Here is a 72,089-nt window from a genome sequence, read left to right on the forward strand (position 1 = left end):
CCTTTTAAACAGAGCGTGTTTCCCTCGTTCCCTGAGCCGTTGCCAGGCAAAGCGAGGCCTTGAACTCCTATGACTGGGGTAAGATGGAGTTTTTCAGTTACATGGAGGATTAACAATTAGGTGCCTTCATGATGATAAAAAAGAATATAAACTAAATTGAGTTTTGTTTAAACATTCATGTTTAGGTAGAATATGTTTATCAGTTACATATCTAGTTGTCTATGTTTATGTGTTCATTTACCTGTTGTCTGTCTGTATATTTTTTATCTTCCTACCAGTGACATCACAAGGACGACCACAACGGGTCTAGACTACACCTATATAATCAGGTGATCTTTTTCCTTGTTGTAACATGTTACATATACAGTCACTATTTTAATCCCCTTTTTGTCTCACCATCTAATTGCAGTAGCACTATATATATTTAGGTCCTGATGAAGGCAATGGACACAATGGTCCAACTTTGCCGAAACATGTCTACCACATTATTGATCTAGGTAGTTATTTGTTAAAACTACTTTTGCTGCTCTTTTAACATTGGTGGAGCGAGCAATACACAGAATAAAATTTCATATTTGCTCCCTCAACCAATTTTATCTTTATCCTCACCATTATTCACTATTTTCGCACATGCACTGCAATCCAGTCACACATGTATCTATGTAATAGTACTACCTATACTGAGACCACTCTGGTTACTACCAGGTTTGGAGGTTATAACATCTAACCTTCCATGTCTACCGGCAGTGTTCCAAGCAATTGGTCTACAAGGTATCCCAAATGATGAAGGGCGGTTCCGTGTGGTGACTGATGGGATCCCTTGTCAATCACATCGAGATTAGGGTACCTTTTAGCAACTTTAACTTTGTATTTAGTTAAATGTAGGATGATATAGACAGAACAGGTGTGATGTGTCACACATAGACTCTCCCCTTTAGACCCATCAATACTTTTGTGTTTTGTGCTGCATAATGCAGCACACTTGGAAGGAGGAAAACAAGAGGAGGAATTAACATAATTCTCCTTGTTCCGCCTCACCCTGGGAGGTGTACTGATTTGACGCTTTCCTAGGGTTACATCACTTTGTAAATTTGGGGCAATGTCATTTTTTTGGGTGTTGTGTGGGAAAACCCACTACAACACCCATAGAACGCCTCCCGGGCACAGAGTAAGACAACGCAGTGATTTGCGCTGCGTCACCTTACTCACGATTTATGAGACCATTCCAAGCCACGCAGGGTGGCTTTACGTGGCTTGATAAATCTTTATGAGAGCCCTGTGTCACGCATGTACCACTTTGCGTGTGCAAAAGTGACACAGGGCTCTCTCATCAATAGGCCCCCAAGTATGTGCGTAGGTGTTTAGCTAATGATGGAGGAAAAATCATAGAAATGAGTTGAAGTTCTAAGTTCGGTAATCATTTTTATTAGTTGCATTTGGGGATATTCTTCAAAGTGTCTGAGAGGAGGAGCTGTTCAAAGAGCATCCATGAAGGAACCCTTCAGCAGTTTTAACTTTAGATTTAAATCTGGAAAATTGCTTGCATTGTATTGAGAGGTAGATCATCAGCCTGTTGATTTGTCTCTGTAGATGATGGACTGGAGGCTATATTTCAAAAGCATGTGGAAGTGTAGATGAAATAAGTTGAGGGTGTTATTCATGGAGTGTACTACAATCTTATCATTATTGAAAATATACCTACATTGGTTCGGTAGTGAGAGAGGGAATGATGTGTTTTAACCATAATACATTTTTATGTCAAAGAGACACTGGTGAAATCTTCTGACCACAGAGCAGTGGTGCTGAAAAACAAATAAGATTTGTTTTTGGGCTTCTTTTGTGGGTGCTGTGAGGTTATTTTTAGGGTTGAGCCTGCGCGTGCATGCTCCAGCGCATGCGTTTCGCTTGCGAGGCTCTGTTGTATACAGTAAAGGGCTTGGAGCCCTCCCATGCTTACCATTTGGTGGGCTGCAGTGCCACTGTTCCTTCCAGCATCCCTAATTGACAAATTCAGCCAAAATGTCATTTCTTGTGATCGCAGTGGCGCACCGACCAAGCACAGGTTCATTAAACTCAATCCGTGCTTGTCTGCTCCTCCTGCCGCAATTGACGCACTATTCCCCCCCCCCCCCCCTCCCCGCTGCTCCTTCTTTAGCACTTTTTGACTTGTTTTATTTTGGGCTGTTGTGCGCATTATGCTATCCCTCCTTCTTCACTGCACTTGACTGAAAAGAAACTACCCGCAGTCTTGACATCACATGTCCCTCTTGTTCTTCCAGTGCAGCTCCATTTGTTCAGTGGCAGCTGGCACGTATGCCAATTGGAGGGGGGGGAATGCATAAGGGTATAAAATAAAGTCACAACATAAATACATGAAATAAATGATAAAAATACTTACCTGCTTGCCCAGATACGTCCTTCTCGCTCCGGTCTTCTTTCCGATGTCGCATCCAGGGCCCCAACTTAACCAATCCTAGAGCTGCTCTTAGCATGAGAGAAGCACCAGGATTGGAGGGAATGGCGTCTCTTCGTGCTTTCGAGGACATGAGAGGCCCGTGCAGGCTCTCAACCCATCTGTCTAACACAGAGGTTTATAGTGCGTTTGTCAGGCTGGCTGTCACAAGACAGCCGGCCAAAAGGACATGTGCTCTATAAATTAGGGGACATGTGGGGCGACACTCCTCCACTCCAATGGACGAGCCGCCCCAGTATATGTTCAAGAATGTGAAGCCCCCACCCTTATAAAAATAATAGCTGCTGAAGGAGAAAATACTGTACCAGTCGGGCATAATGCTTATGCTTCTATCGAGGGTTGCTCGCTTAAGTTCGCTCACATTCTAATCTAGACCGTATTCTTGTTCCTGTCACCTGGTCTGTGACAGTTCCCATCACTTTCCAAGACTGCTGCTTCAATCACGGAAAAGCATATGAAGACTTCTAAGGCAACAGATTTTTGTAATGTTCCTACTGTGCCCTGTGCCACTTTTTCCACTTTCTGTCTTATTCCTTCACAGTGTCTCCACCTTTCCTTAATTTCCTCTTGATCATCTTTTTACCAAATGCTGAACGTGGTAGAGCCCTGGACAGACAAGTAAGCAAAGTTAGGTTTTCTAGTTCTAGTCCTGTCAATTATTACTCACTCTCCCAGTTCCAACAGCTAGCCATTTTACCAGCATACAATTAACTGGTGTGGTGGTGAACCATCAATATGGCATTCGGAACAAAGGTGAGCATAAGACTATTGTGAATATCTTTGTGGATAGACCTCCCCCTCAGAAACACATTCCGGTTTCAAGTGAGACTGTTGTGTAAGGATCAATTTCTGATCACAGCACTAAACTGTGGTAGTTCCACGTGCTGTAATTGAAAGTAGTTGAAAGTTTTGGAAGTGAGGCAAAGGTAGATTTTGCAACCTCCTCAAGTGGACCTTATCTAGGTCATGTCCATAATGAAGCACAGTCATAACGTGAAATAACTCCATTTTATAGTTCACATTCCTTACTGTGCAGACAGCAGTGCTTGTGTAACATTTATTTTCCTTTTTGTAACTGTCCTCATTTTTCCCCTGGTCATCCTTTTAACTGGCACTGTACCTCTTACTTCAAGCAGTGGTGGCATAGCGGTAATATCAAAATCCAGCTACACATGTTCATTGGCTTAGGAGCCTGTAGTCGGATGTGAATGTGGATATTTTCGGATCTCGGTATACGCCAGCTACATTACGTCTGGGTTCTTAATCTATTGTCCACCAGGATCCTCTAAGGAGTTCAGAGCCTCTCTCATTTAAACCGTAAGCCCCTTAGCGATGAGAGCTGCCAACTTCACTATCATTGGCAAACTGAATCTGCACCTTGATAGCTCTCAGGACACGGAAGTCACTAATTTCTTGGCTGATCTTGCAGCATGCCAGCTGAGCCAACGGGTTCAGGGCTCCACGCACTCTGGAGGCCTCCTACTAGATCCGGTCTTTTCTAATTTGTCTTCCCTTACGGTCCATACTCCATCACCGGTATGCTGGTCTGATCATTTTTTAATATCTATGAATTTAGCAGACTTCGAGACGGTTAAGGGGGCACGCGAGAAGTTCTCGCTCAGGCACCCATGGCATAAACTGCTCAATTCCATGAGCTTCTCTTCAATACCACATTTAAGATACCCCTCGATCCTGAGATGGCCAACAGAGCATTTTCGGGCTGGATATCCCATGCTCTGGATGCCCTAGCCCCTGCTAGATGTTCTAAATGCCGTAGTACTAAATCAAACGTATGGTACAATGACAGGGTAGCTTCACTGCATAAGAGCTGTAAAACGCTGAAACGCTTACAGAGAAGAGATTATGACTCTATTGCAAAGGGATTTTACCAGCAAGCTATTGAGAATTATAATAGGGCGATTCAGTCTGAGTGGGCAGCGTACTATTCAGATGTGATCAGAAAAAGTAGGAACCCTTCTAAAAGTATCTTTTCTATAGTAAAAGCGCGTAAAAACCTTGGCAGATACTACAACACCCTCAGTATCATCTGATGCGCAATGTGAAGCCCTTGCCTCCTTCTTTGTGAAGAAGGTGGAAACTATATACAGATCCATCCCTCAACACACAATTTATCAGGGGCCTGTGTTCGGACCTTTATGTAGCCATACTCTGGCAGCTTTTCCGCCTATCACTCAAGAGGAGCTTGTTGTGCTCTGCCGTAAGATTAAATCACGCTCTCCTGCTGACCTCCTGAAGCTGGTCCAATTTCTGAAATCTCTATCCATGCTCCTACCATCTCTGAGACATTTGATCAATCTGTCATTGTCCACATCAGCTGTCCCCAGAGCTTGGAAGCAAGCCAGGGTGGTCCCTCTGCTGAAAAAGCCCAAGCTGGATACTGATAAACCCGAGAACTTTTGACCCATCTCTCTCCTGTCCTGGGTCTCCAAGATTATGGAGGCCTATAATAATTCCAGACTTACAGGCTATTTGGAGGAGAATAACCTACTGGACCCCTCTCAGAACAGTGTCCGGCCGGGCCACAGCACGGAGTCAGCTCTCCTAGCTGTGACCATGCATCTGAGGGGGGCTCTAGTCAAGGGTCGTACATTGGCACTGATTTTGTTAGATCTCAGTGCCGTGTTTGACACCGTATCACACCAGATCCTGCTGCAGAGGTTGGAGGAGGTGGGCATCGTGGGCTCTGCGCTTGAGTGGCTCATCTCCTTCCTAACTGACAGGACTTTCCAGGTTGCAGTTCCCACTCTTGCTTCCAAGATCCATTCCATAAAATATGGGATACCACAGGGCTCAGCTTTGAGCCCGACACTGTTCAAACTATATGTACAACCTCTGGCAGTAGTGGCAAAAAGCAGAGGGCTCACAGCAGTGTCCTATGCGCACGACACACAGTTGGTAGTGACACTCTCGGATGACTCTGGGCAGAACGCATGTAATTTCCAGCGAGATTTGGAGATCATCTCTGAGTGGATGACTGTCAACTGTCTCCAACTCAACGCCAACAAGTCCGAGGTACTGCTAGTTGGGAGAGACACCAAACTATGGTGTAAGCGCTGGTGGCCTGCTCAGGTGGGCTGCGCACCTGTCCCCAAACAGGTGGTAAAAAATCTGGTTGTGTGGGTAGACTATGACTTAATCTTTCAGTTGCAAACAAGGAAGGTAGCAGGAACATGCTTCGGCATTCTATGGGGGCTCAAACCAGTTATTATTATTTATTATTATTATTATTTAGCGATTTATAGAGCGCCTGGTGACCCGGAGGCATCCCCGCGCTGTAGCATTTGTGGAGACCAGAGGGGGGAGGGGACTTTATTTTGGGAACAGCAGCGTTTTCAATTTTTTCCGGAAAAGGAGATGGCTGGGTTCCAGCCTCAGGGGGCGAGGAAGTGAGTTCCATCCTGAGGATGCTTTTACAGAAAAGCGTCGACCGCCGGTGCGTGCCTTCCTGTATCTGGGGACGTTGGCCAGACGCTCATTGTCCGAGCGTAGGGACCTGGGGGCCTTGTAGGGAGTAACCAGGTCTCTCAGGATAGCAGGGCCGAGACCGTTGAGAAGTTTGTGTGCGGTGCACAGGGCCTTGAATTCTACCCTTTGTCGTATTGGAAGCCAGTGGAGGGCCTTGATCGCTGGTCTGGCTGAGACTCTGGAAGGGAGATTCATAAGGAGCCGGGCAGCTGCATTTTGCGTACGCTGAAGTTTAGCCATAGTGGCTTCAGGAGCTCCTAGATAGACCGTGTTACTGTAGTCTAGCCGCGCAAGGATCAGGCCTTGGACCAAGAGTTTCCTAGATAGGGGCGGAAGTAGTGGGAGGATCCTGCGGATGGAGCGCATGAGACCAAAACAGGTGCCTGCTGTTTTGGCTGCTTGGGTTTTCAGAGACAGCTCGGGTTCCAGCCAGACTCCTAAGGTCTTAATTACTTGTTTCGGGGTGGGTACTTCACCGAAGACGTCTGGCCAGACCGATGAGGGGATGGTGGTCCATTGCTTGCCCAAAAGCATGACTTCTGTCTTTGATCCGTTTAGCTTGAGCGATGACTCGCACATCCAGTGGTGAATTTGCTGGAGGCAGTTCGGCAGATTGTCTGGGTGATTGTCCAGATGTGAGAGTGAGACGACCAATTGCGTGTCGTCCGCATAGCTCACTATCTTAATCCCGAAGGGGGCGACGACATCCTCGAGGGGGGCCATGTAAGCGTTAAATAAAGTGGGGCTTAGTGATGACCCCTGGGGGACTCCGCTCGCAAGGGGGAGGGAGGCAGAGTGGGAGTTGCCATCCCATACCTGGAACGAGCGCCTGAAAGGAAGGATTCTATCCATGTGAGCGCCGAACCTGCGAGCCCTGCCACGGCCAGCCGATGGAGTAGGACACGGTGGTTAACCGTGTCGAAGGCTGCGCTGAGGTCCAGGAGGATCACTGCCACTGACCCTCCTGAATCCAGGATGCACCTTGCCTCCTCGATGACAGCGAGAAGGGCGGTATCTGTGCCGTGGCCCGGGCGGAACCCAGTTTGTGACTGCCGCAGAAGGTTGTTTGATTCAAGGAACTGTGACAGTTGCCCATTGACCAGTTTCTCTGCCATTTTGCTGACGCATGGGAGGAGTGAGATTGACCGGTAGTTCGCCATGTCGGCGGGGTCCAAATGAGGTTTTTTTAGGAGTGCCTTGACTACTGCACTCTTCCAGCTTGGGGGGACAGAGCCTTGAGATAGCGAGATGTTTATCAGCTCCGTGATCGTAGGCACGATGACAGGGGCTACTGTTTTCAGGAATCTAATGGGGGCAGGATCCAGAGGGGAGCCGCTTTTCATTTTGGCCATGGTTGTGCCTACTTCGTCCAGAGTTACTGCTCTGAAAGCGGTCAGCTGAGGATGCATGATGTTTCCTGAGAGGTTGGTAGATGCATCATTGTCCATGTGGTTCGGCAGGCAGGGATGGGGGAGGGAGACTAGAATACGTGCGATTTTGGAGTTGAAGTAGGTAGCCAATTCGTCACTTCTGTCCGCCGGGGGAGTGATGGATGAGGGGGGAGCTGGTATTTTCAATAGCTCTTTGGCGATGAGAAAGGATTCTCTTGCCGAGTTGGTGGAGTTTTTTATTCTAGTGTCGTAGTGTGAGGCTTTAGTGAGCTTCAGGGTTGATTTGTAGATTCTCACCGACCTCTGATAGGCTTCCTTGCTGGCAGGCAGCCAGTCTTTCCTCCATAGTCGCTCTGCTTTTTTGCAGTCTTTGCGGAGAGTCCGGAGTTCCGGGGTGTACCATGGGGCAGATCCTAATTTCCCGTTTTTATCCTCACGGGTTTTTATGGGGAGGATAGAGTCGAGTGACATGGAGATCCACTCCCTGAATTTGCTATCTGCGGTGACCGGATCTTCCGAAGGGGTAGGGGTGGTAGAGTTCAGGGTTCTGGCCCATTCCTGTGCGGAGAGTCTGGCCCATGCCCTGTCCCTGGTATAGGTGGTGGGTTTGTGGAGTTTCTTGAAGGCTCCTGGTAGGCGGAGAGGGACCATGAAGTGGTCCGTCCACGGGAGGGGTAGGGACTCTTTGGCTTGAAGGGTGGGGATGTTGGTAAACACTGGATCGAGCAAATGACCTTTAGTGTGTGTGGCTCCAGAGTTGATGAGGTGGAGACCGTAGGCAGCCAGTTCTGCAATCAAGTCGACTGCCCCTGTATCTAGGGGGTCATCGAAGTGGATGTTGAGGTCTCCTAGTATCGCGAAGTTAGATGTGGAGTGGGCCTGAGACGCTATGGCTTCTAAGAGAGCGCTGGCAAAAGGGCCAGAGTGGCCAGGGGGACGATAAACTAGGAGGCCTGACAGTGAGCTAGTCGGCGCTAACTGGATGGTAAAATAGAGGCTTTCGGAGTCCAGGTTATGAGCGTCGTTGGCTCTGCAGGAGAGGTAGTCCCGGTAGATGATGGCCAGTCCTCCTCCTCTGCCTGAAGGACGAGGTTGGGATTGGATAAGGAAGCCCGGAGGGAGGGCTCGAACAACGTCTGAGTCCGAGTGGTCGGTAAGCCATGTTTCAGAGAGGAACAAAATGTCGATCTCGTGGTCTTCTATTAGGTGAATAATGAACAGCGCGTGCATAGGGAGTGAGCGACAGTTCAGAGTGGCCAGTTTAAGAGCCGGAGGAATGGCGGGTCGACTGTGGAGTTGTAGCTGAACTGGGCAGCAGAGTGTGCAGCTGGTAAATGGTCCGTCAAGATCATGGACATAGTTACATGAGCTATCATTGGTGGGTCTGAGACTGAGGAGGTCCCGACGCGAGTAGCTTACCCTAGGGGAAGCTAGGTCCGGCATGGGTTCTGGCCCTGAGCCCGGCCGTGCGCGGACGGGCGCAGACGGGCTTGCCTTAGGCGCTCCCGCTGCGCTCGTCCGCTGCGCTGGTATGGCCGACACATTTGAGGCGTGGGACGTGGGCGTGGCCTCGTAGTGGGCGTGTCTACGCCTTCGAGCCGCGATGGCGGTTTGAGGGGTTTCCCTGTATCAGCGCTACGTTCCGCTGTGTCAGGGGGTGTCAGGAGGGCTGCTCGGCGCGTTAGGCAAGCGCGTCTGAAACAAGTGAGTAGGTTTTTAAAAGCAGTGCAAGTGACAAGTAAGTTTTAAAACACAGAGCAAAATACAGTCCTCCGGCTTTCCGCCTCAGAGGTCAACAAAAGAATAAAGTGCATCAAAACAAACAAATCACATCACCGCTACATATGGGGGGAGCAAAATTAAAGCAATGTTGAAATATCCCCAGCAAAGCAAACAATGAATCCCCGCAAAGCTACACAAGGTGAGGATCGCTGGGCTCAGGAACAAAATTACCGGGTCATCAAACTGCACATATTCTCAAGTTGGGTGCATTGTTAAAAACAGTCCAGCGAATCAAATAATCATAGCACAAATACACAAAGGGAGGTCATGGGCCATAGTGTAAAAAAAAAAAAAAAAAAAAAAAAAGGGGGCTAGGAAGGCAATTGAATAGGAGGTTGTATCGAGGTTGACACAAAAATCACTACAAGATTGGCAGTGAAAGATAACTATAGGGGGGAGGAAAAAACCACAAAACATATAAGACATATTGTAACTGCCGCTTGTTAAAAGCATCAAAAGTAAAACCATAAAAAGCATATGAGGGGCAGATCGAAAAATTAACAGGACATGTAGGATAAAATAAATAAAGGGGGACGAAGTTCAGGATTAGGCCACAAGGTGGAGCTCCAGGCTAAAGGAAGGGAGCAGTTTAGAATTCAAAGGAAAAATAGATCAGGAGTGTTTCTGTTGAAAAAGTGGCGTTGTTATTCTAATGGTAACGCGTCCATCTTGAGGGGCCTCGAATTCGTCAGAATCTAGGTTTTGGCACCATTTTGTACGGCTAGATTGGATCACGCAATTTCGGTGTAGTTGTAACTAGTCCATTCAAGTCAGTGTTGTTTCGCTCCTGGAATTCCACCTGGCCTGTCACTATAAATATAAATATATATAAACCCTCAATTTAAAATCAGCGCTCCCAGAAAGTGTCTTCTCTTGATTTAAACAATTCGATTGCCAAAACAGCTAAGGCATTTCAGGGCTTGGCGAGGAAGGCCTCGCTAGGTGCCGGTGCTGAGTTTCAAAGCTCAGCCTGCAATCTCCGCTCGGAAACCAGTCAGCCGATCTCGTGAGTCCTAACTCACAAAGTCAAGTAAGCTGAGGCTTGTTGGGGAGAGCGGGAGCAATGCTGGTTATGAGGCGCTGAGCTGTGACAAGGCAGCGCAGGGGAGGCAGGTCTCACCTTGTGTCGGTGTGGGATCAACACACCAATAGCAGTTTTATCCGGTGGGGGTCCTCGCACAATCCGATGTTGGTCGGGCAGTCGGAACATCTGTATCCAGCATCATGGCGGTGAACTGGGCCTAATGAGCTGTGCGTGTACTGGGCAAGCCACGGAAGAAGCAGAGCTCTGGAATGTTCCAAGGCGCCCGGCAGATCATAGGCACTCGGCGGAAGCGGAGATGAGCAGTGTACTTCCAGGCACTCTGTGGTAATTAGGAAGATAAGGAAGAAACTGCCGTTTTCAGCCGAAGGAGATCTAGACAAACCAGCAGCTGGGTCGGTCATCACAGGTCAGTTGTTGTTGGCCTCCTGCAGAAGGAGAGAAACAAGCGGCACAGTTCTAGGGTACTTTGACCCATCCATGAGGCAGCTGATTGTTCAGGCTTCCATTCTGTCTAGACTGGATTATCCCAATTCACTCTATTTGGGAGCCAATAAGGTGGAAATTACAAGACTGCAAAGGGTCCAGAACACTACAGCTGGAACCCTGCTGGGTATGCCCAGGACGTGCCCTACCTCTAGTGTTATTCGTAGTTTACATTGGCTACTGTAAAGTACACGTAAGTTCTTTATTTAATTGTCAACATAGCACGCTACAGCGCGCTCATGTTTTAGCATCCGCTCAGTGTTCCATCATTGTACACGTACTCTTGAAGAGAATGTTTCTCTTCAAAAGTGCGTCCCCTCGAGTCAATCCTGTATACAGTTTATGTTCAATGATTTATGTCAGTTGTTCTCTGGACTTAACTTGAACAGGCTGCGCTCCTGTGATCTGCTGCATATTACTTAAATAAAGTATTTCTTAATACTTTCACCGTCTGCTTCCTGTATCAATCGCACATCACATATTGGCGACAAGCATCTCGGCAACTCCGGCGATTTTACCAGCATTTCACCATTTTTGCGCATCCTTCTCAAATACCTTCATTTTTGTGTGTACCGCGTTAACCTCGATTTTAATCTGCTACTGCATTCCTGGAAACCTCGTCATCATGTGGCACTGCGCTGAGCCGTGAGGCATTTCTTCCCTTTTTACAGTTTTGGGATACCAGCGTTTGATTTGTCTAACAGCCAACTACGCGTATGACATCGTCTTCAACGTCATTACGCTCACGCCCAGACAGCCAAGTTTATTCACTCGTCTCTATGACAACGCTGTAACGAGTGATTTTAAAGTTGATTTTCTTCAACCAGTGACCCTCAAGTTGCTTTTAAACAGCGCGCACACCTAATTCAAAAGGTATTTGCTTCATATTTACAAAAGAAAAGACTTTCTGCAATTTAAAAAAAAAAAAAAGTATTTGTTTTATATTTACAAGTTTAAAGACTTCCTGCATTTCGTTTTAACTACATGTTATATACTGTTATTACTATTTCACAAGAAAGCTTCCTGTTTTAATTAATTTATCATGGCCACTAGTCAACAAATTGTTTATTTGAACCATTTTTTACCCAATCCTGGTAAACCTAAAGAGTCATGGAAGTTATGGTTCATAAGTTTTGAAAATTACTTAGTGGCCATTGGAGCAGATGAATACTCTGCAAAAAGGAAGCTGGCCATTTTATATAGCCATTTGGGTACTGCAGGAAAACAAATTTTCAACAATCTTCCATTGTCTGTACCTCCATCAGGAGATGGAGAAGGATGGAATGTTTTCACAGATGCAATTTCAAGATTGAATAAAAAATTTATTGATCAGCCAAGTGTTATGATGGAGCGTTTCAACTTCATGAAAAGGAAACAACATCAAGATGAGTCTGTGGAAGACTTCATCTCTGTTTTAAGAAATTTGGCTGCGGAATGCAATTTTGGAGCATATCTAGATACTGTTTTAAGAGACCAATTTGTCTACAACTGCTATCACAAAAAAATCCAAGAAAGGATTTTAAGTTGTCGTGACCCCACGTTAAATGAAGTGTTGGATATGGCCAAAAGTATAGAAAGGTCGATTGTTTCTTCCAGATGCATCACCGATGGAAATTCTCTTCAACATGAAAAGGATGTACAAATTAATGCTGTTCTTCAAAAAAACTCATCATTTAAACCTTTTCAAAAGAAATTTAATTCTTATTGCTTTAGATGTGGATCAAAAAACCACCTTAGTAACAGCCCCACATGTCCTGCGTTGGGTAAAAAATGTACTTTTTGTAGCAAAATTGGCCACTTTAATATTGTTTGCAGAAACAGGAAAGGTGTTAGAATCAATAATCTTTCTTCTGATGAAGACCCTAATGTAAATGTTTCCAACATTGAAATGTCTGTCTTGCAATCTCCATTTGATGATCTTCACATTAATTCTATTCAAAATGTTGATTCTAACCTGTCTATTCCTGAAAGGAAAATTCTCTCCATTGATTTAGTTGAACTTGATCTAGACACTACACTTGTCAAAGACCCCACTTGCTGTGTAATAGTTGATGGTATAGAATTAGACATGATGGCAGATTCAGGGGCACCTGTTACCATCATCTCTAATACCTTATTTGATAAAATCTGGAGCAAGAATGTAACTTTATCTCCTCTTGACATCATTCCCAAAGCCTATAATAAGAAACGCATTGACATGTTAGGATATTTTATTTCAAGAATTGAATGTTTAGGTAGATTTACTAATACAAAAGTATACATTGCCATTGATGGAAAACTTATTGTCGGATGGCAAGATTTGGCTAGAATGGGTTTAAAATTGGTTCCTGGTTCTGACACACCAGTCCAAATCAATGAAACCTCAATTTTTAATGTAGTTCATGAAGAAAACTTGGAGATTCAGAGTTTAATATCTGAATTTCCAGAAGTTTTCAAAGATTCCGTAGGCTACATCAAAGATTTTGAACATCTGATCAGATTGAAACCCAATGCCATTCCTGTCTGTCATAAACTGAGGAATGTTCCTTTGAATGTAAGAGATGACCTTAAAAAAGTTCTAGACAATTTAGTTTCAGAAGGCATTATTGTTCCCACCAATTCTTCTTTATGGGTTAGTCCTATTGTTGTCGTTAAGAAAAAAGATTCCTCTATTCGTTTATGTACGGATTTACGCTCCCTTAATCAAAACATCATTGTGGATTGCCATCCCTTACCTAAAATTCAAGAATTGTTGGCAGGTATTTCAGAATCAAAAATGTTCTCACTTTTGGACCTCAAGAGTGCTTACCATCAGATTCCTCTCTCGAAGTCCTCCTCTGAGTTAACAACCTTCATAACCCCTTTCGGGGCATTTAAATATCTCAGACTCCCTTTTGGTTTGGCTTCTGCCGCCAGTGTCTTCCAAAAATTCATGGACACAATTTTACATGACATCCCCAATGTACAAGCCTATCAGGATGATGTCCTGATCCATTCAAAAAATAGATCAGAGCATCTTAAAATATTAAAGAAAGTTTTGTCTCGCTTTCAGGAAGTTGGCATAACTCTGAGTGTTAAGAAATGCATATTCATGGTAAAAGAACTTGACTACTTGGGACATAGTATTTCTGCGTATGGTATTAAACCAAAGATTTGTTTAACCAAAGCTATTTCCAATGTTGCTGTCCCTAAAGATAAGGATGCCCTAAGGTCATTTCTTGGACTTGCTGAGTACTATTCACGATTCATCCAAAATTATTCTCAGTTTGTCCAACCTCTCCGCACCTTACTCAAGAAAGATATCAAATTCATTTGGTCTGAAGAAGCTAACAAGGCTTTTGACACTGTTAAAAAAGTTATTGTTGAAGCACCTGCACTATCATCATTCAATCCAAGTTTAGAATGTACCATTGCTGTTGACGCAAGTCAAAAGGGCTTAGGTGCAGTGTTAACTCAAAGAGACTCTTGTAAGGAAAATACTATAGGTTTTGCGTCAAGAGCCTTAAATGTAGCTGAATCTCACTATAGCACTATTGAAAGAGAAGCCCTTGCCTGTTCTTGGGCAATTGAAAAATTCAAAACATTTATATGGGGCTCTCACTTTATTCTCCTCAGTGATCACAAGCCCTTACTTCATCTTCTCAATGGTAATGGTACAGGCAAGGCTTCCTCTAGGTTAGTTCGTATTTTGTCTAGACTACATGAGTACAACTTCACCATTAGACACATTTCAGGTGGCAATAATTTACGTGCTGATGCCCTTTCAAGACTTACTTTGCTTGAAAATGATGTTGATGATGATCCCGTTGATGACGTTGAGTGTGTGGTAGCATCCATAGAAGAGTTAGTCCTTTCACCTTTTTGTATATCAGAGACAGAATGGAAGCATAGTTACTCTGAGGATTCAGTTCTTCTCAATGTTAAAAATCTAATTGTTTCAGGGTGGCCAAGAATTCGCTCTCTTCCTGCCTCCTTGAAAGTCTTTGCTCAAGTGTCTGGTGAACTTTACATTGCCAATGATGTCATTTTTAGGGGTGATTTATGTGTTCCTCCTTTAGGTATTAGGAAGAAACTTTTTGACTCTGCTCATCAGGGACACCTTGGCGTTGGCAGCACCTCAAGGAAATTGAAGGAACACTTTTGGTGGCCTGGTCTAGATGGTGATGTTGCTAACTGGATTGGGTCTTGTTCTACTTGTCTGGTTTCAGACAAGCACTGGAAAACACCCCTTTTACCGTTACATACAGTTCCTTTTCCTACTGAAGCTTGGCAAAAGCTAGCTATTGACTTCTCTGGTCCTTGGGAGATTTTACCTAGTAATAAACGTTTTATTGTGTCACTAGTTGACTATCATTCTAAGTGGTGTGTTTTTGACTTCTTAGAATCTCCCACTTCTGTTGCTGCCATTGATTTTCTCAATAAAGTTTTTCTCTCTGAAGGTCCCCCTAGAGAGCTGGTCAGTGACAATGGCTCTCATTTTTGTTCATCCTTGTTTGAGTCATTCCTCAAGTCTTATGATATCAAACATCTTAAAGTAGCATTATACTCTCCTTCTTCCAACGGACTAATCGAGAGAATGAATAGATTTTTCAAGGAAGGAATACAGACCGCCGTGTCTTCTAGTCTAGATGTAGAAAAATTCCTTAGGGGCAAATTATGGTCTTATTTGATTACCCCTCATAGTACAACTGGTATTTCCCCTTTCAGACTCCTGAGGAAGAGAAATCCTAATGGGAACATTTGCCCTTCTTGGTTAAAAGATTTGAAAACTCAAGACAACTCTTGTTTAGCTTGTCTTGACAAAGAAATTGTCAAAGTAAATGTTGCTTCTAAACAATTATCCCAAGAAAAAAATTTTAATTCAAAGTTTCTTTCTTCTGTTCAACCCTTCCATGTTGGAGACTGGGTCATGATTAAGTTTAATAACAAGATTAAAAAAGGCCTTTCGACCTTCTCCTTACCCACACAAGTCCTTAAAGTATCTAAGGGATCTCTCTTTCTTAATGGAAGGGGGTGGTGGAGTAAACGTGTCATTGTCAGACTCACTCCTGAACAAGCAAGGAAAATTTCCACTACCAAATATGTAAATGAACCGTCCTCTTGTTCCTTTTTCCCTTTAGGTACCACCTCTGATGAAGACACACTTACTAATAATTGTTCTTCTTCTTCTCGAATTTCACTTCCTAATTCAAACTTTATTTCAGATTCTCAGATTGAAGAAACAACATATGATAATACTGATGACCCTCATGTTATTGCAACTTCTTCTTCTCATGTTTCCTCTGACAGGTCTCACAGGAATTGTTCTCTCCCAACTCGTTTTAAAGATTATTTTCTTTCTTAAATATTGACTTTTTATTGTCATTTTGTTTTCTTTTATTTATGTAAATAGGGAGAAGATGTAAAGTACACGTAAGTTCTTTATTTAATTGTCAACATAGCACGCTACAGCGCGCTCATGTTTTAGCATCCGCTCAGTGTTCCATCATTGTACACGTACTCTTGAAGAGAATGTTTCTCTTCAAAAGTGCGTCCCCTCGAGTCAATCCTGTATACAGTTTATGTTCAATGATTTATGTCAGTTGTTCTCTGGACTTAACTTGAACAGGCTGCGCTCCTGTGATCTGCTGCATATTACTTAAATAAAGTATTTCTTAATACTTTCACCGTCTGCTTCCTGTATCAATCGCACATCACAGCTACCTGTGGCCAAACGCATAGAGTTCAAGATTCTCTGTATGTCCTCTAAAATCTTAAATCTGTCCACTCCAGATATCTTGGCTAATCTGCTTACATCTTACGTTCCCTTCCGTCAACTACTGTCTATGGGCCAGCACCTGCCGATTGTTCCGCAGGTGAGGAAGGCTTGTGCAGGTGGGCGTTCCTTTCGCTTTTTGGAAGCCAAACTTTGGAATATGCTTCCCATCACCATCCGCAGTATGAAAAATTACTTGGCATTCTGTCGAGCCATCAAAATGCACCTCTTCCCTCCACTGTCATCTACTGTTTCTGCAGTTTCTTGCTTCAGCGCTGGGACGCCCCTTGCCAGGCAGCTATACGATTTATAAAACCACATAACGTTACATAACGTAATAAGTCTTTTTGCCACTCTCCTTTTTTGTAGGTTAGATTTCTGGTTCACCTTTGAGTTGTAGTTTGGGGGCTTGGTGAATTTTTGGCAAATTTGCAGGCACTTGGGTTTTAACCGTGTGGTTGCCCGTCCTGATGTCAGGAGCGGCTGAGAAAGTAGAATAAATGGCAGGTATTCTATCGCTAGTTTACCTTGCTTGCAACCTTATGTCTGACTCTTTTAGGCATTGAGAAACATTGTCAGTAAGAAGAAACTGAGATCTGAAGTTTTTTGGAGATGGTAGAGGACTTGTTCTCCGGACAATAGGATAACATTGTACAAAAACTCTGGGGCTCTTTGGTTTATAGTGCTTTTTGATGTAGATACTATACAATTGTGTTGCTCAGTATCTCAGCTCCGACTGTGCTAGGATTTTGTTTTTTATTTTCAGTTGTGCCTAACTCAGAGTGTCTTGCTTCTCCTTGTAGTATAGATGCTGCCCCAAACCCATTCACTGCCTCAATGGTGATAGAATCTTCTCAGGTGTAGATGTATCTCTCATATTTTGGTGCAAAATTCCTTTAAATAACTGGTACCTGAATTTTTTCTTTAGTGTTTATGAATGTATGGAAGACCCCCACACACTCTGTAATATTTGGTTACACCTTGCATTGCCAATACATTGCTTTTTTTGATCAAACTCTTGTGACTGGTACTACAATCATTTAGCATTTCCATTTTTTATGTCCCAGTGTTGGATGTTAAGGTTGTATCCCATGAAATTGTTGTTAAATGGATCATTGCCTTCCAAATCGATGTAAGAGATTAAAGCAACCCTTTCTGTGAGTTCTTCAGGTGCTGAGAGCATCCATTTATATAGGCCCCTGGGGTGAAAGCAGTCAATTAAGTAGGATTTTCAGGTGTTGTGACCAACACCTTTTGCTGTCTTCTCTGGGGCGAGAGGACATTTTAACTGAGAGCACCCTTTTGAATGCAACATTCATGAGGTAGGATCCTATGAGAGACTTCATGACACAGAAGAACGGCCCGGGTTTGAAGAAGGAGGTGTTTTCTCTCTGCCTTTTTAGATTGAGCCTAGGCAGCGTTTGCACTGGCTCTTTGTGACATATTGTATACACTTTGTGGGTTTATAGCCCACCCATTGCCTTTTCATTCGTTACTTTGATTGTCCTTTAAAAAGGCTTGCTCCTAGTGGTTAATCATTCCTTTTTATCCACGCTTTTGGTGTTTTGTTTCCTTCCATGGATCACCTCCCAATTCCTTGTAGCCTTACATTTGTCCCAAATAGAATCCGTTCTACAGACTACTCTTTTCTTTTTCTAACAGCACTTAACAGGACCAGGCGCTTCGAGATGTGTATCTGTAAACAGGGCTGTAATTCTTCTTCTCATCTCCTCACATTTGCAGTTGCCTCTTCAGCACGGTGCAGTTGCAGCATTTTTCCTCCGGCAGGCTCACTTGGGACAAAATGTTGCACATTCACTTGCCGCTCCGGACTCGCGTTGCCCCACCCTCCCCGTAGTAAACGCATGAACAGTCTGCATCCAGATCGCCCGTAGTCGCATTAGTAAGGTCAGGCAAGCCACAAGGGGTTTTTACGGCCTGCTCCGGTTCATGCTGGTTTGTTTCTTCCTGTTTATGAACAATTATGTGGGCTCAGAGCTCCGGTGTTCTGAGAAGCGCTGTACCCCCATGACTCGCTGTACCCCCTACGTCACGGGGGTGCAGCGATTCTCAGAACGAAGCTATTCGTCGTCGCTCCCCCATGGCGCTTTGTACCCCCTACGTCATGGGGGAGGAGCTGTTCAGGTGCTTTAGTGTATTTGAAGAATTGCCGTAATTTCTTGAGACAGCGCTCGCGGGCGCTATTGGTTTTTATGGTTATTTAGGGTGGAGCGGCCCCCGCGCGGTGTACTCCGCAGAGCTTTGCCTACATTGACAGTGTGGCCCCTTCTACCAGGTTTAACTCCCCCGATGGCTGCGGGCATGGTAGTTTTTCCCGGTTATTTGAAGCAGTCTGTGGATGGCTTGGTGCTCGAGGCTTCATGGCGCAGTCAGACAAAAGGGCAGGCGCGCGTCACCTTGATTCAAGCAAGCTTCAATAGCTCAGTTGGGAGAGCGTTCGACTACAGAGCTAGAGGACACTGGTTCAATCCCGGGTTTCGGCATAGTTGCAACTTGTGCTTTTATTTTTATTTTATTTATGTATTTATTTATTTATGCGATTTTATATAGCGCGGACTTTACCCGAAGGTGTCAGAGCGCTTCACAATAGGACCAGTAATGATACAAGAGGAAACAATTGCAAATGAACAAATTACAAAAGCAAACGTTAAGTTACATGATCAAAAGTGACAATAGTGAGCAACCAAAATACATGAGGTAGCAATCGGTACATTACAGGAGAAAAAAGTGATATATGTGCAGGTTACAAAAGCATACAAAGTACAAGTAGAGGTATAATACTGCAATAAATGGCAGACGCTCCAGCACAAGAACAAACGTTACGTAGGCAATGGTGGCACTTGTGCAAGTATCTAAAGCAAACAAAATGTGAGAGGTAGCAAACAGTGTGTTAAAAGAGAAAAGTGACATGTGCAAGTTACAAAAGGGTACCATAACAGGTACAAGGATAATACTGGAAAAAATAGTAAACATTCAAACTACCAGAACACACTCGGAAGGAACTTCCATAGTCCTGGACAATAGACTTTTCAATAATGGGAGGTCTTCCTTCAGATGATAGCGAGGGTGTGAATTAGATTTGGAGGTGTCTTTGGAGGAGGAGTTGTAACGTAGTGGTTACCATAAATGAAGACACTGCAAGTGTAGAGGATTTGCGTCAGGTTTATTTAATTTATAACCTCTAAAGAGCGCCGAGCCGATGGTGCACCGCTCTCGACTTTCGCGCTAATCCTGGCGCCTGTGCGCGCGCAGCCAGAACATGGCCGCCTGCACGTCACGTCGGTACGTGACGTGCATACACTAGACTGCGCCACCACATATCTCGCCCTTTTTCCCAATACAGAAACTGTTAACTCACAGTCCGCCGTTCATGTCAAAGTCTCTGAACCAGGCTGTTTTGACCACCGCTCTCCCCCTCCGGGTCAGTCTCACCGGGGTGGACAGGGTACCTCCTTCCTGAGTCCTTTCATCGCTCCTTCCACTTCCAAATGCAGCCTCACTATTTTCTCTTCTACTCACGTTACCTTCACTCGCCAACGCTTGGTTGGCATCACCGGGTCTCTCTTCCTGCTGCTCTCGGCTCTTCTCATCCGGATGCATCTCAGAATGTTCTTGCTCTGCAGCTCCTTCCTCCTTGTCTTCCAGGTCTGCTCCAACCTGGTCCCAACGTAGCACTTTGTTGCATCTTGCCATGCGGTCCAGTGACCACACGTTTCCGTCACTTAGCAGAGCTGCTCTGCCCATCACTTCCTTGACCTGCATAGGCTTGCTATACTTGCTGTCTCCTTTCTTTTGCAGCGTTGCCAACTTTACTCGCACCCATTCTCCTTTTTCCAATCTTGTCTCCTTCACGTTTTTCCGGTTGTTGTAGTGTTTTGAGTAAATGGCTTGCGCCCTTTCCAAGTTGGCTCGCACCACTGCAGGGGACCATTCGCTCACTATGGTCTTTTCCTTCCACACTCTATTGTCTTGAGTGAATGGTTCGCGGCCTCTTAATATCTGGAAGGGGCTGTACCCTGTCCCTGTAGGGGTGATCCTGTACGCCCATACCAAGTGCCATATCTCCTTTTCCCGATCCTTGTTGTTGGAGATAGCTGCTTGAACGGACCCCATCACCACTCTATTAAATCTCTCCACCAGTCCGTTTCCTGCGGGGTGATATATTGACGTGTGCTTGACCAGTATGCCATTTCTCTGCATGAAATTGTTCCATTTCTCTGACCTGAATTGGGGACCATTGTCGCTCAGGATGGACTTAGGGATGCCTTCCCTCACAAATGTGTCGGCCAGTAACTTAATAATGGTCTCCGCATCCATCGCCTCATCTATTTTCAGCTCCGGCCACTTGGAGTACCTATCCATAAGAACACATACATACTTTTGGACTCCGTGTATGTCCAGTATCGGGCCCAGAATATCCGCTGATAAATCTTCCCATGGGTTCCTTGGGGGATCGAACTTGCCGAGAGCCGGGCGTAGTGGGTTAAGTGTCTTATCCGCCCCTTGGCACTGTGAGCAGTCCCTGACATGCCTCTCAGCCTTTACGTCCATCCCTGGCCACCAGTAGTTTTGCTTGGCTCTCAATTTCAATTTCCCTATCCCCAAGTGTCCTTCATGGAGAATGTCCAATAGTTTGGGGATGATTCCTGCCGGGGGGATGACTTTCTACCCTCTGTATACAAACACTCCTAGGTCGTCCATCGACAACTCTTCTCTGACTTCGAAGTATGGGTTGCGGTCCCCACGGGTTTGTCTTTTGTCTGGCCATCCCTTCATGATGTATGATTTTACTTCTTCTAGGATCTGGTCTTCTCCATATGCTTCCTTCCATTCCTGATGTTCTATGGTTTTCTCTTGGTCTTCTGTGAGTGCCACCATTTCTTCCGCCCCTGCTTGGTCTTCTCCACTCTGATCCATGGCCGCTGCTCTACTCAGATAGTCTGCCACCCTGTTCCTACTGCCGGGGATGTGTTCGACATCGTATCTAAATTCTAGCAGTTTGAGAGTCATCTTTGAGATTCTGGGCGTAGCACTTGCGTGTTCGCTGGACGTTAGTACCTTCAGTAAGGGTTTATGATCTGTTTTCAATAGGAAACGTGTGCCCCACAAAAACTGCCTGAATCTGGTCATGGCCCATACGACCGCTAGCATTTCTTTTTCAATTACGCTGTACTTCTTTTCAGTTTCACTCAGTGCGCGGGATGCGAAGCTGAGCGTTTCCATTCTCCCCTGACCTCGGTCTTGCATCAGGACGGCAACCAGCCCCTTGTCGCTGGCATCGGTGGTGAGCACTGTGTTACCTTGGGGGTCATATCCTTGGAGTGGTACTGCTCCTGCCACCTCTCTCTTGATGACTTCAAATTCGCCTTGCGCTTCCTCCGACCAGCAGAATTCTGTGTTGTCTCTCGTCAGTTGCCTCATGTGGTGGGTCTTGGAGGCGAAGTGCTGCACGAACTTACTATAATATTCTGCCATTCCAATGAACGATCGGACTTCTTCTTTGTTGGAGGGCGGTGGTGCTTCGCAAATGGCTCTCACGTTGTCTGCTTTCGGGGTAACCCCTCGCACCTCTATCTTGTGTCCTAGGTACGTCACGGACTCCATCCCTATCCGGCACTTGGTCCATTCAGCTGTGAGGCCCTTACCCTCAAGGATCTTTAGTACTTTTCCGAGTTTGTTGTCATGATCCAGTCTGTCCCATCCCATTACCAGGATGTCGTCCTGGAAGTATTGGACTCCATCTGTGTCTTTGAATAGTTGGTGCATCAGCTTTTGGAACACCGCAGCCGCTGATGCTAGCCCGAACGGCATGCGGCGGAACTGATAGCACCCAAATGGGGTGATAAACGAGGTTAGTTTGCGGCTCTCCGGGTGCAGGGAAATCTGGTGGTAGGCAGAGGTCAAATCTATGGTTGAGTACCATTTGACCCCCCTTGTGCTGGCCAGCATTTCCTTGATCCTGCGCAAGGGAAATTTCCCCACCACAATGTTCTTGTTCAGTTCGCGTAGGTCGACACACAGCCTGACCTTCCCGCTTGGCTTCATCACTACTACCAAGGGCGCGAGCCACTCCGCGCATGTGATGGGTTCGATGATCCCTTTCCTCTCCAGATCTTGTAGTTCCTCTTGCACTGCGTCTCTCACCGCCAATGGCACATTCCTCACCTTGTGGGCGACCAGTATGGCATCTTCCTTCAGGATTATCTTGTGCGCGAACTTCTCCATCCTTCCAACTGTGCCTCCGAAAACCTTAGGGTACTCACTTTTCCATTTGTCCAGGTCCGGCCATGTTCCCGGTTCCGTGAGTAGTATCTGTTCTTTGCCCCCTGGATCCAACTTGATGCCCAGGTCGCCTTGGTCAAGCCATCCTAGGACCGAGGGTCCTCTCTCTGATATGTAGAGTTTGCAGAACGCAGATCGGCCTCTGAACTCGAAATGTAATGGTCTGAACCCAGCCATGGGTATTCGGTCCCCATTGTACGTCACTGGTCGGATGTCCAGCTTTTCCAGTTCTGGGCCTAGGTGTGGTGCAAAGCTCTCCTCCCATACTGCTCTCTGAATGATGGTGTAAGGTGAACCCGTGTCAGCCACCACGTTTATCGGTATTCCTCCAATCGACATCTCCAGGACGGGTTTCGTTGTTCTCTTGCCGTCAACACTCAGCACTTGACCATCTACGCCTAGTACTTGATCCTCGATATAAATGACTGTGACGACATCTTCCTCCGTGCCCTCTTCTTGTTCTTCACTGTCCAGTCCGATGTATTTCACCACGCTCTTCGCGGCCTTTCTCCGACACACCTTCTCATAGTGGCCCACTATCCCGCAGTACATACATTTTGCACGTAATGCTGGGCACTTCCTGTCGTGCGCCTCGTGGGACCAGCTCCCGCACCGGTAGCATGACTTCTTGTTGCTTCCCGCTTGTTTACCCGGAGGGCCTGGGTTGTCTTGCCATCTGTTGGGTCCCTTTGCCGCCGACCCCTTGTACTTGTGGTCCCGGCGCGGTTCCTCATCGTCTACTCTGTTCACCATGGCGGTGGGCGCCGTCTCCTTCCTCGTTGCTTCCGCACACCTGCGCACCAGTTCTGCTCTTTTGACAATCACCATCACTTCCTTCAGGGTGGTGTCTCCGCTGGCCCACAGCTTGTCCTGCACTGCTGTGCTCGTGGTGTGCATCACCACCTGGTCCTTGATGAACTCTTCTTCCCAATTATCGTACTTGCACGTGGACGCCAGTCTCTTCAGGGCTGCAACATATTCCTCCACTGTCTCGCCTGGACGTTGTTTCCTCTGCTGGAAATTAAATCTGTCTACCGACACACACACCGCCGGTCTGTAGTGTTCATTTAGGTCATCGATGGCATTGGCATGCACGTTGTCGTCCGTGCTTCCTCTTTCCTTTGGCACCAGGCTCTTGTATATTCTCAGACCTTCTGGGCCTAGGTTGAGTAATAGGATACGTTTTTTTCTTTTAGGATTGAACACCTCCTCGCTCTCGTCTTCCAATACTTCTATAAAATTGTCTATGTATTCTCTCCAGTCCTCCCACTTCATTAGTGGTTCCCCTGGCCTGGGTAGAAATTGTACTGGCGCCATCGCGTATCCCGCCTGCGCACTCATCTTCTCACTCTTGATCGCGGAGGGCGTGCTCCCTTGGTTCCTGGGACTGCCTGGTGTGTTGTCTTGCTCTTCCTTGCTTGTGTGAGACTGGGGACTACTTGCGTCCGCCCCCTCGCTCTTCGGTGGGGGATCCAGCGCTGTCTCTCTGTCTCGCCGGTTGCTGTTTGGTTTGGCGCGCTTTGCCTTGGGCTTGCTTGGTTTGGCGCGCTATCTTGTGGGCTTCTGGGTAGTGCCCTGTCCCTTCGGTAGGTTTGTTCTGCCTTTCTGGGTGATCCTGGGCTCTGCCACGCTCTTTAGGGCTGGTACCTGTGTGTTTGATTCTGGCTAGTCTCTCCCCGACCTCCAGCTCTCTTGACCTTTCAGCGCTGTGGTCCTGCTCCTCTGCCACGTGTCTTCTGTGCACCGGTGTGGTTGTTGGTTCCCTCGGTGGCTCCTGCTCGTGTCGTTCCTCGTGGTGGGCGGGTCTAACATCCCACCCTCGTCGCCATTGTAACGTAGTGGTTACCATAAATGAAGACACTGCAAGTGTAGAGGATTTGCGTCAGGTTTATTTAATTTATAACCTCTAAAGAGCACTGAGCCGATGGTGCACCGCTCTCGGCTTTCACGCTAATCCCGGCGCCTGTACGTCACGTACATACACTAGACTGCGCCACCACAGGAGTCAGTCTTAAGTCAAAATCAAAATCAAATTAAGATCAAAATACGGCGGTCTATCCGCAACGCGGGTGGCCTCATTAGACTTAGTTTTTATACCCGTTTTACACCCCTTTTACAATAAAGGCCTGACGGATCTCGGTTATATGTGTTCATATGTATTTCCACCTGTTATAGAAGGGACCTTGCAGCTTTTCTGTGTTATTTACTGTCCCTTGGTTTCTCACGCTTACTAAGTGTTCCCGCCAGGAATTGTTTTCGCCCACGGGCGGGATACTTGAAATGTTCCTTGACCGGTGGGGTTTTACCAATGTGCGCTTCTAGTTGCAATGCCTGTGCAATTTGCATATAAGCTTCATGCCTCAACTGCCTAGACGATGTCTTTGTGTCATAACACGAAATGTTTAACACTTCCGGTCACGCAGCCTTAAGACGCTCACGTTGGTGTGGAGATGGCGTGCTCTCATTTTATAGATTGACTCTACATACGTTGGCCCAACTGGACGCTAAATCCAGACGGGGCTGGGAGAGCTTGACCCCGCTCTGGGGTTCCAGCGTTACTACTACGCCACTGTCGGTGGTGGTAAGGTATCTTACTAATGCCAAGGGTTCCGTATTCAGTGCAGGTAGGTACTATATATTGTCCCAAACTAGTACCTTCACAATGTACTTCCATGGGTACGTCGGGGACTACTTCCTATCATGGCGCAGTTTCGCGCTTATCCGCTACAGGCCTTCCCAAGTGGCTGAGTGCGGATTAGAGCCGATTACGAGCCGGGGGCGTAACCCAATCAGGTTCCACTTATACCAGTTTGGATTACGCCCTTCGCTTGTGTTCCCAAATTGCTCCTAGGCTCTTAATGCCTCAAGGTCAGACGGAGCAATTTTTTGACTTACGCCTTACCGGCTGTAACAACAGGAGGGCCCTCGGAGTGCGCACACGCTCCTTATAACTAGACATGGCTCTTACGCCCTTGTGGGCTGCAATGATTTGGACTACAGCTCTGCTGAGGAGCCGGTTATATTTTTAATTTCACTTCTGGTGTGCAAAGGGTTGGCTCCCCCTCTTACTCCTCCGTGATTGGTGCCTTGCACTACAATATTACATTCTGACACCCTTACACTGGCGTGATTGGTGCTTGGCACTACAATATTACATTCGGACACCCTTACAAGGCTGGGTGAGTTACAAGGAGGATAAAACGTACATTAAAGGAGCATTCGCTCCAGAATGCACTCGGTGCCAATCGGGATTTTTCCGTCCCAGTGTCGGTCACCATGGCCCCAGGTATACAGTCCTCAACACGGTGTGGTAAGCCCTATGACCGCCCATCATTATTATTTACGCATATCCTTTGGGCGTTGTTTTTTTGTCTTGTTTCTTATCCTTTTTCTTTTTTCCTATTTCATTTCTCCTACCGCCAAGGTCGGTCTTCTTCCTACCATTGACATCCACTCCCGCCTGATTCTAGATCTTAAATACGATGGATTTATCCAGCACTGTCGTACTAGATAGTTCAGTCTCTCTGGGGACTCCGTGGGTTGCAGGGTCCACGATACGGTTTTGGGTGCGTCTTTCACCCCTTCTCCTCCAAGAGATGTAAATCCCTTTTCTGGGAAATGGATGATTTATCCATGCCACATGGGGGGTCGTTCACCATTAACTTTGTGGCAAGGTATCTGGAGTTTTTGGGGCAAGTTTAGCCTTCCCCATGACCCCCGGGGATACGTCATAATAACGGTCCTTTACGTTTGCACCTTCTTATCGCCATTTTCGCCTATAACCCCTTATGCTTCAGGGTTTCTGCTTCCGGTCCCTTTTCGGGAATACACAATATCAGGGCCAGTTCCAGCTGCACTTCCGTTCCCCTATGCCTCAGGGGGTTCATCCAGTATCTCGTTCTCTGGCATTGTCTGAGGGTGCAATCCTTCACATACTTCCCCTTGAAGCTCACTCTGGAGCTCTCCGTGCAAGGGTTCCTTCGGGCGCTTTGGTGTGCTGGTATTATTACCTTCGTTCCCATTAGCCTCTTTGGCTCTTTCCAATATATTGTAAACGGAGCTACCGCCAACTTAGGAGGTTCCTGTTCCTCCTACTAAAGGAGGGGTTGACTCCTTTTCCCTTAGACACCCTTCTAAGGCCTTATATTGGCAAGGGGTGTGGCGTTAAGGCGACTGACGCTGGAATCTGGGGATCACGGTTCGATCCTCGGCGCCAGATTAGCCTGGCACCATGTGACTCTGGCAATAGCTTGCTTAATCTTCCTGACGACCCCTACAGCTCGAGACCCTTAAGGGTGATCGTTTGCGCTTTGCCAATGTGAATTATTATTACACCTTCACTGTCAGCAGAAACAGATCCTAGCATTTCTGATGTATGAAGACCTCCATGCCGACTTCAACACCCATGGCCAAGGGTTGTGTCCTGATTACCAAGGTTTCTGGCATGTCCGCCGTCAAGTAAGCAATCACCTTTTTTTGGGTTCAGAGTTTCCGATAACAACGGAAAATTGTCAGGCGCTTAACTGCGTTGCTGGCGCTCCCCTATAACTCCAGGTTCTTCAGTCCCTTGCGTTTCATTCAGCGTGGGAGGGCCAGGTTAGCTGGTGGATATATGACACGGGACTCTGCTGTGGGGTTCATTTTCCCCACATGGCGGGCGCTCTTATACCAAATATGTGCATATTGATTTTTCACTCGGTTTTTCCAATGGACCGGGTTTTAGACTTATTTTCCAACAGAGGGTGAATGGATAGGCTTGAGCCAATATTTCTCGTTAGGTATTCCGTTCAATCCCTCCCAAATCAGAATATTCCTCAGGGGAAGGGTTTTTCTCTACTTTCCCTTATTGATAATGGCCTATTCATACATACTATCCGGTGATGATAGGCCTAATCTACTTTGCCAGTGTGCGTTGTGTACGGTTTGGCTGGCGTGGATGGGGAGCAGGTAGTATTTATGCTCACCGTGGTTTTCTGTACCCCCTAAGTCAAAAGGGAGTTTATACATGCATGTTCAAGTTGTTTGTTGCGCGTTGGCTAGGGCTCGGCTGGCGTTGATGGGGAGCAGGTAGTATTTCTGCTCCCCGTGGTTTTGTGTACCCCCTAACTCAAAAGGGAGCTTATACAGGCCTAATCTACTTTGCCAGCGTGTGTTGTCTAGGGTTTGGCTGGCGTAGTATTTCTGCTCACTGTTGTTTCCTGTACCCCCTAACTCAAAAGGGCGCTTATACAGGCCTGTTCTAGTTTGCCAGTGTGCGTTGACTAGGGTTTTGCTGGCGTTGATGGGTAGCAGGTAGTATTTCTGCTCCCCGTTGTTTTGTGTACTCCCTAAGTCAAAAGGGAACTTATACAGGCCTAATCTTGGTTGACAGTGTGTGTTGCCTAGGGTGATGGTATTTGTATACCCCATTTGCAGCTCCTTAATCATTCTAACATATCATTTCTGCACTATCTTTTCAGTTTTGGGCAAAAGAGTGTTACCCCAGTGTCTTGTCATCAGGTACGATATCTTTTTCTCCTTTTTAGGGCTTGCAAGCGAAAAGCACTTTTACTAGGGTTTCAAAAATGGACCTTGAAATTCCACATAGCTTGTGCATGTGCATTTCAAGGTCCATTTTGATTGGGCTTTGCATGCGTGCTGTTTTATAACAAAACACGCAATAGGCCATAGGCAGTCGCTTAACTCCGCCTATGGCCTATTGGTGTTTGTTATGCGCACCAAAGCCCATGTGTCTTCAATTATGGCAGCCAGACACGGCCGCTCTAATTGAAGTCATATGCTCGCAGTGGCGCGCGCGGCGCCACTCAGGGGCATCTTTTTTTTGTTTGGGATCCATTTCACTGTCGAAGCAACTAAACGCTGGATGGTGCCTGGTTGCCCAGGGTGGTCACTCCTTGGCCACAAGGGAGATTCTTCAGACTTCAGCTCAGGTGAATTTCGAAGGGTCCAGAGTTTTGTCTCGAGTCGATTCCAGGATTAATCTAAAGTCTCCTGGGTCAGCTCCTACCTCTATACAACTAAAGGGGGTTGGTTCGCTAACTAGGTCCCTCCTATGGGTGGGACCAGGAAGGGCGGTGGTTACACTCCCTTTCCTTTGTCCAGTTTGGCGCCAGAGCTGGGGCTATGCATGGAGCACCTAGTGTGCTCCAGGCAGTGTCTGTTTCTTGTCAACCCTCCCTGTCCCAATACAGAAAGTCCTGTCTGGGGTGGTGCTCCCACCTCTCCAGGCAGGAAACCTATTGTCCAGGCCTCCCTTGCTGGAAGGACTCCCAGCAGCAGGAGACCAGACTTGTGTCTGTGGCAGCAGCATCCATTTTGTGATGCTGGGGCTCTGGTTAACTTTAACCGGGTAAGTACGTTCAACATGTCTTCTCCCTCTAGAAGGATGGAATGCTACCCCCGTCACCAGAAATTGGCGAGTGGGTAGTATTCCAAAGTGTATGACACCTTACACGACATGTTTCGATAAAGCTAAACCAAAGTTAGCATTAACCGCGAGGATTATAATGCACTTAAGAGTATATGGTAAGGCGATATCATAGAACAGCTATAAGGACATGGTTCTGAAAGCTGCAGACAGGCTCAGCTCATGCTAGAGCACCATCTCACATATAACCAAGCACTCTGCCTCCAGGATCGTTAAGGCCTGCCATAGGAGTGACTTATACGTTACTAGGAGTCTATATATAAGTAGGTATAGGGATACTACACCTAAGCAAGGGGTGATTACACGACCTTGCCCCATCTGAGTGATCAGCCAGTTGTGTCTATTTGAGTGACCAGCCAGGGGTGGCATAATACATGCTGCAGCCCCTGGTAGGCCTTAGTTACACCTATGCCCCGAGTACCTAGGGTACACTTATTACAGGGGCTGACAAGGTGAACCAATTCCCAATTGTGGTTGTACCTAGGGTACATGTTGAATTTAGAGAGAGTGCATCTGTGCTGGGGGTCTGATTAGCAGGCCCACAGCCATATCTAAGTCGAAAACCAGTAAAGCAAAAGCAAAAAGGGGGTGGCCATAGGAAGCAGACCCTACTCTCCTACAGTGCATAAATAATATAGCACTGTATACCCCTGGCGGGGATGTAAGGCACCATCTTCCTCGCTCACTCTTTTTCTACCCATCGGTTCCTCTTTCTCCCGCTATCTCTTTATTCCCTCACTCTTCTTCTTTCTCACTGCTTCGCACTCACCCCCTCACTTTGTTTCTCTCTGCCTCTCCCAATCGCTTATCTCTCTTGCTGTACTCCACTTTTCAGTTTCTCTGTCTTTGCTTTTCTGGCTGTCTCTCTGCCTTCTCTCGTGTTCTTGTTCTTTCTCTGCCCCTATCCCTCTACCTCGGACAGTTATTGGTCACTTGACTTGATTTGTTCTGTATTGCAGAATTAATGTAGCACTTTATACCTTTAGCAATGATGTAAGGTGCCCTCTGATTGCCAACACAGTCTAGGGCGGGTCTTTCGGTGTGCATGGCTGAAAGAATGTGGGATGTAATCTGGCTTTTATGGGAAGTACTGAGCGTGATTTGTGTGAGAATCAGAGACATTGTAAAATCATTGTGCGGCAAATATGTACCTGCCCTTAAATCTGAAATTCTGGAGAAAGATGTGAGTACAGATAGGGTCGTGCATGCAACTGCACAGGGACGTACCTTCGGGAGGCAGGGTGTTTGTGGTGCTACAGCCCCCTAATAAATGCATTTTCTGGTAAATAGTTGGGTACAGATGCTTTAAGTCGGGTATGGTGAGGTGTCGGTCGGATTTCACCAGGAATGTTTGCATACATGCAGACAAAAAATACACTGTCTTCCTCTCTGTTTTAAAAGTCTTCATAAATGTTGGTTATTTTACAAAATATTGTGTTTTCTCTCACTTAGTACCGCTACCCATCCTCATTTGTCTCCTTTTCCACTGCCACTTTAGCCCCTCTCATGCACCCTGCTTGTTGTATAATGTATTATAACATTAAATGCCAGCGCAATTGTTGGGAAATCTGAAGCTCACACCCCCAATCTTACTGACCAAACTACACCTCTGACTGCAAACCCGTGCCCCCTGTGCTTTAGCAGCATGCTGTCTCACAGCTTCAAGGAACTATAAACAGCCAGGTTTGAAGGCTTTCAAAATTTGAGGCGGTTGTCAATTCTTCTTGCAAGAATTGAGTTTCAGAGTTGCCGCCCTGGACTGAGGAGCTTGCAGCAGTGCAGGACTTCCTGAAGGAAGTCATCCTGTGTGAAGTTTATACATTGGGGGGGGCGGCGCGAACTAGACCTGAAGGCATCAGAGCGCTTTACATGAGCACCAGTTGTGTTACAGACGGACACATTAATTGTTAGGTCTCGCTAAACCAAAGCGTAAGCATTGTTCGGCGAGATTATAGTAAGGCTTCCGAAAAGTCTCTTCATAACAACAAAGGCCCATTCCTGTTTGTGATAAGACATCTTGGTGTGTGGGTCTCTCACGGAACCCCAAATGATGAAGGGCGGTTCAGAGTGGTGACTGATGGGTGTTCAAGACCATCCACAGGTTTGGCTTATCTTACTAGTTTTATAAGAGTCAGGGTGTAGCTGCTGGTATCAGTATCTAGTCCCAGTCCGAGTACACTTGCCACTATTTGACCCTCTGGTACCTTTGTTGTTATGAGTATACTGTAGGGAATATATCCAGAGCTCGGTCGTTAAACTTTCCCTTGGGTCCCCTCCTAACTGTGTTTGTGTAGTTGTTCCGAAAAGTCTCCCCAAACTGCGGATTCAATTCAGTTCATGTGAGCCAGGCGCGTGCACATCGCCAGCCACATCCCACACCATGCCTCGGCATCAGACTTGAAAGGAAGCCGCTCCCCCGCCCCACTCCGCGCAGTGCCAGAGCGAGTTTTTCTCGCTTTTTATTTGGTGTTCTTTGCGGCCCATGCTTCATTCCACCTACCACTTTACACTGACTTGTTCACTTTCCTCCCATTTATATCTCCTTCTCTCAGTCACCTCCTTCGTGTATTCCTCTTTGTCAATCTCCCTGTCTCCCATTCTTCATCTTCGATGCATCTTTTATTTTCTTACATGCTTTGGTGTACTTTCTCCTTTCTTCCCCTTCCTCCATATTTTCTACAACTTCATCACCTGTATTCTCATATCTTCTTTATTACTGCCTTCCTTATTTGATTTCCTCTTCTTCATTCCACCTTCCTTGTTCTCGCTCCGGTTTTCTTTTTCTTACCTCATTCCTCGTTCTGTCCAACATTGTCCCATCCTCTTCAGTCTCTTTCTCTGTGCTTCTGCTTTTCTCCGTCTCTACTTCTGCTCATTATTTCTTGTGTCCCCAATGTGCAGCTTCCCGTCTTTATTCCTACCATTCTCTTCTTTCTATCCTGTTGATCTTTCCCCTCTACTCCTTCCACCTTGCATGCCCGCCTCTACTGCTTCCTTCGTTTTCGCGCTTTATTTCCGTAGTCTTTATTCTGTCAATCCACTTCTGTTCTCCTCCCTCATAACCCCCTCCTCCGTTTATCACTCTCTTCGCCCCTCCTCCTTCTTCCTTATCATATTATTTTCTTCCTCCTCTCCTTTCCTCCCTCGTCTTCCCCGCTCTTTCTTGCTTCCTTAGTTCCTCCGTCCTGGTCTGTGTCCAGCCCCCTCTCCCTGGTACCTCCGACCTTTCCAGCTGCCTCCTGACCACCCTGACAGTCGGGAGCTGGTGCCTGTGGGTGCAGAGTCTGGCTCGGCGTGATTTATGCCATTGGTATAACAGCAGACACACTGCAGTCCATCACTGCAGTCCCCCCCTGATTAAAATTCAGCTCCGGCCCCGACTGCAGCACTCCACAAATGGAATATTCTACATAATTTCCAAAAATGCTTGTTTTTCTGGTTTAAAAAGTGACTTTGTGTGATGTAACTAGTGTTCATTTAAAGCGCTGCAATACCTTCCGATAGAGTTCGCGCTAAATAAAAGTGCAGAAAAAACACAAGACAAATCGAACGCTTTAAAGCAAGAAAGGAACACCTCGGTGGGTGAATCACCCAGCTGGTGTCACAAGGCCCCCATAGGCAGAGCAGATGTTTCTTGCCATCCCCACCTCTGCTGATTATCCAGAGGCTACCAGGCCTTACAGTGACACCTCGTCACCCAGAATACCCTTGGGCCCCCCCTCCAATCTCACACCTCAGCAAAGAGCCTTTGATCAGCATTAAACAGGCGAGTGCTCCCCCCTGGGGCGTTACCTCCGGGCATAAAACACATTATACACCACCTTGAGTGTACCCGTTCTTTGAGGTAGACAGTACCATATAGGAGAGGTGCAAAATAAGTGTATCATCTTGTTTTAAGCCTTTATTACTGCAGGACATAATCAGGGTTTCTTTGCTACAACAGCTTGAATTATATACAACACTACATTGGGCGCTAAAAACTGGAAAAAAATCACATTGGAATGTTTAGAACCCCAACTGTTCAAAATTACTCAAAACGTAACCATGAACAAATCAATTTACACTGGAAGAATACTGAAGCATTTGCTGTGCTTAATACAAGCTTTAGTTTACTAAAAAAACAAAACTTAAAACCGGTTTGCCCATAGGCAATTAAAACAGAAGTGGAATGCATGCAGGGTGAACGAACTGCTCAACTTTGCGGAAAATTGTTCTTTAAGTACACCAATGCAGTGTGCTAAAGTGTTTGGTCTTTCAGGGCAGTTTCTCAACTAGTTTTCATCAGTGGTGGTTACGTCCCCAGAGTAATCATTTGGGTCAGCAGCATCATCCGCATCTGCACTTTCTGCCTCCACATTATCTGTTCCTCATTTTCATCGTTTTCACCATCAATGTCCTCCTTTTCGTTTTGCTCATTGTCCTCATCATTTGCATCAGTTGTTTCCTCAACTACCGATTCTCCCGTTTGTTCAACGATTTCAAAGGGATTCTCACCCTAAAAGTAAACACAAGTTTTAAACCATCTTTAGCAAAATTCTTCAGAACAAATGCACACTAACTATTACAAAAGTAACAGCAAAAAGTCTTGTGTACAGTGCAAGTAAAGAACTCAGATTTCAGATCACAAAAAAGCAGAAAGAATATATTATTAGAAAAGGCATCTTACAACGGGGAGAACATATGCAGGACTTCTAAATTTTAGAGTATGTCCAGACAGACCATAGGATGGAAACATCCATGCCAGGTCTATGAACGCCCATGAGCTCCGAGGAATCCTTGTACAGAGGGGGTGATGACTGGAATATTGAGGGTGGTCTTCACATTTCCAAGAAATTCATTTCCTGCGAAACTACAATTTTTTTGGGTGAAACTCAGTACGGAAGAAGTGTTATTTGCAAAGCTGAGGAAGGAGTAAACAGATCTGAACATTCAATATGCCGTGTGAGCCCTGGTGGCAGGAAGGGTGCAAGTGCATCCACAGCATTACAGGCTGCAAGCTAATTGTTGATGGTAATTAACTTATCCGTTTGCAGCATGTGTACCTGTTTGATTTAATTAATAATTTTATTTAATGTGTATAGCGCTTGAATCACCCCCAGGGGGGTATCTCAGCGCTTGGAAGCACAGCATAGGTCATGGGTACTCACAAACGTTCTCTCAGGGGCCAAATTTACACTGTGGTTTGTGTCTGAGGGCCGCACCAGTGGGGGCGGGGTCAGTGGGGGAGGTGGCAGGGCTAGAGCAACAAAAAAACAAAACTGACCATGAGGTTGATCACTGGTCCCTGCAGCGGACACCTTCGTGCACTGAGCCACCAGACCCGGGATACACACATCTCTTGCTCTCTCTTTGTCTCCCTCCCTCACTCTCCCTCCCTCTCCCATACTCTGTTCCCCTCCCCCTGTCTCCCAATCCCTCTCTCACTCCCTCCCTCCCTTTCCCTCTCACTCCCTCACTCTGTCTCCCTTTCCCTCTCTCACTCCCTCTGTCTCCCTTTCCCACTCCCTCACTCACTCCCTTTCCCTCTCACTGTTTCCCTTTCCCTCCCTTTCTTACCCTCCCTCCCCCTCTCACTGTCTCCCTTTCCCCCTGTCACTCCCTCACTCTGTCACTCCTTTTCCCTCCTTTCCCTCCCTCCCTTTCCCTCTCACTCCCTCACTGTCTCCCTTTCCCACTCTCACTCCCTCACTCTGTCAAGGCAGTTTTCAGGAGTCTTCTGAATTTAAGATGGTCCAGACACTGTCTTAGGGCCAGTGATTCCAGATGAAGGGGGCGAGAAGGACGTGAGAAGAGAAGAGAACAGGGCGATAGAGGGAGGGCGATAGAGAGAGTGAGGGAGGGCGATAGAGTAAGGGAGGGCGATAGAGTAAGGGAGGGCGATAGAGTAAGGGAGGGCGATAGAGTAAGGGAGGGCGATAGAGTAAGGGAGGGCGATAGAGTAAGGGAGGGCGATAGAGTAAGGGAGGGCGATAGAGTAAGGGAGGGCGATAGAGTAAGGGAGGGCGATAGGGTAAGGGAGGGCAATAGGGTAAGGGAGGGCAATAGGGTAAGGGAGGGCAATAGGGTAAGGGAGGGCAATAGGGTAAGGGAGGGCAATAGATAGAGGGAGGGCAATAGATAGAGGGAGGGCGATAGATAGAGTGAGGGAGTGCGATAGATAGAGGGAGGGAGGGCGATAGATAGAGGGAGGGAGGGCGATAGATAGAGGGAGGGAGGGAGGGCGATAGATAGAGGGAGGGAGGGCGATAACAGACAGATGTCCCTTCCAATGGCTAGCCTCCATTTATGGAGCTAGCCAATGGAAGAGCAGGCGGGACAAAGCACCCATACTGCTAAACAAAAGTTTTCGCCTGCGTGAACGCTGCTGTGCAGCGGATCACCAGGCGAAACCTCCATCTAGAAACATACCTTTTTTGACCGCATTGCCATTTGATCTAGGTTTTCTCAATTTAGGTTTTTTTGCCGACAAACGCCCCTCCAATGGGTTTATTAAGCGATTGCATCATCTTTCTTTTCATCCACCTTCCAGCAGGCCCACCAAATACCAGATTTGTCTGGTAGTCGACAACAATTCCAGGTCTCTGCATACCGCCATAATCCTGCAAATTGATAACATAAAATTAGCAGAGAGTATGCAGATAAGGCAAGTTACATGGTGTGCAAAAATGTGTTAACAGTTTTATAATAATGGCAGGCATAATCCAAGAACCAATGTTGGATGGTCAAGGAATTCGTCGGCTAAGCAGCAGTTGTTGCCATTCTGGTAGGTGTAGATATTTATTGGCTACAATTCTGAAAACTGCAGTAAGGACACTGCTGTACAGGTTTTCATTTGCATTAGTGAGCTTGAGAAATAAAGAAGATAAAATGCTTATAAACGTCTGTGGTTGGGTCTGGTTGCGCGTGTGGTTTGGTTGTGTGTGGTGTGGTTGTGTGTGAGAGAACAGGGAGTTAGAGAAGGAGGCGGGGTGAAAGAGAACAGCAGATCTGCACAGTAAAAGAGAACAGGGAGTTAAAGAAGGAGGCAGAGTGGAAGAGAGCAGCAGTTCAGCACGTGAGATGACAAGAGAACAGGGAGTTAGAGAAGGAGGCAGGGTGGAAGAGAGCAGCAGATCAGCACAGGAGAAGAGAAGAGAACAGGGCGATAGAGTAAGGGAGGGCGATAGAGTAAGGGAGGGCGATAGAGTAAGGGAGGGCGATAGAGTAAGGGAGGGCGATAGAGAAAGGGAGGGCGATAGAGAAAGGGAGGGCGATAGAGAAAGGGAGGGCGATAGAGAAAGGGAGGGCGATAGAGAAAGGGAGGGCGATAGAGAAAGGGAGGGCGATAGAGAAAGGGAGGGCGATAGAGAAAGGGAGGGCGATAGAGAAAGGGAGGGCGATAGAGAAAGGGAGGGCGATAGAGAAAGGGAGGGCGATAGAGAAAGGGAGGGCGATAGAGAAAGGGAGGGCGATAGATAGAGTAAGGGAGGGCGATAGAGTAAGGGAGGGCGATAGAGTAAGGGAGGGCGATAGAGTAAGGGAGGGCGATAGAGTAAGGGAGGGCGATAGAGTAAGGGAGGGCGATAGAGTAAGGGAGGGCGATAGAGTAAGGGAGGGCGATAGGGTAAGGGAGGGCAATAGGGTAAGGGAGGGCAATAGGGTAAGGGAGGGCAATAGGGTAAGGGAGGGCAATAGGGTAAGGGAGGGCAATAGGGTAAGGGAGGGCAATAGGGTAAGGGAGGGCAATAGATAGAGAGAGGGAGGGCGATAGATAGAGAGAGGGAGGGCGATAGATAGAGAGAGGGAGGGCGATAGATAGATAGAGAGGGAGGGCGATAGATAGATAGAGAGGGAGGGTGATAGATAGATAGAGAGGGCGATAGATAGATAGATAGAGAGGGAGGGCGATAGATAGATAGAGAGGGAGGGTGATAGATAGATAGAGAGGGCGATAGATAGATAGATAGAGAGGGAGGGCGATAGATAGATAGAGGGAGGGCGATAGATAGATAGAGGGAGGGCGATAGATAGAGAGAGGGAGGGCGATAGATAGAGAGAGGGAGGGCGATAGATAGAGAGAGGGAGGGCGATAGATAGATAGAGAGGGAGGGTGATAGATAGATAGAGAGGGCGATAGATAGATAGATAGAGAGGGAGGGCGATAGATAGATAGATAGAGAGGGAGGGCGATAGATAGATAGAGAGGGAGGGCGATAGATAGATAGATAGAGAGGGAGGGCGATAAATAGAGAGGGAGGGCGATAGATAGATAGATAGAGAGGGAGGGCGATAGAGTAAGGGAGGGTGATAGATAAATAGAGGGAGGGCGATAGATAGAGAGTAAGGGGGGCGATAGAGTAAGCGGGGAGGGCGATAGAGTAAGGGAGGGAGGGCGATAGATAGAGTTAGGGCGATAGATAGAGTAAGGGAGGGCGATAGAGTAAGGGAGGGCGATAGAGTAAGGGAGGGCGATAGAGTAAGGGAGGGCGATAGAGTAAGGGAGGGCGATAGATAGAGAGAGGGAGGGCGATAGATAGAGAGAGGGAGGGCGATAGATAGAGAGAGGGAGGGCGATAGATAGAGAGAGGGAGGGCGATAGATAGAGAGAGGGAGGGCGATAGATAGATAGAGAGGGAGGGCGATAGATAGATAGAGAGGGAGGGCGATAGATAGATAGAGAGGGAGGGTGATAGATAGATAGATAGAGAGGGAGGGTGATAGATAGATAGGGAGGGCGATAGATAGATAGATAGAGAGAGAGGGCGATAGATAGATAGATAGAGAGAGAGGGCGATAGATAGATAGATAGATAGAGAGAGAGGGCGATAGATAGATAGATAGATAGAGAGGGAGGGCGATAGATAGAGAGGGAGGGCGATAGATAGATAGATAGAGAGGGAGGGCGATAGATAGATAGATAGAGAGGGAGGGCGATAGAGTAAGGGAGGGTGATAGATAAATAGAGGGAGGGCGATAGATAGAGAGTAAGGGGGGCGATAGAGTAAGGGGGGAGGGCGATAGAGTAAGGGAGGGAGGGCGATAGATAGAGGGCGATAGATAGAGTAAGGGAGGGCGATAGAGTAAGGGAGGGCGATAGAGTAAGGGAGGGCGATAGAGTAAGGGAGGGCGATAGAGTAAGGGAGGGCGATAGAGTAAGGGAGGGCGATAGAGTAAGGGAGGGCGATAGATAGAGTGAGTCAGGGTGGTAGAGTGAGTGAGGGCGGTAGAGTGAGGACGGTAGAGTGGGTGGGAGCTGCAGGACACTCCAGACCTGGGGGTCCTGCAGAGACAGGGACTGTTGCAGGACACGGGTGGGAGCTGCAGGACTGTCCAGCCATGGGGGCCCTGCAGAGGTAAGGACTGTACCAGGGCCATTGTGGGAGCTGCAGGACTCTCCAGACCTGGGGGTCCTGCAGAGATAGGGACTGTACCAGGGCCTTGGTGGGAGCTGCAGGACTCTCCAGCCATGGGGGGCCTGCAGAGGCAGGGACTGTACCAGGGCCACTATGGGAGCTTCAGGGCTCCAGAACTGGGGGCCCTGCAGAGTAAGGGACTGTACCAGGGCCACGATGGGAGCCACAGGACTCTCCAGCCCTGGGCCCTGAAGAGGAAGAAACTGTACCAGGGCCACGATGGGATCTGCAGACCTGGGGCCCTGCAGAGGAAGGGACTGTACCATGGCCATGGTGGGAGCTGCAGGACTCTCCATCCATGAGGGGGCCTGCAGTGGCAGGGACTGTACCAGGGCCACGATGGGAGCTTCAGGGCTCCAGACCTGGGGGCCCTGCAGAGTAAGGGACTGTACCAGGGCCACGATGGGAGCCACAGGACTCTCCAGCCCTGGGCCCTGAAGAGGAAGGGACTGTACCAGGGCCACGATGGGATCTGCAGACCTGGGGCCCTGCAGAGGAAGGGACTGTACCATGGCCATGGTGGGAGCTGCAGGACTCTCCATCCATGGGGGGGCCTGCAGAGGCAGGGACTGTACCAGGGCCACGATGGGAGCTTCAGGGCTCCAGACCTGGGGGCCCTGCAGAGTAAGGGACTGTACCATGACCATGGTGGAAGCTGCAGGACTCTCCAGCCATGGGGGGCCTGCAGAGGCAGAGAGTGTACCATGGCCATGGTGGGAGCTGAGGGACTCTCCAGCCATGGGGGCCCTGCAGAGGCAGGGACTGTACCAGCACCGGCACCTACTGCACTCCTAATACCCAAATCTGTGACGCCGAGTCCGTGCTCTGGACTTCAGATGGGGCGGTCTCGCTTAAATTGGGTTTAATCGTGGGTAGGTACCGGGCCAAGGTTTGGGAGGGGTTGGACCATTGGCGTTAGCCTCAGCAGCCCCCGTGGTGCGGGCGATGGGGGAGCGCGAGCGATCTCCCGAGGGCTTCTTCAGGACAGTAACCTGGCCTGAGAGCTCTTGACTGAGTCCGGATGGAGGGGGGGTTTCAAGCTTTGTAACTCCGCAGGGTGGGGACAAGGCCTCTTGGAGTGCAACATGGAAGCAGCGGGGTGTCCTGACATTGCTCTCGGGTGCCCCAGACGGGGGCACAAAGTTGGGGGTGACACCCGAGTTGGCTGGGGGGGGAGAGGGTCGGTGCTACCCTTCTGCTCTTCTACCGAGCGCTCTGTGGATGGTAGCAGAACACTCTATGTTGGTGGTTTATGTGGCCAACAACAAAGCACTTTGCGCTGTTAACCATAAAGGCTTTAGGGAAGGATCTGGGGTGTGAAATATTATCGAAAGTAATCGAGTGTATAGCCAGAAAGCGCCATAGCTTAGCATTACGGCATACCGTAGAACGCCCTTGAATACTTTAAATGTATGAGAAAACAAAATAGGTTTCATTAAGTTAAAACCTTCATATCAACCATACACCTGTCCGTGCAGGTCACCGGCTACCGCTTGGTAGTAACGTGGAGTTCACTGAATTCAGTATTTTTAAAGATGATATTTAAAATGAATGTCTGGATCGGCAAAGAGAAGCTGCAATAGTACAGTTTGCACAGTAATGGAATCAAAGTGTGTGTGGCTGTGTTGGGTAGTGCAACAAAAGGGGATTTTGTTTGTGGGATCAGCCCTTTAGATCTAAAACAGGTGATAAGGCTTTCCTTCATAATAAACCTCTGACTTCTTTTTCCAGTGTAATGGTCACACTGACGTCTTCTGCACGGGTTCGTGCATTACCAAACAAACTTTTAATAATAAGTATACATGACGCACACTTTATACAATTTTATCGTCTGTATGTGGGAAAATATTTGCTAACCATAGCACCAACTGACTAATATGACCTCAGAAGGATCGAGCCTGTGACCTACACATGTCCACAATGGACGTTTGGGTATAAGAATGACGTTGTTTAGTTGTAAAGATGCTCTGGGCTTAAGCATCAGTTAAAGTATAAGGGGTCTAGCGGACGAATTTATATTTCCAATAGTGGGACATGCAGGGTTAGTCTATTAATGTGGTAAAACACGACACCGGTAACGTTGTGTGCCAAGTTTGTAAAACAATAGAAAACGTGTCTATTTAAATTAATCTTGACAACTTGATACTTCCGATTGCGGGCCTCATCTTTACAGGAGGGTGCACGGTAGCGCCTCCCACCCCACCCTTAAATCGCCCTCCAGAGCAGCCACCACTAGGGTGACCAACTGGCATTGGTGCAAATTCAGGACGGTGAGTGTAAAAATTCAGGACAAAGGGTCAAAATTCAGGACACAAATTCAGGACAGGAGGTCAAAATTCAGGACAAATCTTCAGGACAATAGGTACGTTTTACAGACACATCAGAGGTCGCGCAATAGTATATAAGTAAGCCCAGCCAATTCCAAACATATTTAACCATTTGCAAACCTATCCATCATGTATCCTTCCATCTATCATTTCACTCATCCATCCCTTCATCCATCCCCTCATCCATCCTCTCACTCATCCATCCATCCACTCTTTCACCCTATCCATCTGTACACTTATCCATCCACTCTCAATCCCATCCATCCATTCACTCATCCATTCAGCCATTTACCCTTTCACCAATCCAGCCATCCTTTCACTTACTAATCCTTCCACCCATCCACTCTTTTAGTCATCCATCCTCCCTTTCTATCTCCATCGACCCTTTCACTTAGCCATCCTTCCTTCCATCCATCATCAAGGGCTGGAGGTGTGAGGGCTGCCCCCCCTCCCTCTCAGTCACCTTCGAAGCACCTCTTAACAGGTCATCAAGGGCTGGAGGTGTGAGGGCTGCCCCCCCACCCTCTCAGTCACCTTCGAGCACCTCTTAACAGGTCATCGAGGGCTGGAGGTGTGAGGGTTGCCATCCCGCTGTGCCTCTACAGTGCTGCTGGGGGTCTGAGCTTTCATACAGCATCGGAGTCAAGAAGGGAGGTGTGGGCAAGCTGTGCCCGGTTAAAATGATGGACAAATGGCGTCCGTTAAAGAATCCTTCACGGACAGCGGACAGCGGACAGACGGCCGAAATGACGGACTGTCCGTGAAATTTACGGACAGTTGGTCACCCTAGCCACCACTGCTCCGCCCGCCCCGCACCTCGAGCCAGGCATTCTCCGGGTCGGACAGCAGGTCCCCCGCCCCAGGCGCAGTCCGCAGATTGAACGACGGCGGCATCCCCCGAGTAGGAGACACAGGTCGGGGATGCATTGCCATGCTATACCTTGGCACTTAATGGAACTACTTTGTATGTGGATGTGCGGTTTATTAAAGAGCAGAACGCTGTTACTCATAGTCACCTTAGCCAATAGGTGAAATGGGCTAACACATTGCCTCATGCTGTAGTGGCGTTCAAAAAATGTGAATAACAGAACGACTGAGGAAGAGGGCTGGATGAAAGAAGACCCTATAAATATAAAAATATGTTATACTTATAAAAAAATATATCAGATCTTTTGCTAGTGTCAGCCCTAAAGAATCGTTTAACTGGAAAAAAGTATCACCCTGGAGTATTCTATTTACTCACGAAAACACAGTAGTTTATTAATTTGAATGCGGATGTGCTCTAATTTGGAAGCCCGAGACGTGATTCTGTATGTTTTCTGTATTAATGCCTTTGTGTAATTGACATACAAAATAGACAAACAAAGCGGTATAACACATGAATATTCAAGAACCCCAATTCTACTCCTCTCTTGTAGCCCAACAAACAAATCATCAGAAAATGAAGCAGAGTTGAGGGGCATGCCAGGTAGAGATCCATGCCACACAAGCGTCCGGTGGGGATGTATGGCATAATTACAGCACCAGGATTCCTCAGCGACCCATCATATTCAGAACACTGGTACTCACAACAGCAAGGAGGTAGGGAGAACGGTGGGACGGTAACTACTTCACACAAGTCGGTCTTCGTTTTGAACAAGAGATCGGCTTCTTTTTAGACAACCAACCATCCTCAACTTGTCCCAAGTACAATATCGCTCCTAATTGGAGTCCAAGGAGAAATAAAGTTGGTCGTGTCTCGGTTGCAAATTCGCAACCTTGACCGCCCCCCAAACTTGGGGGCTTATTTACAAGCCCCTTGCGCCACTTTTGCGTCATTTTTAACATAGGAAAAGTGACGCAAAAGTGGCGCAAGGGGCTTTTAAATCTGCCCCTTGGTATTTAAGTCACCTGCACTTCTGTTGAACGTTGTAATACCTAAGAAAGGAATTCTACTCTAATATTATAAATTAAAATCTCCCGAGCTGATGCCGCAGCCATTCCTTTGAAGGGGAGGCTGAGGTCAGTCAGGAGAGCTGCTGGTTGCGCCCGGTGCCGCCTGCACAGCCAGTGACCGTAGCCGGTGCGTCGGACCCTGGCTCCCCGCTCCCCACAGGCCCCTCCCGGCGCGGCGCTGCTGCACTCACCGGTGTCCAGACGCACCACCTGGGGCAGCCGGTAGGAGCTGATGAGCTGGTCCAGGGGCAGCGAGGCCGAACTCCAGCGCACCTCCTTGAGCGGGGGCACGGCGGCGGCGGGCTCCATGCTCCCGGGCGGGGGTCGGCGGAGAGGTGGCGGCAGCCCCGGGCTCCCCCTTCAGCCGCAGCGGGTCATGCTGCTGCTGCTGCCGCCGGTCAAAGCAGGGTCGCCTCAGCCCGCAGCGCTGCCCCTCTGCCGCCGAGGCTGCCTCTGGTAGGAAGCGCCATCGCAGCGCCCGCCAGAGCTGACTAATCACAGCGGCGGAGGAGCTCGCGCGCGCGGCGCCTCACTCACAGCTCTAACCCTGTTTAGACAACGTAGAACTGGCCCCACCCACACTTACGTAATGTGTGCACAAACAGGGGATACAGTCCCTGATGGGCCGGGTAGTGAGACATCATAAAATTTAAAATGCGCATGCGCACCATTAGTGCGCATGCGCACAACGATGAGGGTACACTGCCACATGGGGGACAGTGGATTATGGAACACCGGCACCTGCTCTGGAGGTTATAGCCTATCATTGATGCTGACACGTGCACTCAATTACATGTTACTACACAGAGGCATTGTAGCCTTCGGTGCTCTTAAGTTTGTCTGTAATTTTAGATGCTATGTTAAATGGCAACCTTCTTGCAACATTACAAAATGCCTCCCATTTACTTGCTGCTCCAGCCTCCTGCCGTCCCACCTTCCCCCTTCTTTACGCATGTGGTGCAGTCTGTTGCTGGGTCAGCCATAGTCGCCACAGTAAGGTCAGGCACGCCACAAGGGTTTTTTTCTTGCCAGCTCCAGTCCAGGCAGGTTTGCTTCTTACTGTCTATGAACAATGTTGTGGGCTCAGAGCTTCGGCACCCGCTACAGAGACTTTAGTCGTTCATTGATGTTGACACGTGCACTTGATTACAGGTTAGCACACAGAGGCATGTTTTGGTTTCGGTGCTTTTCAGTTTGTCCATAATTTAAGGGGCAGATTTATGTTAACTGGCGCTTCCCCAGGGATGCGCCAGTTAATGTGCGCCACAGTGCGCCACAGCTCCGCCACCCATGGTGCGCCGCATTTACAATGCGGCGCACCATGGGGCAAAAACGGCACAGATGCGTGACGCATCTGTGCCGTAAAGGCGGCGCATTGCTGGAGTTGCGTCGCAAGCGCGACGCAGCTCCAGCAAGGCTCGGGGGTGCCCTATCTGACCAATGCTGCATCAAGACCTACGCCTGCTTCAAGCAGGCGCAGGCTTTTGACGCAGCATTGGCCTGAAAGTGACTGAGAGAAATCTTATAGATTTCACTCAGCCACTTTTGCGAGGCACACCTGCCCCGGAACGCCCACCCTGCGCCGGAACGCCCACAAGCGGCGCAGGGCTTTACAACGTGACGCATCTGCCTAGATGCGTCACGTTGTAAATCGTTCGTAGGGATGCGCCACGTTTACGCCACCTTGCGTGACGCAACAGCGGCGTAAACGTGGCGCAAGGCCTTCATAAATCTGCCCCTAAGTCTCTATGTTTAGTGGCAACCCTCTTGCAAGATTGTCTCCCAGCTCTATTTGATATTCGAAGTCACTGCTTTAAAAATGAACAGTTGGCTGCAAGAAATGCATGTAATGCATGCATCTTATATCATTGTATTCGTGGTTGGCAAGAGTATTGTTTTTGTTCTTTTATTCCTAGCATATATTTTCTGATTTATTTGTTTGGACTACATTGTAGTGGATTATGTACACCACACATCCTATTTAAGGAAAACATTGTCTGCGTTGCTTCAGTATGCTAGAGGCGACAGCTAAGTACACATGCAGTATTTGGCACAGGCTACACTTGGAAACCCTTATCTGTGGAACACATACCCCGATTTGTTAACTGGCGGTGTGGATCAACATAAAAAACACAGACAATGACGTACAAAAGGGTCTTAAATGCAGTGTTATATGCAGTACCATCTAAGTTAAGTTGATTTCTTTCTACTTCGCCCAGAGTTCAGTTGAAAACAAGTTCAAGTATCCATTGAGTTATGTGATTGCTGTATTTAAGCCCCGGAACATTGCCCTCACGTCCATTATTTGACATAGATTGTCAGGCTTATTTAATATGGTTTTATTATGCGCCACATTTAAAAAAAAATCTTTTTATTGAAACTTTTCCATGATTAGCAAGACACATCAATTTCTCAAATGGTACAAATGTGATCAACAGGCACCACACGTTTCTCAAGCAGGTACAGTAAATGCATCTTTCTCGTTGACTCAATACAGTATTACTATGGACACAGCCTTGAACTACCACTAGGATCTATTTCCCTCCCATCTCGGGGCTACTGTACATCAGGACCTCTCCCCTCCAAGAGCGTCCCTACGTTACTTGCCCCATCCTGTGTGTCTTGAACTTCAAGCCCATAGTACCGAAGCCAGGGGCACCAAATCCTAAAGAATTTCCATGGACACCCTTTCATTTTGTAAGTCACCTGCTCAGCACCAATATACATGTCCATCCCTGTTTTTCACTCACTAAGGGTCGGAATTTCTGGCGCTCCCCATTTCTTGGCTATATCCCTTTTGGCCGCCACTATCATGCCTAGATTACACAGGCTAAGACTCCGTCTGGGTAAGTCTATGTCGGAAGGTATCCCCAGCAGTACATATTTACCATCCATTGGTAGCTGAGCCCCTAGGACTTCACTTAGGGGCACATGCGTCAACCTATTTAGGAAGTGCAAATGGTGCGAATTGGTAAATTCGGCCGTTTGCGCTTCCTAAATAAGTTTTTGGGATGCATGAAACAATTTTTCAAAATTCGCTTTTTTTTGCATTTCCTAAAAATGCGAATGCATTTAAGGAATCGCATTTGTGCGATTCCTTAAATGCAATTCATCAATTTTTAAAAAAATGCAAATTTTGAAATAGGAAGTGCAAATGAACACGAGGTTGACCCTCGTGTTAATTTGCGAAATTCTTTAAAAAAGCACAAAAATGCATTTTGGAAAGTGTCATGTTACACACACACATGTCCTTGGGACATGTGTGTGTGAAACATGCACTTTAAAATACATTTCAGGGGTGCAGGGGGGGTCCTTTGGACCCCCCTCTGCACCCTTGCAATGCATCAACAAATTGCGGATTCCAAAAAAAAGAAATGCAAAACGGCATTGATTCCTATGGGCCTCTAGGCCCATAGGAATCAATGTAATGCCATTCCTTAATTGCGATTCGCAATTAAGGAATCGCAAATTCCGAAAATTAAGAAATCCTAAAAACTTTTAGAATTTCTTGATGCATAGTATTTTGCACTTCCTAAATTGCGATTCCTTAATTTTCGCAATTTAGGAAGTGCAAAATCCTACAATGATGCATGTGCCCCTTAGTTCCTTCACTATTACAATCCAGAAACCTTGTATTCGTGTGCATTCCCATAACGTCTGTATAAACGTGCCTCTTGCAGCCAGAAAATGAAGACACAATGGGGATTCCGCCATTCCCATTCTGTGTAGTCGGACCTAGTTATATATAGGTTCTGTGTAAATTGATACTTGTATAGCGCACTACTCACCCGCAAGGTCTCAAGGCGCTTGTACAAATACCGCTGTGGAACCCATCCTGGCTTTTCCTGTGAGGTGTCCACTCCTGGGCACCCCCAAGGTGGAGACCAGGCATCCTTAGCGTAGTGGGGGCCGTTGTGGAGATTAAGCAAGCTATTGCCCAGAGTTGCAGAGTGGGACTCTATGATTGGAATAGGCACCGAGGTGAGAATTATCAGGTCCATGGAATTTTGAGCCCAAGACCAGCCGAGGCGGGGAATTGAACCCTTGTCCCGGGCTAGACCTCTGACCATTGAGCCACACATCTCCACTCCTGTGCAGTATTTTAAGTTGAATTAACCACAACCTCAGTTTTATTTCCACCTCTCTAGGGTGCATCAGGGCCGCCTCCCAGTCTATGTCTTCCAACTCTCCCAGGACCTCTTCCCAAGCCCCTCTCAATGCCACTGAGTTGCCTGGGACATTTGTGATGAACTTATAGGTCCAAGATATGGCTTTCTCTGGTATCTTATCTTTTAGGAGTCTGCGCTCCAACAGCGGAAAATCGGAGATGTCACCCACCTCTAGTCCCTCAGCCGCCCACGCATGCTGCAGTTGTATATACTTGCACCTTTGTCTCTCGACCATTTGGTATTCCTGCTGCAGGGCTAAAAACGAAATCAGAGAGCCTTCTTTGATTAGATCCCCTATCGTTGATATTCCTATCAGGTCCCAATCCCTGAAGCCCTTCAATTTCCCCAATTCTGGTATTCGCCCACCCTCCCAAAGTGGGGTTTGCCTCCTAACTCTCTTGTGCCAACCCATTTGTTTCTCTGCGCCCTTCCAAGCTTCTAGGGCCCTTTGGGCCGCTGGCAGCAGCTGTTTGACCCCTTTTCCCCGATAAATGTAATGCAGCTGCGATCAGACTGCAAACTGGTCCTGTAAGCTGGATGGAATCTCAACATATGCCCCACTCATTAACTGCTATCAAGTGTGCCACCCCATAATAAGACCTGATGTCAGGTAGGGCAATCACTCCATTATACTTGTCACGTTGTAGCATTGTGAGCGCAATCCAAGGCTGCCCCCGTCCCACAAGAGAGTATGGACCTCTCCATCTATGGCCTTAAAGGTGTCTTCCGCAATCTTATGGTATATCCTCTTCCCAGCAATTTGAGGGGCAGCCTTCTCCATCTCCCCACGTCAGCCTGAAAGTCAGTCAATACCCTTCAAACATTTTGCTAGTGGCTGCATGTACTGGTTATGGATATATATATCCGCAGGTATTTAAACCTGTCCGAAGTAACTTGAAGTTCTCATGGGAGATCCTGCATGTCAAGTGGCCCGCCCACTGGGTAAAGGATCTACTTACCCCAATTGATCTTATAGCCTGCATGGTTCCCAAATGTGTCCAGTTCTCGAAAAAGAGTCGGGATTGTAGATGGGGGATCAATGACATACAAGAAGATGTCATCCGCATAAATCAAGATGTGTTCTTCTCTTCCACCTGTTCTGAATCCCTTTACTTGTGGGTGCGCTCTGATAAGACAGGCTAGCGGCTCCAGAGTCAATGCAAAAAGCATCAGGGACAACGGGCACCCCTGTCTCGTGCCTCTTTCTAAATCAAATTCCTCTGATTTTGCCCCGTTCACCCTCACCCTGGCAGTCGGGGACCTGTAAAGCGGATGAATCCATTCTATAAATTTGAGGCCAAACCCAAATTTCCTTAGTGTCTGCCACATAAAAGGCCAGTGGACCGCATCGAAGGCCTTTTCCGCCTCCAGTGACAGTAACATATGCTGCTCTGCTCTGCCTTGGATAGTACTCATCCACTTTGCTAATCGTCTCAGATTAAATCGTGTCGCTCTCCCTGGCATAAATCCTGACTGATCGGCATGTATTAAGGAAGTGATTAACCCGACCAGTCTGTTTGCCAAGATAGAAGCTAGCACCTTGACCTCCACATTCAGGAGGGATATTGGTTGGTAGTACCCACAATCCATTGACGGCTTTCCAGACTTGTGGATTACCACCACAGTGGCCCTCCGCAAATCAGGTGGAAGCGTTCGCTCTTCCCTAGCTGCTCCGAACATACCCAACAGCTGCGGTCCCAGTAATGTGGAGTTAGCCGTGAAAAACTCAGCAGGCAGGCCATTAGGGCCTGGGGACTACTCCGATTTTTGTCTATTCACAGCTTCCGACACCTCCTCCAACGTCAACACCTCCTCTAAAGCACCTCAGTCATTGAGGATAGGGCCAGGAGGTCTATACTCTCGAGATATTCCCGGATCTGTGGTTTACCCACCACAGTCTGTTGTTTGTATTAGTCAGAGTACTAGTCCGCAAAGGTATTCGCTATGTACTGTGCCCTGATAAGGTCCCTTCCTTCACTATAAATGACTCCCACCCATCTGGATGCTATCTCTTTCTTACCCAACCAGGCTAAGAGTTTCCCTGCCCTGTCCCCGGTTTCGTATAGCTGATGCCTGAGGGCCAAGTATTGCTGTTTCGCTTCCTTACGTGCAAGTGATTGGTATTCCGCTCGGGTGACTACGAGTTGTCTAAGAATAGACAGACTGGGGCCCTCTCCCACTTGTCCCTCCGGATCCAGGAGTTTGCCCTCCAGCTGCACCATCTCTTGCACCTCTTTCTTGTTCTTTTGCGCAATAGCATCTTGGGTTCTGCCTCGCAGCACTGACTTAAAGGCTTCCCATAGGACCATAGCGGTGTTGTTGTCTTGGAAATAGAGCTCTGCTTCCACTCTTAGCTCCTTAGTTATCCCGGGATCCTTGAGATCCCAGGAATTTAGCCTCCATTCGCCCTTTCTACCTCGGATCTCCCCTCCTACGTTGAGCCAAAGGGGGGAGTGATCCAACAATCCTCTCGCTAGGTAATCTACCAATGTGACTGTGCTAGTTCTCCTGCTGGGACCAAGAAATAATCAAGCCTGGAGAAAATTCAATGTGCTCCCGAAAAATATGGGTACGTCTGGTTGGTGGTGTGATGTCGTTGCCGGACATCTTGCAGACCCAGGGTGTGGGCAAATCAGCTAACTGTGTGGTGCCCCTAAGATTGTCTGCCTGCGCTGACCTGTCAATGGCAGGGTCAATCACATTATTAAAATCCCCACCCACCAAGTGTATGAGGGAATTTGCCACCAGCAGAACATCCACCACCTTCTCAAGTGTTTTCTGCTGTAATCGAGGAGAGCGTAAACACTCTCTAGCATGATTGTCTCTGTGTCCCCAGACACCTTGAACCGCCACATAGGTGCCACTGGGGTCAGCCCATTTCTTATTAAAAAGAAAGGGAGTAGCCTTCTGAGCCAGAATTGCCACCCCCGTGAGCCAGAGGTGAATCCTGCCTGAGCCAGAGTAGTGTACCTCCTTCGTAGCAAAAAGGAGCAGCGCGACCCCCTAAGATGGGTCTCCTGTAGGAGCACTATGTCAGTTTCAGTCTTTTAAGGTATTTGGTTATAAGGCCCCTCTTAATTTGGTGTCCCAGCACGTTTACGTTGCAGGTCATGACTGTGTAGCACTTGTCAGTCATATCTCCCGAGAGTATCTCTGCCCTGCCTCCCCGCAATGTGGAATCTTAAAATACTGCCTATGTCCAGATATGTAAGGTTGTGTGCCTCAAAGTTGCTCATGGTATTTCGGAATCCTCCCTTTATGCCACCAGCTGAACTCCCCCCCCAACACCCCCCACCCCACTCTCTCCCACTTCCCCCACACTTGCCCCAATGTGTCAACATGACAACTGTGTGGTAGGCACAGATTGAGAGGTCAGTCTACCCCCGCCCTATCCCAACAATAAGACTAGGTTAGCAAATGAGAGCCTAAGGCCCGTGGCACACCAAGTCTAAGAACCACTTAAACCCACCTTTGCTAAATCAGGTCTCTGTAGGCAACTAGCTCTTTCTCACTGTTCGACATGCCCAGGACCTTCATTCTTCCTCACTCCCTTCTGGCGCAGTTGGACACGATGTCTCATTAATGTCCTTCAGTGACCTGGACTCTTCTAGTAGGCTGATGTTCTTTAGTAACGGGTGGTCGCTATCGGAGTCCCCTGAGTGTCCTTCTTCCTGGGGATCCAGTGTCTCCTGCCTCCGAGGTCTACCTCCAGAGTGCAGTCGATCTGTTGGCATTCAGTTTGAGTCATCCTCCGAGTCGCATTCTCACCTTTTTCTTTCCATCGTCACTTTGCGCCGCCTCGGGGTGCCACTGTTGGAGTCTGACCTGAGTCCGAGTCGTCGTTTAATTTTGGCTCTCATGGCTTTGGGTCTCACCACAGTGCCCGGCGTCCGACTCGCTGAGCTACCTTGCTCCGTATTTCGCGCTATGCTGGGCCTCTCTTCCACCCATAATCATGCCTCTTCCAGAGTCTGGAAAAAATAGGTGTTGTCCTGGAATATGAATTTAAGCTTGGCCGGGAAGAGGAGCATACATTGAATGCAAAGGTTTCTCAGCTTCTCCTTAACGGAGTTGAAGGTTCTCCGCTGCCTCTGTACCTCCCTAGAATAGTCCTGGAACACCGTTATTTTCATGTTTTCCATCCGGACGTCTCCCAGGCAACGCATCTCTTGGAGGATTAGGTCCCGGTCTTGATAGTTAAGGATCTGGGCCTGGGCGGCGCCCCTGGCTGTGGCCTAGAGGCGGGCTTCCAGTGCTCTCACTCTATCATGATACAAGAGGCAAATGAGACAGCCGTGAGGGCGTCCGTCAACCATTTAGGAGGTACGCTCCCATGTCCATTCCCTCGATTCCCTCCGGAAAACCAACAAATCTCAGGTTGTTCTGCCTCGCCCTGTCTAAGGCATCGTCCACCTTCCACATCGTCTCTTTCAGGGCCGCTGTCAAATTGGTGACCTCCCTCCTTAGGTTAGTTGTTACATCATCTGTTTCCGAGATACGCTGCTCGGCATGCGTTACTCTTTCAGCTACTTTGCGGAGATCTTGCCTCAACAGGGTTACATCAGTACGCACGCACTTCAGCTATCCTACCCTCCAACGCTTCTCGTGAGGCTTGTATCACTCGCACAATTGCACCAGTGTCTGTCGCTGAGGCGGCATCCACCATCATTTCAGGGGGGGTGGCACCACCTTCGCAAATTTATCCAGCTTCCCCTGCTGCTTGGGCTTGGCCTCCCTGTCCTTGGCCATACACCTCTTTGCCACTAGGGTGCCCCCCCCACACGCCAAAGTCAGTACGCGCCCCCTCAAGGCAGCACCAGTTAGGACCTTTGCACTCCCTGTCTAGTGTTTTATTGCGCTCTTCTGTTGCTGTCACCACCTCAACAGTGCTGCCCAGGCGTCACTCCTCGAGGTTGTTACCAGGGGGACCCAACGCCAGTGCAGGACCCCTCACCGCTGTCTCTGATATCCGTGTCCTACCTCAGCTGGTCTTTGCAATTGGCTGTAGCTTATGGGCTCATGATCAGGGTCAGCAGCTCCCGTCTGTACTGCACAGCCAATGGCTTCTTACGAGGCTGGGGAGTCAGCAGTCTACGGTCGGACAGGATGATTCCGGCCTTCCCTCCGCCAGGTCCTCAGTTGTCCCTCGCGGGGTAATTCTTCACCTCCCCATGCAGGCATCACCCTCTGGGTGCAGGACGGTAGCCTGGCACAGGGGGGTCTCTACTTGCTGGTCCCCAAATAGTCCTGATATCCCCCAGTGTTCAGTGTGGTCTCCTGGCCCAGCCCTGGTCTGTCCAACAGGACCAAAGTCATCTTCCCTCTAGTGGGTCAACCTCTGTCACGTTCACAGCATCCCACCGGGGACCGGTCTCACCAGCCCAAGCCGATGTCACTTTAGACTGGTGTCCCCCTGTAGGCCTCCACTCTGGAGCAGCTCACCATATGGGTATTATCAGCCGCAAGCTTGGTGTGCCAAGCCCCAGCTCACCGGGCCGTCCACTGCTGTGGTTCATATTCCTAAAGGACTCCGTAATGATCACCAGGCCTGTGTCCCAGCTTCATTGGAGCCCACCAGGAGCACCGTCACTCATGGCCGGGCTCACTTATCTGCAGAGCTTCCTCAAGTGCCTCCCCCGGTACGGGTCTCCACCACCCACAGGGAATCAGCGGGTTGCCACTCTCCGCCCCAAGGCCAATTTCCTCATGACGCCCGAGTGCTTCACTGCAGCGCGCTCCATGGCTGCTGATGCCGTCGCTGCCCGTCGCACCCTCTGCTGTGTCTGCACTTCAGGTCTCGGGACTCTCCAGGCCGGTAGAAGACCCCCAGACCGAACCTGCCGGGGAGTCCGAGCGCCATACTCCAGCGGGCTCCAGGACCGGGCTCCGATGCAGGCGCCATTTTTAACAGTCACGCCCTTGGCCAGACATCAATGCCACCCGATGCCTGGTGGATCCGGACAGGATGGCTCCCGTGCGCTTGTGCAGCAGGTACTGGACCTCTTTACTGGGAGATTGTGTGTGTCAAGAGTGAGGAAAAAGCAGGCCGGATCGGGCATTTTGATGACGTCATTCAGTTTTTAACGTTCAAATCAAGATGAATGATTAACACGTTAACGTCAGATATAAAATCACAGATCTAAACGAACAAAGACTTCTGTATGATAATAACACGGGTCCAAATTATGGTCATTGATTCCCTTAGGCGTGGGAAATAAAGACCCACACCGGTGGAACGAGAACCCCGAAAGTGCAGGTCGAGATAGTTGTGAAGTATTGCAGTAATTGAAGAAAACTGCGAGTGAAATTTTATGAAGCCATTGATGTACGATACCGAATACCAGATAAATCTTACTGATGATTGGAAAAAATCTTTTTTAATGTGCAAATAAGAAAAAGAGACATTCAACTACTGTGGTCTTGATAAAGGTGGTGCTTAGCAAGCAATTCACCGAAACGCGTCAACGCTTCTGTCACATTAAATTCAAGGGACCATATGCTTGGGGCAGCAATAATACAAAGCCAACAGTGATTATAGATCTAGGCACTGTACATGGTAAAATCTGGTTAAGAACGACTATTAAACACAATGCAAATTAGAGTATGCATGTTGAAACTTCAAAGAATTAGACAAATTAATCCCGCATTTACTTGCACATTTCAGAAAGAAGCTTAAAAAATAATAATGTTACATGCATTATATCACTTCTGCCATTGATCAATACAGGTTTGTTTCCATTGCATCACCGAATGGTGCAATTAGTGAAGGTATTATTTGTAAAACATTATTTTCATTAATCTTTTAAATTCCTTTAGGTTGCAGACTTGTCGTATCTGGGCATGAATTGCATTTCCAGTGTTCATTAAGCCCGACCTTGGGTGTGTGTGGCCGTTCACCAGTAGCACGTGAAGTAACAGTAGATGTTGTAGCACCAAGGAAAATGTGCTGCATGACTAAACACTTTAAGGTCACAAAGAGAGACCTATTGGCTATGCCAATGCTTGTTATTTATTGGGTTTGCTAAGCTGCTGCACACACCCAGAAGATATTCTAATGGTCGCAATCGCAGATTGGTTTGCAGGTACCTCTGGTGTAGTTCATTTGGATCAGAAAAAACAAGTTTTCAATTGACTCCTAAATTTCAAAATGTTCGGTTCAGATTGGGTTATTAGGGAAAAAGTATTTGATTTAGTGAATGCTGTTATAAGGAAAGCACTGCCTCCTGTAGGGCGTTCTACTCTGGAGACTTGAAAAAGTAGCCAAGTTGCTGAAAGTTCTGTTCTGTATATCATGGTATATTCCAAATACAGAACATTGTAATAATTGACACATTCTGAAATACAAGTGTTGAAAAGTTGTACTTTATGTGGTAAAGAAAAATATGTTGGGTCCCCTTTAGTCACCAAAAGCATAGCCTCCAATGGTTCTCTATTTACCTTATTTGAAAAAGAAAAAACTGAAAAGGAGTAAGGCCCTAGAATTTTATTTTTGACTCTTAGTAGACCGATATGAATATTTTATTTACTGATCATGGGCCTCATTTATGAAAAGTGACGCATCGCTGCGTGAAAACAGCGATGCGTCACTTTTCACTGCGCTCTCCCTGCGACATGATTGATGTGTCATATTTATAATATGACGCATCATGTCGCAAGGAATTACAGATACGTCAGTATTTCTGACGTATCTGTAGGCGCAAAAGTGACGCATTGCTGGAGTGTGTCACAAAAGTGACGCAACTCCAGCAATGCTTCCTTTCACATGGGGAAAGCCCCATGTGAAAGGGCTTGCGTCAGTTTTACGCCTGCTGTGAGGCAGGCGCAAGATTTTGACGCAACAGCGTCCTAAAAGTGACGCAGTGAAATCTCATAGATTTCACTGCGTCACTATTACGAGGCTTTTTGCGGGTGAACGCCCTCTCTGCATACATTATACCTGACGCAGGTATAATGTAGCGCAGGGGTTTACAAAGTGACGCATCTGCTTAGAGGCATGTTTTACGCCGCCGATGCGTCACAAAAAGTGACGCATCGGAAGCGTAAAACTCACGCAAGGCCTCATAAATGAGGCCCCTTGTATTTATTTAATAGTTGGTTTGGTTATAAAACAAATGAATTATACAATATTAACCAACAATAATATTACATATAAATATGTATTATTAGTCAATTGATTGCTGAATTCATAATATAGATACGCCTTCCTTCTAAATTAAACTCATACTGTCTCTTTGATTAAGATCTTCAAAGTTTTCAAACTTTACCAGGTAGTCCATCACATATACTACTGATTCTAATATATTAATTTCTATGAGATAATATTCCAGAGTGCCTGAGATTGTTTCATATACAAACAAAGAACAAAATATGTCTTCTTATTATGACTTCACATACAGCACCCAATCTTACATGATCTTAGTCCCTTTAATCCAACTGTGATTTCTAGAAGGGGTAGCTGCCTAAAGTGAATCAAAAACCCAGTTAAGCAGGTAAATGCTGTTTAATCCGATTCTATAATGGTGTTTGTTACACCTAGCTAGTTTAGCTAAGTGTGTTTGGTTGTTTCTTTGCTGTAGGCCATGGTGGCCACCTTCATAGTTTTATTGAATTGGGTCTTTGGTACGCTAAAGGGGTATATTCACAAGGAGCTATCGGCGAATTAACCGCACTTTATCGCAGACAAAGTATCCCACCATTCACAAGATGGTGCTAACAGCCCACAGTACCTGTTTTCCTACGATGTTTTTGAACATATCCCGGGCTTGGACATGTGACGCTGCTTCGTTTGCAAGGTTTACCATATTTGGGAACCGTGAAATACACTCGAATACACCCAAGGGAAGACGGGGCATATTGATGACGTCATACAGTTCTTAACGTTCAAATCAAGATGAATGATTAACATGTTAACGTCAGATATAAAATCACAGATCTAAACGAACAAAGACTTCTGTATGATAATAACATGGGTCCAAATTATGGTCATTGATTGTAGGCGTAGGAAATAAAGACCCACACCGGTGGAACGTGAACCCCGAAAGTGCAGGTCGAGATAGTTGTGAAGTATTGCAGTAATTGAAGTTAACTGCGGGTGACATTTTATGAAGTCATTGATGTACGATACAGAATACCAGATAAATGGAAAAAATCTTTTTTAATGTGCAAATAAGAAAAGAGACATTCAACTACTGTTGTCTTCTAAAGGTGGTGCGTAGCAAGCAATTCACCGAAACGTGTCGACGCTTCTGTCACATTAAATTCAAGGGACTATATGCTTGGGACAGCAATAATACAAACCCAACAGTGATTATAGATCCTAATGAATTAATTATTGAGGATGTTTTCGTACTGAATCACCAATCATTGTCTCTTTCTATGTGTCTTTTATAAGCAATTGTTTTTATTTACCTTTTGGGGGATTGTCCATATGATTTATGTCTATGATCATCCATACTAATATTATAAAGAGAGAGCCCAAACCTTTGAGGCGGGTAATCTTATTAACCACAGCACCAATCACAAGACCCAATGCAGCGTTGGAAAGGGCAGTTGCAGCAGAAGGACATAGGCTATGCAGACGGCCACCATATTTCTTTATTTTTTTTGCAGAGTTTTATATAGCGCAAACTTGACCCAAACTGAATCAGGTATCAGAGCGCTTTACATAGCACCAGTTACGTTACATGAGGACACACAATCATTTTTGTTAGGCACGGGGAGATTAAGTGATTTGCCCAGAATCACAAGATGTTTGGCGTCGTTACCAAGACTCGAACCCAGATCCCCAGGTCTGAGGTCAAGCGCCTTAGCCGTTAGGCCAACTCTTCTATACATTTAAAAGGTAAAAGAACCGTGCCAGTAAAGTAGTCCCTTGTGGGCGTGTCTGCGTTGTGCTCTGGGCATGGGCTGGGAGCGTGACTAACACTGGGGGCGTGTGGTACGGCCATCACATCGTGGGCTGTGGGTGTGTGCTGGAGGCGTGACAAACGCTGTGCGCGTGACAAACCCTGGGGGCATGTGTCCGCCCTTCATTCCATGTGAGTCATACATACAGGCGCCAATTACGTTGCTGCGCAGCATCAAGGGGCACGCTGGGGGCGTGAAAAGCTGGGGGCGTGAGAAACGCTGGGGCGTGTGTCCGAACTTCATGCCATGTGAACGCAATTGCGCCGCATCAAGGGGCACGCTGGGGGCGTGAGAAACGCTGGGGGCATGTGCTACGTTCTGCCCTTCATGCCATGTGGGTCGTACATTAATCAGAAGATCGCCTGCTGTGGCCATGTGCTGGGGGTGTGACAAATACGTTCACCTGGAGGCCTGGTAAGTAACGTTACTGCAGCCTCTCCTGCGCGCTGTTACTGAACTCTCTCATTCAACGAAATTACACGCATCTGCTACCATCAACCAGGGCTCTAGCCGGGCTCAGGCGGCGGATCAGTACAGAAGAGAGGGAGAGAGAGAGAGATAAAAGAAGAGAAGAAGAGAGGGAGAGAGAGAGAGGGAGAAGAAGAGAGGGGGAGAGAGAGAGAGAAGAAGAGAGGGAAGAGAGAGAGAGAGAGAAGAAGAGAGGGGGAGAGAGAGAGAGAGACGACCCTGCACACCCAGGCCACACTGCTCACCTGCTGTAACTGGTGTGTCTCCATTCACTTGCTGGTTCGTCTAGCAGTACATCAGGTCACACATCTGAGACAGAGCCGTCATCTGAAACAGAGTCCAGAGACATGACTGGCACAGTATACACACTTGCACAAGACAACATCGCCCGCCTGCCCATGCACACCCATACAGAGGCATCCCAGCCCCTCTCGCCGCCCATCAGAGTATGCCCGCCCATGCACACCCGAGCCTCACTGCTCACCTTCTGCCACCGGCCTGTAGACTGCAGGTCCCACCACGTGCCTCTGCAAGCCACAAGCCCGGGGCCCGCAGACATGGCACCCTCCACACCATGCATCCACTCTGCGCTGCCCACCAGGTATTACGTTTAGTGCTGGGACTTGATTACACCATGGCATGGGATGAACCAGGGCACCCGGCAACATCGCAGCCTGCACAGCCGCTCAGCCCAATGGGTGCCACTAACTCTGTGATCCCGGAAGTGAGGCAAAGTGGCGGTAGGCCCGCACAGGCCGCTGGCGCAGTCTACACTGCGGTCCAGCAAGGCACACAAATCCTAAGCTGTCCGGACCACCGGGACGGGCCATCATCACAGGCTGCACACCCAATCAGCAGCTCAAAGTGCCAATTATGCAGTGCACCCTAAGTCTACCGTCCCGTGGCGTGGTGCCTGTGCCAGCTGCAATGCAGCGTGTGCCACAAACCCTGTCCAACCCCAGTCAGCGTCCCGTGGCGGGGTGCCTGTGCCGGCTGCAATGCAGCATTGCCAAAAACCCTGTCCAACCCCAGTCAGCGTACCGTGGCAGGGTGCCCGTGCAGGCCCAATGCAGCGTCTGCCACAAACCCTGTTCAACCCCAGTCAGCGCCACGTGGTGGTAGGCCCGTGCTGGCCTCAAGGCCTCGGGTCCGTCATCCAATCACCACCGGCAGGGGGGTATATGACGTTGTTGGCCCCTTATATTTGCGGGGTCACATGGCCTGTGCCACCTGTGCCGGGTGGGTGTGGTGTGCCTGCAAACCTGCCCTCAGGGAGGTGCTGTGACACGCTGACAACTAGACCAGCAACCTGCACATCACCAGTGAGTACGCCTGCGACGGGTAGCAATGAGGCCCCCCCGGAGCATGAGCAGAGTGGTCTGGCCTGCCGTACGCCGAAACAGGACAGAGCTTGCAAAAATGACTTGTGGGCACTGGGCGTGGTTCAGTCCATGTGCGGACAAGAAAGTGGCTGGTGCGTGTGTATCTGTTGTGGCGTCCACGGGACCCAAATTGCTATGTAGCACCCTCTGACTGGCATACCACAGGATGAGCATCATTGACGCAAGGGAAATCACTGTCCCTAAATTCATCCACACATACATACATGAATGATGACCCAGCAGTGCGTCACTGGATGTTTATTGCACATCCAGTGCTTTTCGGCAGCTACTGCGGTACAGGGCACTGCCGAATACACCACACTATATTGGCCCATTGAGGGACAGCCATAGACCATCTGTCGAAGACAAGTATTGCAGAAGAGGAGGGGTCAGTCCGCAGTCTGGTCGCTGGTCATCATTGGTTATCAACCAGGGTGTGGCGGTCCATGTCGCTGTCCAAGGTGAGTGCATCTGAGTGAATCGGGGGTCAGTGGAAGGCCATGAGGCCATGTGCGGGACCAACCAGGAACATGCCAGGTGGCGGAAATTAATGCTACTGAGCCCTTCGGATCACAAGCCCATCCTCGTCCTCGTCCCCGGATATGTGCCCTGCCCCACCTGTGGGTGTTGCTGTATAGGCTGCAGCACTGTGTGCCACTGACACCTCAGGTGCCAGAGGTGGTTTGTCGGCTGCACTGTGTGGCACTGAGACCTCAGGTGCCGGAGGTGGTTTGTTGGCTACACTGTGTGGCACTGACACTTCAGGTGCCGGAGGTGGTTTGTCGGCTGCACTGTGTGGCACTGACACCTCAGGCGTCGGAGTTGGTTTGTCAGCCGCACTGTGGGGCACTGGCACCTCAGATGCCGGAGTGGTTAGGCCTGCCACACAGGGAGGCATAGACACACCAGGGGCGGAGATGTGGATGGTGTGGGGGCAGCAGCATTCAACATCACCACGCATTGTGGCAGCAATGCCATGATGAGGATCTGCAGTGCATGGTAGATCCCAGCTACATTCCGCTGATGTGCAGCGGTGGCTGCCATGCTTTCCACCTCCATCCGCACCATGTCCACCATGAGCCTCTGCATCTGTGGCAGCTCATGGCTGTACTTGCTGGAGCCACTCTAAGTGAACAGGTGTTCTTCTCTCCACATCATGACTCCAGCGATGTCAGTCAGGTCTCATTGGAGACAATGGAGCGGGGCTACTCACCCAAGGATGGCGTTAAGTTTGGTTGCCAAAGCCCTACCGCACCAATGATGTCTTGGATGGTTTGGGTGTCGATGCTGATGTCCTCATCGTCATCAGTGAAGAGTGGCTGGGACTGCTCTGCAGGAAGTGTTGATGGTGCCCCTGCGATATGAAGGGGAGATGGTGTATTACGATGTATCCACATGTATGTAGCTGCATGGTACATGTTGACCTACATTCAGCATGGCATTGTACATTGTGACAGTCTGTAGGTCTGGGCGAGGACCCAGAGTCATTGTAGGTGTGCACTGTGCTCTGCATGATTGTGCATGTGTGCCATTGTGCCTATCTCCACCCCCCCAGTACTCACCCTGTTGCGGTTGTGTTGTGTCCTGTCGAGCAGTGTTCGATCCCCCGACTCCGGTCACAGTCTCCACACTGATGACTACCGACACCAGCTTCTCCATGTCATCCAGCTCGAGCTGTGGAGCTGGGCCCCCACCTCCAGTCTGCATTGCTGCCTTACGATTCTCGGAGAGTTTCTCCTTGGTCCGCCGCTTGATGTCATTCCATCGCCTCTTTACCTCAACAATTGTCCTCTTGTGCTCCCCGACGGCTTTCACCTTGTCCACGATGTCCCGCCAGATTCCATTTTTGGTGCCCAATGACACGTTGGAGGTGATGAACAGTTGTCGTTAGTGTTCCATCACCTCCGTGACTAGGATCCTGTTCGCCTGCGGACTGAACTTTGTCTTCCTCTTCTTCTTGTCCTTGCCCTTCCCTGTCCCCGAGGTCCTGGACTAGTTGTCCGGGGTGCTTGTGGGGTTGTGCTTGTCCTCTGCACCTGCTCCAGCTGCCTCCATGGTGCTTGGGTGTTGGTCAGTTTGTGTTTGGGTGTTTTTTAAACTTGTATGGTGATTTTTCCCGCCTGCCAGGTGTGTGTTGCAGGCCTGGCGCTGCTTATTGTTGGTTTCCTCATAGCGCTTTGGCCCATCCAAGGTTTTTTGGTGTTGTGGTTTGTTTTTTTGTCTCTATCGAGGTGGTTGTATCGGCAGACTATCGCATGCTACCGCTGTGTTGTGAATTCCCTGTTGACACAGGCTTATTTTCCCGCGATGGGCTGCGATGTTGAAAGTTACATTACTCTACTCTTGTGGTAGTTTTCACACGTTCTTGTGAATATACCCCTAAGAGATTATTTGATAAAGAAATGCTCATTCAATATAGATTCCACTTAATCCATGATCCTCATTTCACACCTTTAAAGTTTTGTTTTGGGAAAATATTTAGCAATTGTCCTGGGGTGAATGATTACAATCATTGTTTGTATATAAATGGGGTATCAGACTGAAGCATTGTAAGTCAAATTCTGAAGAGGTTGAGCATGGTAAGCAGGTTTGAGTAGCTTCAGTGAATGTACCCTCTTCATCAGTTGAAACATTTAATTCTTTTCACCAGTGCCTTAGGTTGTGCTTCCACCTCGGCCTCCTTCTTTTGAGGTAATTCTTTAATTATAGCCCTAATTTCAATTAACTGTGGATTTACTCTAGCTGGGCACCATTAAGTCTCCCTTGTTTAAATATCCTGGATACTACAAATGTCTTACATTTTCTATTTGCCATGTTTAAAGTCTTGTGGCTATCTTCAGAATATCGAAATAAAATGACTATACTATGCTGCATCATAATCTGTCTTCAATACACTGTCTATAGCATGGTACAGAACTGATAGCAGAAGCTTCCAAAATGTGTTGGGTGGTTATTCATCATACACAGACACATGTACATGTACAATAAATTCAAATATAAGAGGTGCTAATACACCATTTAAAGGGATTTTAGATGTTTATTTCTTAACCTCTGACATATGCATACTGTCAGGATTACAGCCGTAGAGTGCCGCTGTCCGCATTTTGCGTATGAAAGGGTGACCTCATACGACAGACAACACCTCCCAGAATGCCGGGAAGCAACGGCACGTAGCGACGCCTGTTACGCAAAACCCCGGAAATAAGACCTTGCTAAACTCACCGGCAGTGCCGATAATTCTTGCCAAGTCGTCGTACTGGTTGGTATTCTGGAGTTGCGGTAAGCTCTTGTTTGGAGACTTTCCTATGTTTGATTCTTTTGCACCCCGTTCTGGGTCGGGTGCAGGACTCGTTGGATCTTTAACGGCCTACACGCGGCTGTGTGTACAAACGAGGTCTCAAGAAGGTTCTCTCTGTTTGGAGCGAGCGTCTGTCTCCCTGTTGGACGAGAAAGGCTTTCCACTTTCTCATTCCAGGGAGAAAACTGATATCTGTCCGACACGATCGGAACAGAACTTTAGGTCAGACGATTTACTTTGTTTGTTTCCTTTGCTTGAAAAAGGATATCGGAGCGGTTTGGGCTCAAACTGTTCCTCAAGTTTACTACATTGGGCCCATTTACTTGAGGTGTCTCAAGAGTGTTGAACCCCTCAGAATTGGACAAACTATTCATGTCGGCAGGAATCGTTTAAGGGTGATTTAACCTTGCCTGCTGTTTTCTTCTGTGATTTCTTTCCACAAAATTTCTCTACACTTTTTTTTCCTAAAACTCAGGAGAGACGATTCAGGGGTATTTGATCAGAGGGATTGGTCCAACCTTAGAATGAACACAATACTGGTGTGGTATGTAATGTGATTTAGTGGTAACTAACATAGCCCTCTCACAGGACTAGAAGGTCATCGTTTTCTTTTATGTTTGTCATTGCAGTTGGTTGACATCCCTGGTATCGCCCCGTATCTATTCTCTCATATTCAAAGTCTGCTGTATTTTCCTTTTCAGGTAGGGGTTTAGATACATGTTGTTTAAGAGTAAGGAAGGATCAGATCTCCCTCCGCTGTCCCCTTCCTTTCCCGCCCTCACGGGACTGTCTTGGTAGTCTGTGTTTGTCACTTCAGACTCTAAAGGAGTTGTGTGAAGGAGGTTACAGGCTATTCAGCACAGCCCCGAAGAGAACAGAAGACAGAGCCTGACAGAATTATCGGCCCAAGATTGCTTTTCTCTTCTTGGCTGTGTTGAGGAAATAATGGCTACTTTAGATGACGTTATGGCAGCTCTAGCCTTGGTTCAAACAGAGCTAGCGGCCTCCAACAGAGAAGTGGCGGCCTCTAGATCTGAGAACGCACAATTAAAGGCTAGAATGGAGAGAATGCAAGGGAACCCCTTTGATGCTGGGTCAAGCCCTACTCCTTCCACCTCCTTAGTAATAGAAATGCCCACACAAATACCCCTGGCACCCCCTGAGCGTTTCTATGGGGATAACAAGAAAGTTCAGGTGTTTATGACACAAGTGTTACTGCATTTTATGTGCAAGCCAAAGATGTTCTCCACCAACCAGGCTAGGGTTGCTTTTCTAATTTCCTACCTCGGGGGGGAAGCAGCGCAGTGGGCAGTCCCTGTAGTTCGACGAGATGACCCGCTACTCTACGATTGGGATGAGTTCAGATCAGAATTTGAGAAAACGTTTGATCGAAGGGCCGAAACATTTACCGCCGAGAGGGAGCTGCTAGTCCTGAAACAAGGCAACACAGAACTGGTAACCTATTTAAACAGCTTTCGTCGTCTGGTGGCGGAGACCGATTGGCCAGAAGGCAAACAATCCGCTTTGTTCTATCAAGGTTTGAGCGATGAGATGAAGGATGTGTTGGCCCACATTGATCTGCAACCTCGCACCTGCTCTGCTCTTATTGAGCTGACCATGCGTCTGGATCACAGGATGAAAGAGCGAAAAGGAGACAACAAGAAAAAAGAACAACCTGTCATGTCTTATGATCGAGGAGGACTGGGGGAGAAATCAACCACAACACCGAAACCTATGGATATCGGAGCGGTGAGGGCTTCACTAACGCTAAGCGAAAAGGAACACCGCAGAAAACAAGGCCTTTGCCTATATTGTGGTAAAAAAGGGCACTATTTACGGGACTGCCCTGTGGAAAAGTAAATTTTGCCATGTTCTGTGTCCCTACGTGTCCTCCATCTTATGTTATGTGTGCATGATTAAATATGCATATGTATCCCCCATGTTTGATTAAAGACGCAAATACAGTTGTGTCCATCATTAGTATGCCAGGTTCCAGTTCTCGTGAATACTACGAATATTAGGCCTATGTAAAGTTGCGTTGCCACGTTTCTCAGTGTGCACGTTATTTCATTGTAAAGTCCCCGTTTCTAGGCCTCAAAAGGGCCCGGACACCAGATTCAGCTCCTGTCTTCTGAGTCCTCGCTGAGGAGCGATACAGCCCCCACCTGTATCCTCGACCCTTCACTTACTTCCTGCCTCGCAGTGCCCGGCTTAGCCTGGCTCTGCCTCTGAGTCTGCCAAGAGTATGTTATGATTCTAGTTATCAGTCCAGCCCTCCTTCTCTGCATTCCTAAGCTACTGAATCGCATCAATAGTTTCCGTCATTGTCTAGCCTTTACGTCTCCATGTAAGAGAAATACTGCATTTAATGGTCATTTAATATTCTTCATCACGCACTACATGTAGAATAATGCATGCTCCAGTCTTAGAGTCCGTTAGCCTTTACCCCGATAACTTTTGGATTCTATCAACATGTTCTCTAAACATCAGATACTAGATACTGTTTAGGCACATGTCGCCCTGACTCTCCAGACTTCAGTCTCTACTCCTAGCACAGAGTTCATAGCCCCCAGCTTCTCCTAGTAACACGTCATTGTCAGTTTGCGCGCACCATTAGGTTAGAGGTCCCGGCTCCTTAGGTAGCCCCCTCCATGTTTCCGCCCCATTTATGACATATTCTGTTACGTTTGCATCACATGTCTATGTATACGCCCCTGTTACACCCATTTTCACCCTTATCTTTCGCGACTGCTATTGACCACACCCACTGCTCCGCCTACTGTAATTCATTGTAATGTAACTGTTTTAGTATATATATTTGTGCACTGTTATTAAATGTTACGCCGATTCTGATCCTGCCCCCGGCAGCGCTGCCATCCTGTTCCCATGCAGGTTGTCCTGTTCCTGTCCCTTATGCTGTATTAAACCTGCAAACTCCTACTACCTCGAATCTTGACTCTTATTTATTGAGCTATCTGTTATTGTTATGTTAAGTAAAACCTAGATCCGGTATTATTTATTTATATACCACATAATGGCGCCCGAGCAGGGACTTGCCCTTTCCCCACGCGCCGGTGAAGCCACGCCGGCCCCCTGACCCTCTGCAGCCGTGACGGAACCATACCGTGCACGTGCAGATATTTCTGCTTCAAGTATCCCTCAGGCCCACGGAGGAGACGGAGGTGGCGGTCCAGCATCCAGACGAGGCGGTGGAGGAACGCGGCGAGTCCCGACCAGAGCCCAAGCCGAGAGTCCAAGGTCCGAGGTATCCGGAGGCCCACCCGTAACAGAAGTCCGAGGTTCGTCCGTCCGGCGTCGAAGCAGTCCAGTCCAGTCCGAGGCCTTCCGTTCTTGCTGCCCGGTGAGTACCATTGCTGGGGTAGTATCTAGACAGGGTCAATCTAATTGACTCTGGTCCGTGGGTTGGTGGTACACAGACCCAAAACGAAGTGTCCACTTCGGTGGATGCGGGTCCTGACGTGTCTCTTTATGAGGCCGGTAAGTTTCGTACTGTTTCAGCAGTGCATCTAGTTTCTGTTCTAGTCAGTTCTGTTCTCGAGAAAATTCATGTATTCTGTTTTCAGTATTCCAGGTAGTATTCTGTTCGAGCTGTTATTTTAAATGTTCTGCACGTATTTTAATGTCGTGGTATGAATGTGGAGTAATTATCGTGTTCATTGTGTATTGTATTGTGTCTAGATTACAGTTCAGTCATGCCCTTATTTTCTAAACTACGTCAGTTAAAAACCAGAAAAGGTCTGCTAGAAGCAGCAGTTCCTGTCCCGCCTAGGGACAGTCCAGGTCATTTTATGTATCAGAAGCATGGCATAAGTGCCATATTATATCTAGATTTATGGGTAGAGTATACCAAACAGTTAGAAGAAAAGTATAGATGGCCCGTATCAGGTACGTGGGATGCCGAGTGCATCATGAGAGTAGAAGAAGCATTATGGAAAAAGAAAGCCAGACAGTCACAGAAAGATGCCATCGAGTTATGGCGCAAAAAATCTCATAAAAGAACCGAAAAAGAAATCAGAAAGTCAGAACTAAGTAGAGAATCTTTGGAACGAGCCCAAGAAAGGGAACTAATCGAGATAGGTGAACGAGTCAAAACAGAACAGTCAGACAGACAGAGGAATGCCCTCATCAAGGGTATGTATCCTCTTCTTGCCGAGGGCTTGCCAAAAGCGACCCCGGAGGCATCCAGTAATTTTCCGCCACCACTAGTTCCGACTAAGCTACGTCACAAACCGACCGCAGCTGATATTTTCATCTCGTCCTATTTGGACGACACAGTCCCGGAATATGCAAATCCTGTTCTGCCAGTCCCTGTGAATCAGGCAATTCCTGCTCCTCCAGACACCGGAGTACCTGTTACGGTACCCCCGGTCCAGCCTACGTTTCAATTTCCCGCCGCGCCAGTACGAAGAGTATCAGTCGGCGATTCCAGTTTAGGGGCCGCAGGAGGAGGTCCTCCTGGTACCCCGCCGCCACACCAACGTAGAACGTTGGCCGAGTTACATGAATGTGCGTTACAGCGTACGCCCAAATATAAGTCAGTTGCAGAAATCCGACGAGCTCTTACTGAATGCCGCTATGATCCAGTTGCAGGTGATGATAGTATAGTAATATATTCCATCCGTGTAAGACGGGTGACCGGGTATTTAGACACCCTACCAGATATGAAAGGAGATCTAGACAGAATATATCGTTTCATCCGTACAGGGGATGATCCAGAAAGTATTGGCGAAGCCATGTCTCAAAGGAAAGCTGAGATCCAGCTCATGTTATTAAAGTTTCTGATTAATTGTCTAATAAGAGAACAAGATTCCCCGACTAAAGATCAGGCCGAAATGAAAATCCTGACAAGGTGGAGTGATAATATAGCCGAGGGTAAACACAAGACTATCAGTAGTATAGAGAGTATGTACAAGAAAATTCGTAAGGAAATACTAAAGTTACACGAACAACGTAAAGCAGCACAAGTAAGCGAGAAAGAAAATGACTCTACTGAAGAGGTAGAGGACGAGAATCCCACTAGAATAGCGTATGTAGGAAAATCTAGATTTCCAGATCGCCATTTGCGCCTAGAACACAAGTCAGTTTTACATCATCCAGCACCAGAACAAGGTTCTCTGGAACAAGTATTTCAAGCTACCGATCACATTCTGAAATCACGAATCGGTTACAGTGAGTTAAGTACTATGCATGAACAAGAACTAGTCCGATCAGCAGTCCGATGGATTACTGATTCTACCACTTTTCCAGACGAAATAGTGGCACAAATGTTTCTGAAACTGCCTCCAGCCGAGCAACGACTGGTGGGTATGTATATGATCCAGCACCTCATTACTCTGTATGAGGGTCAACATTCTGATCCAGGTCCGTTACACGATGTCCTGAACGAGTTACTCCAGTATAGATGGAAAGGTTTAGGTACCGATTTAATTAGTGTCATTCTAGAACAGCGCCACAAATATAGAACGTTTTTAAACCCGCATTTTGTTCATGTCTCACCTCCAGAAAGTAAACCGTTTTACATAGACAGACAGAATCCGTTACGAGAAGTACACCCAGTTAGGACAACAGATGGTGAAATGCAACGAGTGTTTGTTTACACTCCGATTACAAAGATGGAACTCTTAGAGATGAAGAAATTAATTCCCTGTCATGACAAAGATCCAGCAGGGTTCCACCGAGAATTAAAAGACATGCTCCGTATGGGAGAATACACGTATCCAGATATAATTAAAATGTTAAAAGTCCTGTTGCCCGCAGGGGTATACGAGAAACTCAAGGAAAAAGATTGGGAGGTGGGAGAGAAAAAGATCGATTGGGCAGTCCTAGAAGCCGAAGATAAGATACGAGTACCAGGTACCGGTCTAGGAGAGAAATGTAAAGAATTACCAGAACTGTTAATACAAGTTTTGCCCAGATTATTAGCCACTAAAAAGGAAGACTGGGATGCAATCTCAGCCTGTAAACAGAAACAAGACGAAGACACTAGTGATTTTTATTCTAGATTCGAGAAATGCTTTAGTGTTAACAGTGGCCTCAAGACAAGTAGCGAGTCATACCCTCATCTTTTTGTTACTAAATTAGTCGAGAATTCAAGTCCACAAGTTAAGAATCGAGTTTTGAAAGTCGAAAGTACCTGGCAAGCTAATACTCCGTCCCAGATGTTACAGATGCTTCAATACCACCAGAATAGAATCAGAGAAGAGCAAGATCATGAGAGAAAACGTATGAAAGACACGAAAATGAAAGTACTGGTTGCACAATCTGTTCCTCAAGACAGTCAGAAGAGGGGTATGAATCAAGCCAGTCATCCTGCAGCTCCCGTTAAAGGGACCTGCAATTATTGTAAACAGCCAGGTCATTTTATAAACGAGTGTGCAGTTCTGAAACACAACATAGCTACTGGTAAGACTAAAGAAAGACCACGTCCGCCTAGACAAGAACAGGTTTCACAGGCTTCTCAGCCACAGAATGCACAACAGACAGTTCCAGCACCGCAGCCTATTGCTGCAACACAGCATGTTACACAACAGATGTACCAGTATGCACAGTCCGAGTATCCAGAGTATCAGCCATATTCATGAAACAGCCTAGAGAGGGAGGTAGGCTTGCCTCTCATCGAGATTCCTGTAGATCAAGAGGGTCCCTATGTTCATAGTCAAGTATTAGGGAAAGACAGAAAGTTTTTGATTGATACAGGGGCAAGTAGGACCACCATTAGTCACGCCGAAGTTCCAGGGGCTCCGCTCTCAGGCTCTAGAAATGTTTCCCTTGGATTTTCAGGAAAGCCTATTGTAAACGAGATATCTAAGCCAGTTACTCTAGAAGTAGGTCCATTGTCCCGCACTACTGATCTGTTACTTACGAAGTCATGTCCAGAAAATCTGTTAGGCATTAAAACACTGAAAGAATTAGGTGCAGTTATTTGCTGTTCCCCAGAGGGAATACGATTGTTCCTACGTGACTTCAAGGGTCACTATGTATTACGAGATTTTGATCCGAGATTGTCTAATGTTCCGCAGCATCTATGGGCGCAAGGTCCAACTGATGTTGGCTTCATGCAAATCACACCCCATCGTGTGACTCTCAAGCCAGGTGTAGTGTTACCACGAATCAGACAGTACAGATTGCCACCTGAGGCTGTAGCAGCCTTATCCAAAATTATTGACGAGCTCATGGCTCAAGGAGTAGTTGTAGAAACTAACTCCAATGTATGTAATTCTCCGATCATTCCAGTCATGAAACGTACTGATCTAAATGCACCCCCAGTATATCGATTAGTGATTGACCTCCGAGAGCTTAACAAATGTATTATTCCCCAGTACCCAGTTGTCCCAGATATCTCTTCCCTATTGACAGCCATTGATTCTGAAGCCTCATTTTTTTCAGTCATAGACCTCAAGAACGCATTTTTCAGTGTCCCCATTCATCCAGACAGCCAGTTTCTTTTCGGATTTTGTTTAAATGGAAGGAGCTATATGTTTACACGAGCTCCTCAAGGTTTCACAGAAAGTCCTAGTATTTAGAGTCAAGCACTTAAGAGACAACTAGACAACATTCACATGCCAACTGACACTGCCCTGCTCCAGTATGTCGATGACCTACTGATCACAGCCCGTTCTGAACGTGCTTGCGAGCGAGCATCCCTTACAGTCTTGTATTTCCTTGCCGAGATGGGGCACAAGGTGTCCCCTTCCAAGCTTCAATTCTGTGTCCAGCAAGTGATCTACTTAGGCCACTTACTGTCCAAGAGGGGTAGGCAGTTGACACCCGACCGTATCCAGTTAATAGCGAGTCTTCCTCAGCCCAAGACCCAGAAGGAGGTACGTGCTTTTATCGGCCTCACTTCTTACTGCAGACAATGGATTCCTCAGTATGCATTTCTAGCTAAACCACTGATACAGTTAACGATACAGGAGGCAGCCGTATCGACTGTTCTCCCTTGGACATCTGAACATACACTTAGTTTTAATGAGTTAAAGAAAGCTCTATGCCAAGCTCCAGTTCTAGCAACACCGAACTACAGTAAGCCTTTTACGCTTTTTGTCACTGAACGCGAAGGTACAGCATTATCTGTTCTCACACAAGATCAAGCAGAACAGTACAAGCCCTGTGCTTATTTTTCGAGCACATTAGATCCTGTAGCCCAGGCTCTGCCTGCGTGCCTCAAGTCAGTTGCAGCCACAGCACTAGCTATTAGACAAAGTGATTCCATAGTATTAGGACATTCCTTGACAGTACAAGTTCCACACTCCGTGGAAGTTCTTTTAAACCGAACACAGACTCAGCACTTGACAATTGCACGTTTAACAGGTTATGAATTGACACTGTTCCAGCCACACATAGAAATCAGACGCTGCAACGTTCTAAATCCTGCAACACTGTTACCGTCAGTTAATTCAAATCCTGCCACACACGACTGTGTGGAAGTAGTTAACATTATGACTAAGCCAAGACAAGATTTGACAGATATTCCATTACCAGATCCCGACCTGACACTTTATGTGGATGGTTCATGTATGAGAACAAGTACAGGAGAACTAGTAGCCGCGTATGCAGTGATTTCTGACACTGAAGTTATTGAAACACACCGTATTGACACCTTGTCTGCTCAAGCAGCAGAGCTAGTTGCTCTGACACAAGCCTGCATACACGCCAAGAACCTGAAAGTTAATGTTTACACAGATTCACGTTACGCATTTGGAGTCGTACACGACTTTGGAGTGCTCTGGCAGGAGAGAGGTTTCATGACTTCTCATGGAACCAAGATTCAGCATGGTCTCCTTATTCAAGCTCTGTTAGATGCCATACACTTACCGACATCCATTGCTATCATGAAATGCAAAGCACATACGAAGGTTACTGACACTATTTCTCAAGGTAATGATCTAGCAGATCGCACAGCCAAGCTTACAGCACAGACACCAGACGTTCCAGTAAATAAGACACCGACATACACTCCAGATCTGACTACCTGTATGACAGTTAAGGACCCCACTCAAGATGTCATAGATATCCAGTTACATGCTACTCCCGAGGAAATCAAGAAATGGTCCGAACAAGGAGGGGTCCAGACAGATCAGGGATGGGTGACGAAGGGTAAAGCCACATGGTTTCTCCCCGACTCTATGGTTCAAGTCATTATCAATACCGCACATAGTCCAGCACATTTAGGAGAAAAAGCTATGTTAGATAGTATCCAGAACATTTGGTTCAACAAGCATTTACGAGCTGCAGCCAAGCAGAAAGTCCGTACCTGTATGATATGTTGTCAGTTTAATCCAGGTAAAAGTGTCCCGGTGGAACAAGGTGGATTCCAGCCCCCTGACCACCCTTTTGAAGTCCTCCAGATGGATTATATTCAGATGGAGCGATGTCGATGTTTCAAGTATGTCCTTGTAGTTGTATGCGCTTTGTCCAGGTGGACAGAAGCATATCCAGTCCCAGATTACACAGCCGCGACCACTGCCAAGCAGTTGGTTCGTGAATTTTTCCCCCGCTACGGACTCCCTAGATTCGTATATTCAGACAACGGCCAGCCATTCTCATCTGAGCTCATGAAACATATTTCCCTTTTGTTAGGGTACCAGTGGAAGTTCCATTGTGTACGCCATCCGGAAGCAGCCGGTCTCGTAGAGAGACATAATCAGACCCTGAAAATCCGAATTGCAAAAGTATGTAAAGAGAAGGGTGTAGACTGGCTAGTAGCTCTGCCAGTTGCCTTGTTTTATATGCGCATGGTCGCACATTCCAGATCAGGTCTGTCCCCTTATGAGGTCGTATTCGGCCGCCCCCCTAACATGTGGGGTACACCTAGACCTCGAAGTATTACCGATGTTTCAAGTAATATGCTGACAGATTACCTAGCTTCCTTGATGTCTGCCCTCAACTCTTGTCGTTCACAGGTTGCTGCCGCATTTCCAGACAATACCGAGGTGGCACCGCATGAAATCGTTCCCGGATCCATTGTTCTGGTCAGGAACTTTGATCGTTCAAGTCCGCTGGAGCCTCGCTGGAAAGAACCCCGACAGGTCCTCCTCACCACCCGTACTGCCGTCAAGTTGGAAGGC

General features: G+C 47.5%; 1 long non-coding RNA gene across 1 annotated transcript; it reads right to left on the reverse strand.

The window, feature by feature from the left end:
• Window positions 1-33,005: 33,005 nt before the first annotated feature.
• On the reverse strand, window positions 33,006-43,335 carry LOC144761243 (uncharacterized). The gene is made up of 3 exons (XR_013595642.1): window positions 42,970-43,335; window positions 35,533-35,723; window positions 33,006-33,619 (listed from the first exon to the last, which is right to left on the reverse strand). It is a non-coding gene; the product is annotated as an uncharacterized LOC144761243 (long non-coding RNA).
• Window positions 43,336-72,089: the final 28,754 nt, after the last annotated feature.

Source organism: Lissotriton helveticus, chromosome 6 (assembly GCF_964261635.1).
Source record: "Lissotriton helveticus chromosome 6, aLisHel1.1, whole genome shotgun sequence".
Taxonomy (NCBI): Eukaryota; Metazoa; Chordata; class Amphibia; order Caudata; family Salamandridae; genus Lissotriton; species Lissotriton helveticus.